This window comes from Anthonomus grandis, chromosome 13, assembly GCF_022605725.1.
Source record: "Anthonomus grandis grandis chromosome 13, icAntGran1.3, whole genome shotgun sequence".
Taxonomy (NCBI): domain Eukaryota; kingdom Metazoa; phylum Arthropoda; class Insecta; order Coleoptera; family Curculionidae; genus Anthonomus; species Anthonomus grandis.
In genome coordinates, this window is record NC_065558.1 from 15695359 (window position 1) to 15753512 (window position 58154).

The 58154-nt window shown below is 32.6% G+C and overlaps 2 protein-coding genes across 2 annotated transcripts; both read right to left on the reverse strand.

Annotated features, from left to right (window-relative positions):
• Window positions 1–1854: 1854 nt before the first annotated feature.
• Window positions 1855–25033, reverse strand: LOC126744089 (protein FAM13A). The gene is made up of 6 exons (XM_050451437.1): window positions 24892–25033; window positions 5396–5656; window positions 5117–5337; window positions 4241–5066; window positions 3976–4191; window positions 1855–2430 (listed from the first exon to the last, which is right to left on the reverse strand). The coding sequence occupies exons 3-6, from the start codon at window positions 5335–5337 to the stop codon at window positions 2071–2073; spliced, it is 1623 nt and encodes a 540-aa protein (XP_050307394.1). The 5' UTR covers window positions 5396–5656; window positions 24892–25033; the 3' UTR covers window positions 1855–2070.
• An 88-nt stretch (window positions 25034–25121) lies between these two features.
• Window positions 25122–41971, reverse strand: LOC126744088 (bifunctional 3'-phosphoadenosine 5'-phosphosulfate synthase-like). The gene is made up of 9 exons (XM_050451436.1): window positions 41864–41971; window positions 29018–29240; window positions 28726–28959; window positions 28520–28674; window positions 28034–28468; window positions 27772–27980; window positions 27492–27718; window positions 25382–25636; window positions 25122–25321 (listed from the first exon to the last, which is right to left on the reverse strand). Exons 1-9 carry the CDS (start codon window positions 41867–41869, stop codon window positions 25218–25220), a joined length of 1848 nt encoding a protein of 615 aa, XP_050307393.1. The 5' UTR covers window positions 41870–41971; the 3' UTR covers window positions 25122–25217.
• Between the last annotated feature and the right edge of the window lie 16183 nt (window positions 41972–58154).

Consider the following 58154-nt stretch of genomic DNA (forward strand, 5'->3'; position numbering starts at 1 on the left):
TTAAAGTTAAAATGCCTGAGTCATGGTCTAAAAAAAAGACAGCGGGCGAAGATTGGCTAACGAATTTTCTTAAAAGACATCCTAATTTATCCATTCGAGTTCCCGAGGCAACCAGTATTGGACGTGTGACAAACTTTAATAAGATAAATGTTGATTTGTTTTATGACAAACTTGCTAATGTCTGGGACAGATTTCAATTTACTCCATCTGACATATGGAATCTGGATGAAACTGGGCTGATTACAGTTTAAAGGCTAAGAAAAGTTACAAGGATGTTATCCCTACAACAAGTTGGGGGTATAACATCCAGTGAAAGAGGGGTTCTAGTAACTCTATGCATTGCAGTAAGCGCTACTGGTAACCACGTCCCGCCGATGTTTCTATTTCCTCGAAAGCGCTTTCAGGATCACTTTATTCGAGATGGTCCGCCAGGGTGCATTGCAGCCGGCAATGGATCAGGTTGGGTGACTGTTGATGACTTTTTTATATTTATTCAGCACTTTATTTCACATGTTTGGCCTTCTACCGAAAAACCCATCCTACTACTACTGGATAACCATGAATCTCACGTGGCAACTGCTAAATTTGCAAGAAAAAATGGAGTTGTGTTATTATCATTTCTACCTCATTGTTCCCATCGCCTCCAGCCTCTTGAGCGATCAGTTTATGGTCCCTTAAAAAAACATATGACATCCCAACAAGACTCCTGAATACGTAATCATCCTGGAAAATCTATGACAATATATGATATTCCAGGACTTGCTCGTGAGGCACTTCCTTTAGCACTTTCACAAAATAACATTACCAAAGGATTTCAATGTACTGGAATTGAACCATTTAACAGAAACATTTTTGGGGAAACTGATCGACCGTGCGTACAAGAAGACCGTCAACATGAAGAAGTACCACCTGATGTCCCGCCCGTACCTGATGATGGTTGTGCCTTAGGAAATCAAAGTTCTTTATCCACTAATCCTCCGAATCAAGCTCTTCATCTGGCTGGTTTAACACCTGCAATTGAAGACTTGCCTTCTACCTCTTATGCTGTACCATCTAATCACGTTTCCTGTGAAATTACTTCGATGCTGAATTTTTCTCTAGCAGCAGTGAGACCATTTCCAAAGTCTGCGCCAAAAAAACAAACAACTAGAGGCCGGAAAAAACGAAAGTCTGTTGTTTTAACTGATACGCCCGAACTGGGGGCTTTAAAGTCAGAAACTAAAGCAAAGCTTGTAAAAAAAGGGAAAGCATTGGCGCCAAAGGTTAAAGAAGCCAAAAGAAAGGTTCTTCAGTCTTCTGACGATGAATCTGATGAAAACGATACAATTTGCATTGTTTGCTGCGAGAAACTTTCTAATAGCAGGAACCAGAAGAAGGGTGGATTCAATGCAAAACATGTAAGCAGTGGGCACACGAGTGCACTCCCTGTGATCTCTGATTCTATATATGTCATCACTGTGACTCAGACGGGGTAAATTGTACCAAAATCATGCCTGCTTTATTTTTGACACTTTTAAACTAATACTATAGTAAATAAAGAATTAAGTCTCTTATAACATTTATAAAGGTTTGTAGAATATAGTAGGAAAATACGAAATTTGTAAGACAAAAAGTTTTTGCTACAATAAAATTAAACCATAAATTGTTACAACCTGCCCCGGTCTCCCCTACCTATCGCAGCGAAAATCAAAAGCAATGTAAGGATAGTAAGTTGATAAATAGAAATTGGTAAGCATATCACACTTCTTACTCCATCAATTATTATGACTACTGCTACTACTACTACTAGTGCGTTAACAAAAACTCCCAGAACTTTTAAAAACAAAATTATAGAAATTTTAGGGAAATTAAATATTTTTTTTAATAATGCCTAGACAATATTTATTTCGGAAGTAAGACAGACCAGCAACTACAAAATACTCATTCATATATATTGTCTCTGAAACTTTGGAAGTCAGGACGTTAATAATGACATTATGACTACATCTATATATTCTACTTAGCATACATTTTATATAATAAACCTCTATAAATCGACAAACAACATATAAAATTATGTGCGCCAATAAATTAACATTTGGCAAGAAGAGCCTCCAATAACTTTAAACGGCTCTTCACTTTTTTATAAGCGATATAAAATTCTTCCATCGGTTTCTTGTCTGATTTAGTTAAAACTCCATGGACCCTTTCATCCATTTCAAACTCCTTTATTTTCTTTTTCAGGCTCCTTTTTGTATCTGAGGTTATCTTGAACTCCTTCTCTAACTCTGATTTGCTTAATGAGTGCAGGTTTTCTAAAAGATGGTCGTTTTCAACGGCTATTGGTGTTTCGGTTTTTTCTGATTCAGTTTCGTTGGACGAGGAATTGGGTGTTACGAAATGCATTGCTTCATTTTCGTGGATTGTTGCTAGCTCACTATTAGTGCCAGCCTGAAAAATTAAATTCCTATTATATAAATCATCATAAATAATGCAACTTTAAGTAAAAATGTTAATAATTTTTTGGGTGAGAAATTAATCAGGATGCTGTTTACAATAAGGACTCAGTCATTTGAAAAACAAAAAAATGTTTTTTTTTGCCTTGTAACAGAACAAACTTTAATCCTATTTTAAAAACTGATGTTTTATTTTTGAGACGGCTTTCCTAGGACAGATCGTACAGGAAATATATTACCAAAATTCTACCAGTTTTTGAATGTTTCTGGTATGTTTCTTGAGACGTTAATGATTTTGTTTTCTGTAAAAAATCTGGTCGTCCTGCTCGAGATGAAAATGAACAACTTGACGTCTTGCTTTCTTTGGAAGAAAATCCATGCACTCCTCTGACGCAAATTGGGGCAAATTTACACATGGCGAAATCTACAGTTCACCGAATAGTTAAAAAGCACAAATATCACCCCTACAAAGTTATTCCTGTGCAAGAGATATTTGATGACGATTTCGATAGGCGAAATGAGTTTTGTGAACGCTTACAAAACATGTGCAATCTAAATAATAATTTAGTAACAAATATTATTTTTTTCGATGAAGCCACATTCTGTTTGAATGGTAGTGTGAACAGACAAAATTGTCGATATTGGGCAACAGAAAATCCGCACTGGATAATGGAGGTAAACACCCAGTACCCTCAAAACTAAATGTGTGGTGTGGAATAGTGCGCGGAAGAGTAATAGGTCCCTTTTTCTTTGAACAGACTTTAACGGGACAAGTGTATCTCGATTTTATCCAATTTGAATTAGTTCCAGCATTACTAGCTTTATTTCCAAATCCATTGGACCCAGACTATCCTGACGAAGAACTAATTTTCCAGGAAGATGGCGCTCCTTCGCACTATGCTGCCACTGTGCGTACATTTTGGATGAAACCTTTCCCAATCGGTAGATAGGAAGGAGAGGACCCATCGAATGGCCTGCTAGATCGCCTGACCTAACACCAATGGACTTTTTTTATGGGGATACCTCAAGTCGAAGGTATTTGTTAATAGGCCAAATAATCAAGCCGACTTGAAAGAGAGAATTCGCAGAGAAGTGCGCGCCATAACTCTGGAAATGATTGAAAACGTGCAACGAGAGTTTATTGATCGCCTTGGATATTGTCAAGCCGTGAATGGCAACCATTTTGAACATTTAACTTAATTTTTGTTCTTTTTTTATTTATTACATGAATCGTCTTTTTTTCGATAACTGTTGACTTTACGTATAGGACATGATGCATGAAACATACGTACAATTCCATGCGAAATTCAAAGATAAAATAAAAAAAAGGTGCTTTCATTTGAAAAAATTAAGTTGATGGTCGTAATTTATTTTTGAGCAACCCTGTATATACAAACTTTACGTATAAAAATGCGCAACTTGAAATAAAAATCGACGGGTCCGAGCATTTTTTTTTCGAACACACCCCTGAATTTTAAATCAATTTAGACATAACTTTTGGGATGCACTCTATATTCATTGGTATTGTGAAGCTACTTACACTAGATACTTTAGCCACCATCCTCTTCAACATCCTGTATCTATCATAAAATGGTCGCACTATATCCCTATCCTGCTTACTCTGCGGCCGACCATGAACACTTTCCAAAAACAACAGTGCTTTCTGGGTGGCAATTTTTTCCTCGATGAGCTGTTCTGCGGTCATTTCTTCCAGACAGAGATTCCTATTGCCTGAGTCACGTTTGGCCGTTAATTTCTAAACAAAAATATTTAAAAATGTACACTTGAGAGAATCGTATGCTCACCTTCTCAATTTCTTTTACTGTTTCCTCCAAAGTGGCTGGTGAAATTTTCTGCGCAGTCACCTTTAACCCTCCACCTCCAGATGCGACGATTTCCGTTAGTTGTCGATGTTCATTTTTTAATTTGTTCAATTCAATGTACAACTTCCTTAAACCTTCATCTTTTATTCGATCAAATTCGGTTGGTTTCGACCCAGTTTTTATCTCAAACTCTTTCTCTCTGATCCCGATTTTCTTCTTGCAGCTGCTTATTTGTTTACTCAACTTTTGGATGCGCTCATCAAAAGGATTCTGTAAAAACTTCTTGGGAACATCAGGATCCAAATGTATCATATGCGTAGCTATGTCCGAGTCTCTTTGACTATAGATCAATGCTCTACTTGGAATTGTTTCATTGATTTGCTGCGCTGGTCTGGATAAAAGGGGCTCAGAAGACTCTATTAAACTGGCAAAATCAAGTTCTGGAGATACAATGTAATTAGGGCTGGTAATATTTTCCGCTTCTGGAAGGTCAGTTTGATCTGTTGTACTGTTCACAATTTTTTCATCTCCTTTGCTCCTGCCTTTAGAAGTGCATTTTTGCTTATATCTCCTGACTGTAAATTTTTTATTCCTATAGTTATGCGTACGAGCAAATCGCTCATGCGAACGTTTCTTTTCATATTCATGATCATCATATTTCGACGCTTTATCTGAATATTCGTATTTTCTGCTGGGGGATTTTGATTTTTCATGAAAAGGGGATTTCGGGAAGTCTCCAGAGCTAGATACACGACGAATACTGGTGTTTTTGTCTTCAGTTATTACTGGACGCTCTTCGGAATTAGACCTAAAATAGGTTAATTATAAGATACTTATTTATTGGGGCAAATATTTTACCTTATTAGCTTCCTATCTTGGTCCTGTGAGCTTAAACTTTCTTGTCTCTCCTTTCGTTTTCTCGCCTTACAACTGGCCTTTGCTTCATCAAAACTAGGCTGAGATGAAGCCTTCGTACCGGCAGGCAAAGAGATTTTTTTCACTTTGCATATGCGATGGTCATACTTAATCTTAGCCACAAATTTTTGCGGCTCTTCTTCGTTTAGAACGCAACTTTTCATCTAAAAAAAGCGAGATTAAAAAATATTTTTTTCGCAAAGGTTTGGAAACAACACTTACATTTTCAATGATAAAATAAGCCAAATGGAATGAACGCCTATTATGTTTTTTTATATATAAATAAATGAAGTGATTATTTGATTTGAAAATGGATGATGAATTAGACTTATGGTAAACGGATTAAAAAACCATATCTCGATCTCGACACATTCTACGGCTGCTTCAGGAAATGTGTGGAAACGAGCCGCAGTTTTAGCATAGGGCTTGTGAGGTCGCCTTTCGCAACTTTGAAGCCTCTTACGAGGGAGAGCTTTTAGCAATCTGAAAAAGAATATTTTTGGCTTAAGTGTTTGGATTTAAGTTAATATAAAATTAATTATATAATAGATAAAAGAAGGATTCCAGCGCTTAATATTATGTATTTTTTTATCACCACATATGTAGAAAATAATAGATTGGTACGGCTTTAAACCGAACAAACTGCTTTAAACCCCCTAGAAATAAAAATTTATTTGTCCGAGCATTTTTTCCCAAAACATACCAGGAAAGTCACAAATAGGGATGCGACCTGTATTTAATTCTTGTTCAAATTCTAGTTCTAGGAAAACCCACAAAAGTTTTTTTTTTCTAGAACTGGTTCTATTTTCACTACAGCTCTCTTCAACAAACTATTCATATTAGTTATGACTACAACCCCTGGATTAATAAAAGTGATATCTTCTAAGAAAGAGGTAAATTAAAAACTTTTTTTAAACCCTTTAATAGTTAGAATTTAAATGTCTTAATATGGTGTTTAATTAATAGAATTATATTCTAATATTAGGGCAATAAATCTATGTCTACATTTTTTGTACTCTTAGCAATAAACCCTGACACCACACAGCTTTACCTAATATATGACTGCTAAAGATAAAATTTATATCGAATATCACTTAGAGTTCCCTTTATAGCTCAACTCTTTTTATTCTGATGTTATTATAGCTATAATCATATTGAAAGATATTCCTATTGATGGTAAAAGATGCGCTTGGGAATTAACGTTAAAAGAGTTAGCATTACACCTATTGACCATACTACAGAAGTCACTCTGCAGTGTTTCAGGATCTTGAATTGAATTAATTGCTTTGGCCGTGCTTTTAAAATTATCTTCAAATGCTGTTGGGATGAAATGGAAGCTTACCAGATTAAAGGACAAAGATTTGATCTCTGTGCGACTTCTGACGTACTTCTAAATATTATAAGATTTAGTTCAAATCAAATCAATCAAATCAAAAATGGTTTATTTGTCAAAATGTACAGTTTTATAGGTCAATAAAAATTACAAAGAGAAAAAAAAATTACATTGACAAATAGGACTATTCTCTCGATTATAAAACCGTTTTCCCTAGTTAGCACAAGCAAAGAAGGGATGAAAAAGCCTTTTACAATTTACAGAGTTAACTATATAAGATATAGTGATACATCTAGATAATTTAAAGCTTTCAATATAACACAGTGTCTAACTCTGTGGTACACAGATCGTGTTTTCGTTCGTTACTTATAAGAAACCGCCATAGAGGCGAAATTTTGCAACGTCGCGCGTGTACGAGTGCCTGCGACAGAGCACCGCTCCGGCCGGCCCGAGAACGAGATTAGTAAACGTCTGACTTTCGTGGGAGCTGCGTCGTTTGGCGACAAAATGTCCCAAAATATTACGCAAATCCAGGCATTTTTAAAATATTTATCCTAATGCGCGTTTTACAGACATGACAATGTGTAAAACCCGCATAGAATTGTAATCTTTAAATGTTTAATATGCTGTATTTTGCATAATGAAAATTAAAGCGTTATTCTAATAAAAAAATAAAATATTAACTTTAATAAAAATATAATAAAAAATCAGAAATAAAACTCTAATAAACAAACTTAACAACATATCATTTTTTAAATAAAGGCTCAAATAAACCACCTTCTTTCGCTAAACAAAAACTTAATCTATCGTAAAAGCTATTTCGCACCTCCAAAAGAGTTTTAGGTAAAATGGAATTGGCACCTTCGACAATTTTATTTCGCAACTCCTCTAAATTTGTTGGCCTACTAAATTCATGCTTGTAAATGGTCTGCTTAAGGTAACCCCATAGATAAAAGTCATTTGGAGACAAATCTGGAGATCTAGGAGGTCATTTAATATCGCCAGTCCCACTAATAAGGCGGTTAGGAAAAGTATTTGTTAATAATTCTTTTACCCTAGCCGCGTTATAAGCAGGACAGCTATCTTGCTGAAAATAAACCGATCCCAGGTCTACATCAGGTAGGATTTGAATGGCAGGAAGAACTTAGTTTTGCAGCAACTCAAGGTACTTTTGGGCGTTTAAAGTGCCATCAATAAAAAATGGCCCTATAACATTGTCGCCCAAAATACCTGCCCAAACATTCAATTTCTGAGGATACTGAGTACAAAACTGAAAACTTCTGTGCTCGTTTTCCTGAGATTAATAACGAACAATGGAAGAATTGTGTTTGCCATGTAATGGAAAAGAAGATTCATCAGAAAACAAAATATTTTAAAAAAATATTCGTTTTCAATTGCCTTTTCCATCATGGTTTCAAAAAATTCCATTCTTCGCCACTGGTCTTCAGGAAATATTTCCTGAGTTTTTAAATACTTGAAAAATTTTTACCCATATTTTTTCCAGATACGAGCAACAGCTTTATTGCTCATTCCCAGTTCCTCTCCAACACTTCTAGTGGACCGTGTCGAATCAAGTTCTAGGGTACTGCAAACCAATTTTTCCCGCCATTCTATATCCTGGACCACTTTAACAGGTGGTTCTTGACGTTTTGTGTGGCATTTTTTACAACCTTGAAGACAAAGAGATGTCTCAATTTTTGTAACCACATTTAAAACCGTTTTTGCACAAGGCATCGGTCTATTCTTAAATGTCACTGCAAACAAATCTCTACATTGTACTGCCGAATTGCCTCCATACAACCATTTAATTAGTTGAACTCTTTCGGAAGGGGTATAAACAGCCATAGTGAGAAAAACATGAAAATAACGCTCAAAAATAATTAATGCAACTTGCAGTAACACAGCAAAGTGAGGTCTGCTGACTCCCGGTTCAAAAAATAAAAACGAAAAATTCCGCCGCCTGCAAGCCGCAACCAAGCGGTGTTGCCATTATTTTGGGTAATACGTAGCTCACGATAACACGATCTGTATATGGTTTTTGTACTAATCTGGTTCAGTTGAAGGGCTTTTAACAGCAAACGATAATTTAATTAGGCCAGGAACCAATTTTTCATTCATTCAATGTGATGAAATCTACTCAATATAGTATTCTTTCTTATTAAAATAATTACACTTAGCAGAATTTAAGTCAAATAATAAACTATTACGTAAATGAAAGGTTAAAACCACATTTTAAGCTACTTCTTACCTAGTTTTAAGCTTCTATTATACACACAGCGCATTTCAAAAAAATTGATAAAAAAAAATATTTATGCCGATAAAAGTCTCACAGGTGTAATGATTTCAGACCGGTTGTTGACACATGTTTCAGCTTATTGATTTCTTCATCAGAGCTAATCAGTACGTTAAAGTCGGTGATATCCTTTCTCTCCTTTTTTTCCAAATTTCTCGGTGGTCTTTTCCATCTACCATTATAGAAAAATGCATCAGTAAGTATGATCCCTATTTCTCCTGCTTTTCATCCACTTGCATTAGGAATAATTTTTTTTCTATTATTTTGATTTTCTTTGGAATGAAAAAAATAAATGCAGATGTGTATAGTCTTTACTTTTGTAGACCAATATCACAAGCTGCACAATTTATCTACAAAAGTTTTCGTAAATAAAAAATAGCTATAGTAGTCACAATTATACCAATAGTTTAGTCTCAGTAACAGCTACATACTTGGATATGAACGTGGAATGCCCAAGACCAAAAATATTGGTTTTCAAGAGATCAAGATCATTTAAATTTAAAACTGAAGATACTTCTAGTTGTCATTGTTATTCACTAAATTTGTGCTTCACTTAGTTGATATTTCTTTAAAACACACTTATGTTTTAAAGAGGCGGAAAAAACACACAACGGTCTCGACCTCAAGACTTATTTTATTTAATCATAATTAAATTGCAATTTAATCAAATTCAAATAGCAAAAAAGGGCCACTGAGTCTTTTCTGCCACTCATATAAAAGATTGCAAATGAACCTCTTCTGCATAACACAAATTGTATATTTATTAAATAAACTGCCCAAGAAAATTATTTGATAGCGTATAGCCTAATTTTGTCATCTAGTTTAGCTTAGACTGGATGTAAGGCGCAGAAGGCACCAATAACACACTCAGTTATAATGATGAAGAGTTTTATACCCTAGAGAGCTTTTTCTAAGGAATCAAGCTCTTCATCATTATAACTGATTAAAATCCCATAATCAGTTCTGGTGCCTAAAAGAGCGGATTACGTCCTTGATATGTTTAAAGCAGATGGTTTGCTAACCAACCTTTCACAGCCTTATACTCCAGGAAAATGTACCTCTTCAGTCTTTTTTCTAAATACCAGATATATGTCAACAGTATTGAGAACAGTGTTATCAGCGAGATATATAGCGTATTTGTATAAACAATGTACAAAAGAGATACCTGAATTGATCTCTGGATACTACTACTTCTGCAGGTTTACACAACATTACAACCCTTTGCACTTCTCCTTACTACGCCCAGTTTATGTTTTATTAATTTTTCTACAAAATAAGGTAATGGAACTTAGGTAGTAAGGCTCTTAGAACGTCCATTCACATTAACATCGTAATTATTTTTACTTAATGACTTTGAAACTTGCTTCATAGATTACTTCAATTGAAACTGAATACGCTTTTGCAAAATTCATAATTTCACGAATATTTGAAGACAAATTATAATATATTCTTATATTAAGTTCTATTATACAGACAAACTAGGAAAGAGAATATTCGACAAAAAATAAAAGTATATTCAATATTTAGGAACAAAGGCTTCTTTCTAGTCTTATAAGTTATTAAACAACTTTTTGCAACTTGCACTTAGTTCTGCTAAATAGATTTGCATGAATTGATGAAAATATTGCAAGAAAGTTATTTTCAATATGCAAGATTGCCCACCAACAGAAAAATGTTAATAAATACAAAAGATAATTTAATCCACAATTTATAAATAAACGGTACATACTGATCCCAGTGACTGCTCGTCCCAAGGAGCCAAGAAGCCATGGCACTAGACGTAAAATTTATTAATCATTATATTTTAAAATCCTTATTATTCTTGGAATTTGTTTTAATTCTATCTACCCAAATCACCACTATCTACTCACATCTTCATCTACCCAAACATTTGAAAAAACAAGGGATTAATGGGCATACATAATTGAAATATTTTTTAATCGTGATCGATAAAGAAACGATTCAAGCGCGCACTATAAACTAAACCGTTCATAATATAGTATACAAATAATATTCGTCATTTCAAAAATGGATTTGGTAGAGGTAGCTTGGGTTGGGTTGGGTTGGTTATTAGTGATAAGGAATCGTAAAAAAAAACCAACTAGAAAATACTGGGTTCATCCCATTACTAGACAATGGTTACTAAAGGGTCAATTTCACAATCTGTACGAGAATTTAGGGTCGTACCCTAAAAATGTTTTTCAGCTTTTAGAGAATGAGCGTTGGAAGTGTTGACGAACTACGATGCAAGTACAACAACTATTGCAGTGCAAGTTATTCACTGGACAAGAAAAGCACTGAAGGCTGCAATTTTGAAAAAAGGAAGACACTGGGGGTCTTTCTTCTATAAGCATAATACATTTCTCGGTCCATTCGGGTTCCATCACGATCCAGTAAGTGCCGAAAACATCACTAACGCTCTTCATTGAATCAACAGTGATCTGGACTACGTTCTGTTGTCTAGTGCGCGCAATAACATGCAAATCCTATATTTTAGACCTGTAGGTCTGCAGTTTGGTCGGATGCCGGTTTGTGACAAGATCCAAAAAGAAAAAAGTTGACTCAACAGTTTAGTGTATAATACGCTTACTTTCGTATGTTACACTTTACCTTACTTAGTAAACTAAAGTTTATAGTGCGCGCAAGGCTAACTCGAGGAGAAAAGAAAAATAAAATGTAAAAAAATTTAAAATAAATGTCATTATATACTTTTTAGCAAAAAATCATCTCAGACACAAAACAAATGTGTTGTCTATCTCGGAGGCACTATCTTGAAGTATGTAGAGTTTATTAAGGATTTAGGTGTGACGTTGGATTCCAGACTGCTCTTCGACGTTCATATAGAAAACATTGTTCAGAAAGCTCTAAAAATCTCGGTTTTATATCTCGAATTACAAAGGGTTTTAGTAATCAAACTTATAAAATTATTAATAATTTAATAGACTGCCCTTTCTGTGTGGAAAATGAACATATCAACGTTAATCCTTATATTTTGCATAATAAATCGACCTTTAGCATCTCAAGATATTCTTCAAACTATTTGTCTAACTCTTCATTGTTCAGATGCGCCCATAGTTTTAATAATTTTCAAGAAACTAATTTCAATAATGATATATTTTTCTTCAGTATGGCTTCATTTAAGCGATACTTAAAAAATTCTACCTAATTTCGCAAAGAACGATAAATATTGTCCTTTTTTTCCTATTGTCATTATTCATATGTATATATGCTTCTTTATTGTTTATAAGAGATACTATTAAATAAGTTAGTTAGGTTTATATTGCTTGGTATATTTGTTAGGTTTGGCAAAAACGTAATGTTTGGCAAAGCGCATTCTTGTATTGTTTAAATTCATAAGATACTTTGTGCTTTCCTGTTATTGAATTGCTTAGTCTATCTGTAGGAGAGCCTTGTACTTAAATAAATAAATAAGAAAGACTAAGTCCTTTGGGGATGTTATATATAAAACATATGTGAGTATATATGAAATTTCATGGTATTTTATTTTATGTTTTAAAACTAATAATGTAAAACTTAGTTACCTACGTATGTTAAGGTTAAAAAATTGAATATCTTTTTAGTCTTGTTGTCACTATTTATCCTGGCACAATATCGTTCCTTCTCGAAATAATTTTTATTTGTTTTATAATTTCCGCGAACAAAATTTAATTCTTCATTTCCGCGTATACGTAGGGTTGAAAGCACTTTTACCTATTTCTCAATTTGTTCTAAGATTTTATTATACACACTAAGTTGAGAAGCGAATTTTAAAAAATGTAACAAAACAACATTCAAGCCGATAAAAGCTTGAGAGGTATCGTTGAGGACTTTAGACCCATCATAAGATCCATACAAATCTATCACTTTTTTGAATTTTTTCACCAAAGCTCCTTTTATAATTCCTGATTTTCCTGCAATTTGGAAATTGTCTTTTTAATTTTTTAATTGTACATAAATATTTATATACTAAATCAAAGCTTTTTTGGAGGCAGGTTTAATCAAAGTTAATAATTTTTGTGCTTTAGGATATATCACAAAAGTGGAAAAACAGCAATTTAAATGTACACAAAAAGCTTTAAGAGTTGTCGAATTCATAGTCGAAGATAATGCCAAAATGCCAGTGATTTGTTCAAGTTTACTTAATGCAGTATTATTAATAAAATAATTACACTTTGCAGCATTTAATTCAATTAATAGAATAATACGTAAATGAACGATTTAAAGCACATTTTTACCTATTTCTCACTTAGTTTTAAGATTCCATTATACACACTAACTTGGGTAGCGAATTTCAAGAAATAAAATAAAACAAAAATACATTCAAGCCAATAAGTTTCAAAAGATCATTCAAACCTAGGTGCGATATCAAAATCCAAAAAAAAGTTAATACTCAAGCATACTCTTGTTTAGTTTATGTGTTCTTGGGTTATTCTTAAGAGATTATAGGCCTGTTTGAGGCAATACAGGAAATAAGTCTAAAATCTCTATGTTCAAGTTTATTTCAAATCCGAATATCTTATTAAAATTAAAATTAAAATTAAAAAGATGGCGTACGAGTGAAACAGTAGTGATGGTCGCTCCGTGAATTTTGCTTCTAAAGTGCAGTTTTTTAAAGTACCTAAGTGTATATTGGAAAAGACTGTGTTGGCCTAAGCATCCCTTGTTCAGTGGTCCAAGTTTTAGTTGGTAGACTACAGAACTGCAGCTCCACTGCTATTTTTTATTGTCTCTTGCCAAAATGGTTCTTTCGTCGACAGATCTACGTGAAATTAAGTCAGTTGTTGCTGCTGTTTTTACTGAAAAATTCCTCTCTGATATAGCAGAAAAGTTCTCACAATGGTTGAACAACGTTTTGATGATAGATTGAAAACTCAAAAGGCCGAAATTGAGAAAATTAAAGGTGGTCTGATAAAGTTACAAAATGAAAACGCCGCTCTTCGACAACAAATAGATCAACAAGAGCAAGGTGTGCGCAATGACAACATCCGTATTTTTGGTTTACAGCCTGAGGAATCCGAAAATCTGCCCAATAAAGTATTGGATATATTTAACACCAAACTTAAATTAAAAATTGGACACAATGACCTGAAAAAATGCCACAGAATTGACATTGCATCAAAATTCTTCGAATTGTGATGAACAAATTCAGTGTTATAATAATGGTGTATTTGATAATAGCCTGCATTTCACACTTAATCTTGCGACTGTTGAAGATGTAAGTAGAATTTTAAATAGTATTAAATCTAATGCGACTGGTGTGGATCAGATTTTACCAAAAATGTTAAGGTATTGTAGCCCCTTTATTGATAAGTACATATGCCACATAATAAATTGTTGTATAGAAGCTCAATATTTCCCCGATCAATGGAAAATTTCGATTGGTAAACCCCTATCAAAAGTTGCTAGCTTAGAAAATTATAACGACTTGCGCATTATAAGTATACTTCCAGTACTTTCAAAAATATTTGAAAAGGTACTTTACCATCAGATGGTTTGTTATTTTATTGATAATGACATTATTCCGGCTACGCAATGTGGCTTTAGGGAGAACTTTGGTACCTCTGTAGCTCTAAAACATACTGGATGATATAATGGACGCTATTTATAAGCAACAGATTACTGTTCTGGTACTTTTAGATTTCTCTAAGGCGTTCGATACAATAAATCATGCCCTTTTACTAGCTAAGCTTAAATATTATGGCTTTACAATGGAGTCTATACAGTTAATTGAGTCTTATTTGAATAATAGATTTCAGACAATATTTAAAAATAATTCTTATTCTAATCAGGCTCACATTTTGTCACATTAAGTCCTTAAAAGTTAGTAAGGTGCAAGCGTTTGCTGATGATACGCAGATATATACAACTTTCAAACCAGATAATCTTAAAGAAGCGGAGATTGGTATAAACAATGACTTAAATATAATAAATCATTTATCTAAAAAACATAATTTAAAATTAAATTCCTCAAAGTCTTGTTTTATGGTTTTTGGAAATACAAATAAAATTACAAATATTAAAAATGTAATAAATGTTCATGTGGAGGGCTGTAAGCTTTCGGTTGTTGAAACTGCCAAAAATTTGGGCATTATGATGGACAGTAAGTTGAGATTCAGGAAGCATATTAAAAAAAAAAATTTCGAAAATCGTTTGCAGCTCTAAAACTCTTATATAGTAATAGAGATATTCTTAATCTAAGTCTTAAACGCAGCCTATGTGAGGCCATAGTGCTCTCTTATTTTAACTACTGTGATTATGTTTATGGTTTTTGCTTAGAGAATGATTGTAAAATGCGCATACAAAAAATTCAGAATGCCTGTATCAGACTGGTTTATGGCTTACGTAAGTATGATCATATTTCGCAATATTTTAAAACAATTAACTGGCTTAAAATGGACAATCGTAGAATTCTTCACTTTTTCACTTTTTTGATAAAAATCATTAGCAGCCCAAAGGCACCTGCGACTATAAGGAATAGATTGTTGTTTAGAGCAAATGTACACGGGGTAAATGTTAGAGCCAGAAATAAGTTAACCATGCCGGTCCATAGGAGTGCTATGTTTCAGCGATCGTTTTCTTACAATGCTGTTCAGTGCTATAATAAAATACCTGCAGAATTTGTTGAACAATTTTATATTTAGGAGGAAATATGAAATTGTTCTTATGAATATTCAAAACAATTCTTTACTGTTTAATATGTATCAAATTTGCTGTTTTTTATAGAAAAAGAAAACTTTTTTTGTGTTACATTATAATTGGGAATGTTTCTTTACATATAACATGTTGTTATAATGTTGGTTTATATACTACGAATACACCCTGATCTGGTTCAGTGGAGTAGCTATATAAGGCTAGACTGCGCCAGGTTCGGGTACTTTGTTTTTTTTTTGTATCAGGTTTGTAATGAATTTGAATAATAAAAGACATTTATTATTATTATTATTATTATTATTGAGTTTTGATATAATATACAAGAAATATTCCATATTCCATATCTATCAATAAATTCGTTAATTTTAATATTGAAATAATATTAAAATTATTTTCTTTACTTTATCTAAATTTTTCTATTTGATTGTTTTTTAATAGAAAAATATAAATATGGCAATATTTCCAAGCGGTAAATATCCGTCTTGCTCTCTTATTCCCAAAAAAGAAAAGTTCGATTTTAGTGTCATGATTTAATAAAACGAATTATCTATTGATTTAGTTGTCTTGGTTTTCATATTTTTTTTACTATCTGTATATAAAAGTGGTACGAATTTAAAAACCATAAAAGGAAAACATCTAAAAAAAAATTTTCTAAGCAAGTAGGATGAAAAACTTATATCAATTTCGTACAAAAGTATTTTAATTTCTTAATGGATCCAAACTAAATATCTCAGGAATCTCAGTCGAGTACAAGAAGGTAAAATTCAAATGTTAGACCAAAAAACAAACAAAAATATTTTTACTATAACAATATTATATATTCATTCATTACCTGGATATTTGTATTTATTACTGTGTTTTTTCAAAATTATACTGTAGTAACTAGATTAAGTTGAAGTAATTTATCTCGTGGAGGTACTATGTGCACTAACACCAATTTTTTGGTGGTAACGACGTTTAATAATTTATTGTCAAAAAGTATTTGAATTTTCCATTACCTACCATATGATCCAATATAATCTTAATATTTTTTGCATTTACAGAACATTTAATGCAAATATACATATATTCTGCCTTTAAAAAGTGAATTAATTTCATGTGGGGATCTCATAATTAATTTGTGTGCTGCCCAAGAATATATTCATTTTCGATTACTTCGGTATACCTACTAATGCGAATTACCTCTTCTACACTAGCATAACTAAAACTATAATTATATAGTTGTATCATAGTTGTACTACTATAGACTATGTCGCGTCATCCTTTGATCCGGAAATACTATTTTTAATTTTGATTTTTATCATCATGAAGCAGTACTAACTGAACTTTCTATAAAATTCAATAATATAAATGAAACGCGAACATTATGTCATATTTGTGGAGATTAAAATTTTCTCAACCTTAAGTACTTATGTCAAACCATTGAACTTCCTCTGATGGCGATACTGACTTCTCTAGGTTTATTTAGTCAGTATCTAGCCTTGCTTTTAAAGCCTTTCCTCTTAGCCTAGAGAGTTTACAGAAAAAATGTATCACAGAACCAAGGAATGCCACGGAAATTTATTATAATAAAAGGCTGGCCAAACCAGGTATTATCGATAGGGAGACGTTTTAATAACGTTTTTTCGTCTGGCTCAATCCCTATTTCACCTGAATCCCTACTTCAACTTACTCTACCATAACTCCTAGATGATCTACTTTTATACTTCTCTAATGAGAACTTATTTATTTTATATTTTTTTACGCCCATAGTATTAGCAGAGCTTTGCAGTACGATAAATTACATTAGAAACAAAAGATCACCTTAGATGCATCAACAGATAGGCTTACCCTGAAAATATTTTCAAATCTGCCAATATGCACCTAAACCATCGTACGAATTTAATTAATAAGTTATTGTTAAATAAAGCTTGCCCAAGATGCTTGAAAACCGCAATGCATTATTATTCCGTTGCATAAAAGAGGTGATAAAGAGCAAGTTTCGAATTATCATCCAATTGTTTCCAATCCACTGTTTCTCACGTTACCTAGATCATTAAGACTGGTTAAAAAGGGCTCCTTTCTTTTATGTTTAAGTATAAAATACTTACTCCCCAATAATTTGAATTCCTAAGTAACAAATGCATTAACGATGTTTTCCCTTTTAAGTAGAATATACCCCTGTCTTCTAAACAAGTATCACTCGGCAACACCAATTTTCTACAAGTTCTCTAAAGCTTTTGACCATGTAAATTATAATATCTTAATTAATTAGTTTTAGCACTACGGGTTCAGGGAAACATCTCTTGAATAAATGAACAGGATATGTAATATTAATAGAAGTCAGCTTGTATGGGTTGGTGGAAGGTCACTCCCAAGTTTGTTAACATTAAATGCACCACTCACACAGGATCAACGGAGAAAGCGCTTAAGGCAGCAAGAATAATTTGGCTCAAAGAAGAGATAAAACAACACTACAGGACCCTTAACATAGTGAACTCAAAGCTTAAATACTTATATTTTACTTTAACCCGTAGACTCACCTTCGTAGAATTCTCTTCGTTGGATTATAGGTTTAGAGATGAAGCAGAAATTTTCAGTAAAAACACCTTCCGTAGACTTAATAAGAACTAGGTAAGGAATATTTTTCGTTTCACAAACCTTTTCTTAACCTTTCTAATGTGGCATTCACCTCAGAAGATAAAAATATTTTGAATATAAACCTAAAATTCAATTTTTCACAAAATATAAACAAATGCGTTAAAGAACTCCTTGCGGTTGAAGCTGAAAATATTATTCAGTCTAGCAATGTCCCTAATAAAAACATCCTTAGAGCCAAAATAATTAATTTTCTTAATTCAGAGGGTCCAGACAAAGTGTTTTGTCTGGACCCTCTCTTAACTTTCATCCTTATCATTTAAATTCGCTTAAAAAGAAAATAAATACTCATAATCTTTTAATCACTAAGGCTGATAAGGGCTCTTGCTTGGTAATCATGAATAGGACTGATTATGTTGATAGTAAAGTCTCCGATTTTCGGGCTGGCGAGTACTTTGTTTCGATAGGCAGGGACCCGACACTAAATTTATTTACTAAGGTTAAGGGTTGTTTGGGTCATTGCCTCTTGACTCTGGAATACTTTGGTTCTGGTAAATCAAACTTGTACCCTATGAACCCCGGAACCTCTACACTATATGGCTATTTACATCTTTGGTTTCGGGCTTCGGCGGGGTCTGCTGCTTCGAGTATGTTGTCACAACGTTGCTAGACCTACCGCGATATATAATTCCTATAGCCGAAGTTAGAATGATCATATCTGTATAAAGATCAATGCATTGTACGCAACCAAATAGTAGATTACATCATAGGTTCGAGAACTTGATTGAGTGTTATTACAATACCAATCAAATCACGACTTAGTTAGGGCTAACATCCCGCTACGTCTGTCTAAAGCTAAAACAAAAATTAAGAAGAAAAGATTCGACATGCTGCTCACAAAACTGCTCAAAAATACGGATACTCACAGAATGAATACACAGAATACTTAAATCATCAACTCGACACCATAACTTTAGACACTGATGTTGAATGATGTTGGTAAAGTTTCTCCAAAATGACAAACGTAAAATTTCTAAACTCTTTAATAACATAATTGATACGGGACATATTCCGGAGGACTGGCTTTAATGTAGTTTTATAACTTTATCAAAATCAGGTGTAATACAAAAAGATTCAAGGTAGGTTATAAGTCTAATGAGCTATTTCAGGAAGCTCTTTTTGTCTACGAAGCTTTATAAAAAATGCAAAGAAGCTAGCGGCAGTAGTCAGTTTTCAAATATTCAAGTTTAAAAATATTTTCGTTACAAGAGAAGCAATTTATAATATACAAACCTTGGTACAAAATTGTTAAAACCAAAGAAAGGATATTTTCACGTATTTCATCGATTATGAAAAGGCCTTCGACAATGTTAAACATGAATACTACTATCGTATCTTAAAGGACCTGGGTCTAGATGGTAAAGATATAAAAAGTAAATGTAAAGATATAAAAAAGGGTGTAAGACAAGGCTGCGTTTTATCACCAATTTTTTTTAATCTCTACTTCAAAAGAGTATTTTATAAGGCGGTTTTAGGTAACTCTATAGGCATTAAAGTGGACGAAAAACATATCATATTAGATATGCAGATGATTATGTAATACTCGCAGATAATTCAAACAACCTTCAGAAATTATTAAATCCTATAAACGAAACAGGCACAAGATTAGGCCTGAAAATTAATATAAAAAAACAAAGTTTATGATCGAGAGTCACTGACATGTGACTGATATTCCACAAATGAAATTTAGGTAAAAGAGAAAAATGTTGAGCAAGTGACCCAATTTAAATATCTGGTATGTATGTTGAACCGAAATTGCGACCCAGAACAAGAGATTAGATGAAGAATAGAACAGTCAAGAGCAACATTCTTAAACTCAAAAAATTCCAAATAAAAATCTCAACTTAAAACTACGTTTGGTTAGTTCTTGTGTATGGTGTGGAGTCCTGGGCATTAAAAGCAAGTTCCATAAATAACTTGGAAGCATTCGAGATGTGCTGTCTGAGAAGAATTCCTTCGAAGAGCATAAATGGAAGATTGTGAGCTTTTCGAAGTAGAAAACTTAGAAAAATATCATACTTAGGACATATTATGAGAGAAGAACGCTATGAATTCTAGCGCTTTATCCTTTAAGGTAAGATCAAAGGAGAAAAGAGGGTAATAGGAAGAAGGAAGCTTTCGTGGTTGCAAAATAGTAGACAGTGGATGGGGGTACTTTTGTACTTCATAATACCACCTTGCCTATCTGCTAAGTTTGGACATGCATATAGGTAGATTGATAGGCAGATTGGTTTCCAAAAAGTTCAACTTAGCAACATCTAAGTCAATCCAAAAAGTTAACCTTCTACTTAATAATAATGAAATAGCAGTGATGTTGGCCTATAGAAGCAGTTTTTTTTTCTGCCCAAAGATAAGTGCTTACAACTAGGGCTTTCTTCAATATTAGGTACTCTGAGCAACAGTCTCTTAACAGGAGATAAGAGATAAAGTGTCAATTAAGCTGGAATGTATTGAGCAAATTAAGGGCAATCGAACAGTAAAAGTTCTAAAAATATTTTAATATCTTACTGAGGCTTATGATGATTACTTCTTTTTATTACTCATCATCAGAAAGTTCATAATAGTTCATGTTTTCCATTGCTTACACTCCAGTTTATTACCATAATGGGTGGAGTGCATAAAAAGTAGTCTATGCTAATGCTTCAAGTATGTACTACATTTCTAAAGTTTATACTACACTAATGAATCATTTACTACTCTCTGTAGCATATACTACTACGTACGCGATACATAGAAGAAGGTGCTATGCTTTGGAAGTATCTACTAGTTATAGTAGTATTTACTACAGTTTAAATGAAGTTGGTGTTTGACGAACTTTGGCCCCAGCAATCAAAGTGTTTTACTAAGAAATTGCAGTTTTTATGGATGTGCATCGTCAAAAAGTATACAAACAAAGAAGAGAATACAATAATGACGATTTATATCGAAAATTATTTAGGTATTTACCATATATTTAATAGATTTTTCTATCCCAATCATCTAATCACGCTTTGGCATTTTAGATTTAACAGAGAAAATGTAGAGTGGCTTGGACATTATTTTCTTCAAGATGATAATGAACCGGTGGAAACAAGGGGTGGAGCCCTGTCACCGACTCGGAAAACGGAGGTTTTTTTGAGAACTTTAGGTGTTTCTAGTAAATTAACTTTGTAATTTAAAAAATTTAAATAACTTTTCTTACAGAGATCCTGGATTTCAGCAAGGAGTTGGTATTGATCTAGACGTCAATCAAAGCACTGTTTCCAGAACCTTAGCCACGGTATCTAAAGCAATTTATTCAAAAAGAAACAATTGGATAAAGTTCCCCAACACTAACGAATTGCTTACAGTTGCTTTTAATGAGGGAGCACGTGGTGAGCGAATACCCAGAGGGTTATAGGTGTTATTGACTGTACCCAAGTAAAAATAAAACCATCTATTCACGGTGAGGAATACGTGAACAGAAAAGGGGTATGCTCAATAAATGTTCAAGCTACTTGTAATGCCCGAGAAATGTTTACAAGTGTGGATGCATCTTGGCCAGGCTCCGTACACGATAGTCGAATTTGGCGAAACTCCATAGTGCATGGAATTATGTATAATAATGTGCACGAAGCAGCTTTATTAGGTGATGAAGGATATGGTGTTGCCCCGTGGTTATTGACACCATATAAAAATCCAACTACACCAATGCAAGAAAATTATAATTTAATCCATGTAAAGGAACGATGTGTTATAGAGCGCTGCGTTGGTCTGTTAAAACGGCGTTTTCCAATGCTCCAGTATACTTTTCGCCTAAAAACTGAAAACATTCCGGAACATATTATGAGTGCATTTGTACTTTACAATATAGCTAAATATCTGAGATGGAAGTTCAGCATCCCAATGAACTAATGTCAGAGGGTAATCAAGCACAAATTCGAAATCAAGGTACACAGCGCAGAAATGAAGTTGCCGAGTTTTTATTTCGTAATGATAACTAATATACCTAATAATTTCAGTTATTATTATGATAATTATATACTAAATAGGTAACTTATGAAATGTTCAATAATAAACTAAGTATAAAAAAGTAACCACTAAATAAACTAATTATTTCAATTTTAAGTTTGTGACAAAATATCAAACTATAAAAGAAATAAATGGATACTACACCTCATATTATATTTAAATTATGGGTTCATACGTAGATTTTATATTCCTGTTAATAATCCAACATGTCCTACCTAATTAAATGGACAACTAACTGCCCACCAGCTTTGGCAAAATTTAGCAATACAATCGCGGCCCGTTCCTGAGCTTCGGCTGAAGACTGTTGAGCTCGAGAAGCAGAAATTTGGGCTTCAGCCTCTTCAATTTGTTTTCGTAGACAGGTCTTTTGTAGTTGAATAAGTGTCTCCTCCTTATCAGCTGCTTTAGAACTTTTAGGTGTCATGACTTTAACTTGTTTGGAGCCAGATTTAGAACTGAGGAAGTCATATTCACTGTTTGGAAGGAAACATCAATCTCATTGCTTACACCGGCCTGACATGCACCTGGTACTCTGTCTAGAACTGGGTTTTCTCCTACATTCCATAAGTCGTAGAATTTTTTTTGCCATTCCGTCAGTACAATTCTTTTATTTCCAGTTTTTTTAAGTCAACTATTTTCTTAACTTTTGTTTTCATCTTATTAAACTTTTTCAAGATTTGTTTTGTGTCTAGGTTTTTTCCCATTATTTTATTAAAACTAGTTGTTAATTTTTTTAGTGCTTCTTCTTTTTCGTTTTTAATTTTTGGTGTCATCTTTTTATCAAATAAAATTTGATAACTTGCAAGTAGAGTAACAAATAAAACTTACTCGTTTTTATCTTGTCCTAGATCTTTTGTTGAATTGGAATCTGAAGAATCACTCATAGTTAAACCAGTATTATACGAACACACTTAATACTAATAGACGCACTAATAGAAAAACGAGTGTTGACAAGTGTCTTTTCAATTTTGAGAACTTTGACACGCGCTTACTGCGACACTAGTAGATACTTTTCTCTTAAGTAGTAGGTATTTCTGTTGGGCCGTATAGTGTAGTATTTACTTCATAGGCGAAGTAGATACTTTTATGTAAAAGCAAATGCTACAAAGTAAATACTTTTTAGCGAATCATTAGCATCTACTACTTTTTATGCATTCCACCCAATATGTAATTTTGGCAATTTTTAAACGTTCTGCAGTAAATTTGTCTGTACTTGTAAAAATAATGAATGAATAAATATTTTCTTAGTAGTACGCCCTTTTTGAGTCACAACCCCGATACGCCCTTCTAATCTGAAGAACATGTTATGCAACTCAATGTTAGCTTATTTTTAAATTAGAGGAGCTGTTCGTTATTCGCTGGGATTAAGTAGTAGAACTCACTATTAAGAATTTTTTTAAAGATATAAAATAATAATTCTTTCTTCTTTATTCATACTTGAATTCCTAAAAGGCCCTCTTATAATTACCCCTTTAAGAACGAATAGCATAATCTTTATGTTCCAACACCACAGCAGGGTGGCCAGACGTTACACTATTTGGTAATCGGTCCCAATTTCTTTTTTATTAGTTTTAAGTCTCTCTTTTCATGTGAATTGTCCCGCTTTTCCTATTCTTTTCACCCTCTCGCATAAAAACATGGCAACTTTCCAGCACACATTTTCGAACTTCAAATATTCGTCATTCCCATATGAGCAAAAAATATTATATCATTCTCTTCGTCATGAAATTATATATATATATATATATATATATATATAATTGTATTATTATACTAATAAATAAGAAAATATTGAGGTATAAAATATTTTTTTTAATTTCAAATACGGTTAATTGTAAATTCCTTGGTTTTTTTTGTATTTTATCGCTTGAAAGTTTTAGTACCAAATAGATTGATAAATATTTATAGTATGTACTTACGTGTTTTTATATTTTATTATATTTATTGTTTGATTTTTGTATGTTTTTTTAATTATTTTACTAGCTTTTTCTACAAAATTTCTACAAATTTTTTCGACAATGATGCAAATTATTAATTTATATTTATTTATCTTTATTAAGAATCTGAAGTATTTTACTTTTATTTTCCAAAATTCCTTCTTCATTTAGAAGAATTTATTATTTATTAACTGGAAATTTTCAACTATTATCTAGATATTTGTAATTGTTATCTTAAAATTTTTAGTAACTATTTGAAAATTCGAAGTTAATCTCTATAAATTTCCTGTTATTACTTAGAAATCTAGCAATTGGGAATTAAAAAGCTTGTGGCCTTTCAAAAATAGTTGAAATTCTTCTACCTGTAATGAAATTGTATGATTTTTCTAATAAATTTAAAACACCAGTTTTAAAGATTTAAGTAAGAAAATTTGAATTACTCAAATATTTAAAAACCGTATTATATATATTTGTTTTCAGGAATCTTGTATAATAAAATTTTATTAATCCAAATGCTATTGAAAAATCCATATACTGAATTACACCGCTTCCGATATTAAAAAATACGGGATTGTCCAGTTGAATGTATCACATCCGGAAAACTAGAATGTTCTGGAATCAAATTCCGTCGCATCAAAATCTAGATATCTCATCATATACCTTCCTTAAATTTGTACGAACTTTTACGAAAAAAAAAACATAAATTAAGAGAGAAGCCCTACGAAGCATTTATCGATAAAACAGTAATTTTATTACACCTATACTAGTCTTGACACACTCAACTAGAATAAGTTTTCTATAGGTCAGTAAGGAAACTCAACTAGAGTATTTCCAGCGCCCCAATAATATCAATAATATAATAAACTGAATAACTTACCGTAAGACATGCTAAAGCAATTCATATTGGCCACATAAACAAGGAAAAAAACCAGATAAACAAACAATGAAAAACCGCGGACGTGCGGCTTCTATTCTGGGAAATATCAACTGATCGATACGTGGGTGGCGGAAGCCAGATTAAAGAAGTTATTTCCAGAATTCTGACGCACGCGTCCTAGATTTGTGGATTTTGGATTAGGGATATTTTGGTGAAAGAACACACTTACAATTTATAAAACGCTCGATAAAATATATTTAAAAATATCACTGAAAGAAATACTAAAACTTAAACATAGGTAATAATATATCTATGATATTGAGCATTTACTCTTTTGTCTTCTGCAAAGAGAGGTAGTAATCTGATACTATTTGCCACGCTTTAGGAGCCATAAAACCCTCTGGTGGATTCTCGCCAGTCCTGGCAAACTCTGCAATAAATAAATACAAAAATTAACACTAAAACCCACATCAACATTTTAAAATTTTACTTCTCATCTTCGTTCCAGAAATAAAGTCAAAATCCTCACTGCGTTTAGGATCAAAAAAGTCCATGGCTTTCTTAGTGATATCATAAGCGGCTACCCTAAAAGGTATAATTTCTAAATTGTCTAGCCCTGGAGCCATCTTTAAGACTCTAGATCCATGAGTGGAATCATACAAGTTCCCATCTGGAGTGGCGGCTTTTCCTTCTGGATGTGGTACACCAGCTGGATCGCGACCCACTATATAGTAGTTTGCACCAGCTGAAAGGTTCCAAGAAAGGTTAAGTTATTTTTATTTATTTATTATATTTTACTTTGTGTACAGCTCTGTAGTTCTAAACATGTTTGCTTCAATATTTATTCGACAAAAAACATTACGGTAAAATATTTAGTATTATTATTCTATAATAGATCTTTACATGTTTGGCCTTAATAATGTATAATTTTAATCGCTAAGAGTGTAGACCGTGTTATAAAAATGAAAATTTAAAAAATATTTACTATTTAACATGAATTAGAGATTAGAATGAAACAAACATACTTAAAATAATAAAATCTAAAAAATCACTATTTCATAAATTTGTTTTAAAATATAAAGCAACAAGAAGCTTCTGATTTTTATTCTGTATTGTAGCAGTTCTTGAAAGCCAGTGTCTGCTAGGAACTCACTGATTGTAAAGTCATATTTTTTAATGAGAAGTTTTCTAAAATAAACTTTAATCTTTTTGGTATTTTTAATTTTAAAATGTTCAGGGAGGCGGTTTCATATTTTAATTAACCATATATGTAGATACCGTTCTTATTAATTATGTATCTGAAATTTGGTTTTTCAAGAATAAGAAAGTTTTTGTCTAGTGTTGTGCTTATGATTACACTGTAACTGACACAGAAAAAAGGGAACACTTAATAACTATTTTTCTCTTAAAGATAAACATTCACATATTCACTTATTCTCCGTCACTTCCTGCTTAACCGGAAGTGACACTAACTTTCTTATTTCTTATATTCTTATATAAGAGATTTATAGAAAAGAGAAATAGCAGAACCTTCAGATGGTTATAGTGTGATCATACTGTAGCTTTGTGTCCAAATTATTGCGGAAATTGATCATTTGAACTAGAGTTTAGTCAGGTTGACTATACACGAAGACACTATATCTGATAGAAGACATTACTCTAAAAAAAACACCGACTTTTTTTCAATGTTAAGTTTCAAATTATCATCAGCCATTTAAAAGAAAATAGAAGACACGAAATCAGCAAATACTTTTAATTGGATCAAACTAAAACAAAATTGGGGTTGGGTTAAAAAGTTAGTTGTCTTTTTATTGTAGATCGCAGAGTCCTACTCTACACGTATAACCAATAGTAGCAACCAATAGAAACTACTGCTGACTGATTACCGCAACCAGAATTTTGTTTAAAGACAATACTTTATAGTTTGAAAAGGCATCTTTGATTGCTCCTTAAATGTATAGCATTGTAGTTGATAGCTTCTGATTATAGAAGGACTATTCTTGGGGTTAAATATCATATTAAACAAAAGCAAAAAACAAAGGTTATTTGCTTTCATATTTCGAAGCCTATATATTGTATAAATTCACTGGCTCACATTATTATTGATAAAGATGAGACTACTCTCTAATTTTCAATAAATGAATCAATTAACGAAATGAAATTAATAATTTTAGTTTCATCCAAGTAGATTAAATAATGGACTCTTTCTTTTTGCTCATCAGTTATTGCAGCAATAAAATCAGACGATAGGGCTAATAGATGTTAAAGACAATATTGAACATGTAACTTAACATGTAGAGACTTCCAGGGTAGATAATAATGACCTTGTTTAGACAATAACATTCTTGTTAACTTGAGATATGAGATTTTACATGAAAATTTTTTAACAATGTGTTTAAAAAATAAAAGGTTCAATATTCTTCAAATTGGTAAGTATAGTGGCTTACAAGTTAATACGTTAAAGGCTTTTGCAAGTTCGAAGAATATAGTCAAAGGTTTTTTACAATATTTATCTTGTACAGATATAACGCAATGATCAATTTTTAAAAAAATGGAAGTTGTAATGATTGATTTGTAAATATAAGTAAAAAAAGCTGTACCTATCATTCTAGCTCTAGCATGCCACTGGACCTCTGTAGGACCAGCATACATCATCGGGCTAGGAAATATTGCCAAAACTGTAGACTTTTTATCCAGAACACCATCTTCCAGGACCGCTTGATGTTGTTCCATTCTAATTGGCAAGGGCACATCGTCATCTTTTGTCCAGCCTCCCAAAGGGTTAAGGAGCAAAACAGGGTTTTTATAACCCTTCTCCTTTAATTGACTAAAAATTATTGATTTACAATTTTAGCACAGACATTTTTAGTGAAGCTCTACCGATGAGTGTCTTTCATAAGCAACGCATGCCCATTATGGATGGGGTTTCTTAATTGAAAAGCAAACACTACGTCAGCTCCAAGGCTTTTAAATTTTTCTTTCAACTCCTTTGGAGTGAGTCTATATTTATCCAGACCATCGTTCCAAGTAATTTTCTTAAACATTTGGATGTCACCACCAATTAACCAGTCACCTGATTCTTTGATTAACTGCAAAAGAAAGAAAATTATATTTCCTAACGTTATTAATTAAATTGTCTTGCCTTAATATATGGATGGTCGGGATGAGTAGTTCCAAATTGTCTAGCAACCCTCTCTTCCTTCCTATGAAAATAAATCTCCGGACTTTTTAAAAGTGCATATAATTCATCATGATAGTATAAAGCCACCAAATCACTATTTCCAATCTTTTCCTTGGTCTCTGTAGTTATTGTAAGGACAATTGGTATACTTTGATTGATTCTTTTGCCATTTATATTCAGGGTGTTAAAGTGGAGTACTTGGAGATACTCGTCTTCTCTCATAAAGCCTTTTAGGGGACTGGCCCAGCCCTCGCTGAGAACTTGGAGCCATTGAAGATCTAATTTTGTTAACTCGATTCTGGGAAGATTATGCATATTCTTGGGAGAATTGTCAGTAATAAGTAGATTCTCTATAGAATTGGTTTCCAAATGGCAGTATTTTTTAGGTAGAATACCCTGCAAGGTGATAAATGAACTTAAATCCGCGTATTAAATAATAAAACTTACATTTTCATATAAAGATTCAAGCACAAGCTGCACGGATTCGTTTATAGTATTGCTGGTAGTTTTTAGTACTACCTCTGGATTTTCAGGCTTTTCATAGTCCTGGTCCACCCCTGTAAAGCCTTTAATAAGGCCCTGTCTCGCCTTTTTATACAGCCCTGTGGAATAGATAATGTAATATTTAATTATTAAGAAATAGATGGGATTACCTTTAACATCTCTTTCCTCACAAACATCGATGGGCGTGTCAACGAAAACCTCAAAAAATGGTAAATTAGCCCCTTCAATAATTTTTCTGGCATTTCTTCTATCTGCTTTAAAAGGTGATACAAAACTGCATAAGCATATGTGGCCGGCATCAGCAAATAGTCGAGCGACTTCTGCTATTCTTCTAATGTTTTCTTCTCTGTCCTCTTTGGAGAAGCCCAGGTCCTTATTAAGGCCTTTAAAACAAATTATTAATCAAATAAATGATTTTTTGAAACAGTGCTAACTATTTACCGGTTCTCACATTATCCCCATCCAAGCTGTACGCGGGAATTCCATTAGAAACAAGGTATTCTTCCAAGGCAAAGGATATGGAAGTTTTTCCAGCTCCAGACAGTCCAGTAAACCAGACGGTACATCCTCGAAATACCTTTTGGCCTTGGCCTAAGATTTGGGCCCTTTTCTCTCGGGACACGTATTGCATTTCATATTTTATATTGCTGGCTACTTGTCCTTTCTAAAGAGAAAAGTCGGATCCAGTAAAACTCAGTTGTTACAAATACTTCTAATAAATTAATATCTTAAGTATGAGGGAAAGCATCAATAGTAAATATTATACGAGGGCGGGTCAATAAGTCCGTGACTTTTTGAATTTCCCGCCCTTTAATGGAAATGGCAACTCTGCTCCTGTCAACAGAGAACTATCAGTTGACGCCTGTAAAAATTTGAACAAGCTGCGTCATTTAGTTTGTGTTTGACAGCTGTTGATAGAAGACTACCACTCGTTTTGAGAAGAAAATGGAAAAAAGTGAATTTCGTGTGCTCATTAAGCATTAATTTTTACGGAAAAAAACCATCACTCAAACCAAGGCTAAGCTTGATAAATATTATGGGGACTCTGCACCATCCATTTCCATGGTAAAGAAGTGGTTTACTGAATTTCGATGTGGCCGTACAATCACGGAAGATGCCGAACGTTCTGGACGCCCAGTCGAGGTCTCTACATCCAAAACAATCGAAAAAATTCACGATACGGTTTTAGCCGATCGGAGATTGAAAGTGAGAGAGATTGTGGAAGCCATAGGCATCTCACATGGTTCAGTAGTTTCAATTTTGAATGATCATTTGGGTATGAGAAAGCTTTCCGCAAGATGGGTGCCGCGTTTGCTCACAATCGACCACAAACACAACCGTGTGACAATTTCTCAGGAGTGTTTGGCGTTATTCAACCGCAATATGGACGAATTTTTGCATCGTTTCGTCACCGTGGACGAAACGTGGATCCACCACAACACGCCGGAGACCAAACAGCAGTCAAAACAGTGGATTTCTCGGGGTGAATCGGCGCCCAAGAAGGCAAAGGTGGGTTTGTCAGCCAATAAAGTCATGGCGACCGTTTTTTGGGATGCACGCGGTATAATCCACATTGACTATCTTTAAAAGGGGAAAACAATCAATGGAGAATATTATACCAACTTATTGGATAGATTCAATGAGGAACTGAAAGAAAAAAGACCACATTTGGTCAAAAAAAAAGTTCTTTTCCACCAGGACAATGCAAGGGTCCACACATGTGCAGTTTCCATGGTAAAAATCCATGAATTAGGTTACGAATTACTTCCTCATCCGCCCTATTCTCCAGATTAAGCCCCCAGTGACTATTTCCTATTCCCAAACTTAAAGAAATGGCTCGGCGGAAAGAGATTTGACTCCAACGACGAAATAATCTCTCAAACAAATGTCTATTTTGATGACCTCGACAAATCATATTTTTCCGAAGGGATAAAAAAATTGGAGAAACGTTGGACTAAGTGTATAGAACCCAAAGGAGACTATGTTAAAAAATAAAATAACTTTTTATATAAAAACCTGTCTTTTATCCAAAAAGTCACGGACTTATTGACCCGCCCTCGTACATAAATATGGTCTACAAGTATAAATATGGAGGAGGCAAATTTCTTTCTTTTACTGAAGAATGATTTTGCTCATATAAGGCAGGTCTATTTTATTCGGCCCAATAGATTTCTTTTGCTTTATTTCTAAATTTACAAGGACAAAATGCCAGGAGGCCCTTGTAAGTGAATAATTTTAGAACGTTTATAAGAGAAAATTGTTATGGAAATTCCAAGGGAAAAACCTATGGGACTTTAAAGCAGAGAAGGAATTTTTAGTTTTCTCTAACGAGACACCCTCAGTTTTCATTCCTCAGAAAAGTTATAGATATCGTGAAAATGTAAAAACATATCTTATAAAAAAATCAAGAAGGTGCTACGGAAGCATTTTCGAAAGCAGCTTTTTGTGAAAAAGTCTACGTGAAGAGAAGAGTTATCTGAAAATCAAAATTATGGCTGAGATTCTGGTTGAGCTACAAGAATTTGAGATTAGGTTAAAAATGCACAAACGATATGAATGTGCTAATGCGTTATTGAGAAAAAAACTATTCTAAAAACTTTCTATATATTTAAGTGCAGTAAGTTATTATATTTTAAGTAGATAAACCTACTTGAAGTCCATGTCTACAAGCTGAGAAAAGTGGTGATAGAGCTATACCAAAGAAAGCTTGTAGTAAAAGGTTTTATGCGAGCCAATTGTTCTAATCTATAGAAATGGTTTTGGATACCTGTTCTTCAATACGGAAAAGTATAGTTTTTAAGCAGTCCATTAAGGTAGAAGCACTAGGAATTTAGATATGTCTTTTCAAATAAAAGTGCTGGAAAAGTGACAGATTCTTCGTACTGGCCGAGTTAAGCCACCATTTTGTCATCAGTAAATATGGCCAATACGTTTTTGGTAAAAGGCCTGTACTATTTGTTTCAAGGCAATAACAGTTCTTTCTTATGTATTTTGTAATTAGGAATTACAATTTATTGTATATATTTTTTTTGCTGTTGTGACTTTTCAATTTTAAAGCGCTATTATTTTTTTCTCAACTTGTTATGGCTGTTCAAACAAGGGTTCAAATTAATAATTGGTTCACGGAGGCAATTCGGCAGTGCAATGTAAAAATTTGTTTTCACTTACATTTAAAAATAAAGCGATTCCTTGCGGAAAAAAACAATTTAAAATTTGGCCTCGAACTTTGAGACATCCTTTTGTCTTTAAGATTTTCATAAATGCCTTACTAATGTGCAACAACCTTCTATCGAAAGGTTCTTGTCTGAAAAAATCTATTATGTGCCTATTCTATATCACCAGAAACTCTTTTGGAACTACAAAATTGTTTAACCAAAGAAGGAGGTTTATTTCAGCCCTTTATGTAAAAAAATAATTTTTGATAAGTTATTTTTAGGACTTTTAATTTAGTTTTTGTATAGTGTTTTTTCTGAACTTTCGCGTATTATATATATTTTGCATATACATATATATTTTGTGTATATATATTATGTATATTTTGCGAAATTTTATTTCAAGTAGTAATGCTGATCGATTCCCCAACCTGCATACATCTAGTAAGTAGGTGTTTTAGGTAATTATTTAAATAAGCATGTTTAATATTTACAAGTTTTTAGGTATTTACTAGATATTATGTATTATAAATATAATAAAATTTAGATATTCTGTTTTTAATAATTTTTATTTTAGATTTGTGTATTATTGTTTAGTGGGTTTCCTGATATGCAAATGATATTTATAGAAGATTATATTAACATTTACAATAAAAATTCATAAAAAAATTGATATTCTTGAAATGCAGTTGCTGTATTAATTCAATTTTAGTCAAGAATACCCTTAAATATTGGTACAGGCAGAGTATATTCATGTATTTATACTTACATAAAATTAATATTGGCGCACACATTTCATAAGAATACGTATAGAATGTATGCAATACTATTATGATTAGAATATTTTATTTCTATCAATTTAAGCAATATCCTTGTGGCATTTACATTTCCATAAACATGCAAGAAGTAAAACAATAAATAAAATTCTACATGTAAAAATATTATTAATTTTTCATTTTATTGTGATAAGAAGCGTGATATTCATCGTGCTAAGAAGATTCATGATTGCATTATGTTTATTGGAATATAATATCTGGAATATTTTTGGCGGTATTTTTAATAAAATATTTATTTATTTGTTTTTTTTTCGTTAATCTTTCCCTAGTTATAAATGTATCCAAGGCATTACATTGAAAATAATAATTTGAAATATTTATAACCAAATATTATTTTGTAATAAGTATAAGGTTGTATCAACAAATATTTTTGAAGTATTCGAAGATTTTTTTTGTAAATTAAAATATACTGTTAATAAAATATATATGTATGTATATTTATATGAAATAAACTAAAAGGTACGTTACATGTAACGTAATTTACATAGCACTCTTATAAATTTTCAACGCAGTACATAAATTTAAATTTCCTGCCTTTAGAATTTGTTAGTAACAAATGATACATTGGTCTGCGCTTGCCTAATTAGATATGCTTATTCGCATTTTATCATTTAAGTATGCATCCTTTTTTTTAAGCTTTAATTTTACAATTTAAAATTGTCTTTTTCACCACGAATGTTTTACGAAAATCTGTAATGTTCCATTTTTACTGTTCGTTTAGGCTGAATCTGAACTAATTTTCTGAATAGAACTGATTTTCACACGTTCACACTACTAGAAACATTTATTTATACTGTACTTATATCCTACTATTTAGTTCAATTTAAAAGTCGCGCCAATATTCCGACTTAAGCTGGCCACCTAGCGGCGAAGGCTCCATTTATAACTGCTACTAGACGAAGATTCGCTAACCTTCTACGTATCTCCATGTCGCGCGGTGTACCCGATTCCCGAATGACGGAAAACAGCTGGTATATTCGCGGAGGTCATTATAGTATCGATCGTTAGACTATTTAAAATAGGGTAAATTAATAGATGTTATTGTATTTTCACTTGCAGAATATTTCGGATCAAGGAAAGCATTTAAAATCCAACAAAGCTGTTTTTATTATGTGTGACGTGCATCGAAGTTTATTTGGTACGATTTAGACGTATAATAGATTTTGTTTCTATTTTGTAAATATGATATGTATATACTTATTTATCAAACATCCTTGAAATGTTTTTGCAAAAATGTAACAATTTTGAACTTACTGAGAAATGTAAATATATTTATCAATTGTTTTATTTTGCATTTTCAAATATTGAACCTTAGATAAGTTTCAACACAATAAACAGGTTTTTTTATAAAATAGGTTTTCCTTTTACCCAAACTAACTTCAATTTTATATTCAGAGATTAGTACCCTTACGTATTTCATTTTAGATATGTTTTGTGTTCCGCAGATAAAAAATAACTAACAGGGTTGTAATTACCTTTATATTGAGAAACTTATAGTAAAATATGTAAGCAAATTAAAAGAAAAACAGAGATTAATCTTTTAAATTAAATTTATCACAGCAAAATCGGTCAATTTCAAAGATAGCTGTAAATTTTTTATTTTAAAACACACACACCTAAACCTTTTACACTAATTTTCTTTCGCACAAAAATTCTTATACTTGACGTCTAATGACACAAAACAACGTCTTATTTTTATAGTATATGATAAAATTTGCTATTCTAATATAATAATATTAGAGAGTTGCTATTAATTGTTAAATTGGACGATCTCAGTCATCCCAAGTGATGTTCAAAGAAATTTAAGTCCTAGATGACCATGAGATTGAATGGCCATTTAAATATATTTATTCTCAGGAAACTTTTTTTTAATTATCTTGGACGCATCTTTCACGCATTTTTTGTCAGATGCAGCCCTACTTCTACCCATAAAACGTGATCTTACCTTTGTCATTTTTCATTCTTTTAGTGCTCCTTCATGCCTGATTCTTTTATATTCTACTTTGCTCATTCATCTTCTACTCTCCCTCATTTACTCTTTCTTCACTCATCTCCATCCTCACTCTTGAATGCACAGGGCTACTTACATTGATTCTATCCGATCCAAATATTGACTTATTTTATCCTAGCCTCGCAAATGACTTAAATAATGCACATGATTATTACGCTTCGGCAATATGGGAATCGGATGTTCCAAATTAGATTCTTTTCCCCTGTTCCTAGCCTCTCGAATACCATTATTGCATCACCTTTTCCTATCACTCTATAATTCACTCTGTTTTCCACTCCCACTCTCTCATTTTCCTCTGTTTTTTATAATTTCTGCATAGCACACAAAATTCCTTTAAATTCTTCAAATCTCTTTTAAAAACTATTTTTAAAGAAAGGTAGAAAGTTGACATAATTTTATTTTTTGTAGAAATAATTGGTTTTTGAATGTATCAATTTTAATTCTAGGTTGGTATGACTGGCTAATAAAGTTCTTTAATATTTGCGTGTGTATACAGGTAAATAAAGCGAACGTTTATCAAATACCTTGTAGAGTAGAGCAAATAAATAGAAAATATATTAATTTTCTTATACATTACTAATATCGATGATTTTGATACAGGCTTCCTGTAGCATAAAGGTAGTTAAACTCATCTACAATTTCCTTTTCCAAGACTCTAGTTACATGGTAAATTTTTAAAATCATTCAAATCAAATAACAATCATAACCCAAATAATACATACAATAAATTTCCTTTTTTAGTTCTATTTTGACATATTAAAGATTGTTAAGTTTTAGCATTCCTATGTTAAATAATTAAGAACAATTTCACAACCAAAGGCCGACTATAAATAAACTATTTTGTGGAAAATTACATGACTGGTTGCATCAATATATAAATATGTGTTATGTTCATTTGCTTTTGAATAAATGTGTTTTCTTAATTTATCATAAACTTTATAGGATTTAAAATTCGTGATTTTTTGATAATTTTATAGCTTTCATATGCTCTGTGTAAATGTAGTATCGGAAATATTAATAAAATAATGAAATCGCGGGAAGTGTGGAAAAAAGTAAGTGTGGATTTTATTCACAAAAAGTAAAATAAACATCAGCGAGTTAACTCTTCGTCGTGTGATCTAAGACTCAACTTAGGCTATTTTCTACAGTATTTATATTCTAACATTCAGAACTGTACTCGTACCCTCACCCCCCCCCCCCTGGAAATCACGATAATCTTTATTGCTCAGTAAAACCTATCAAAAAATAATTTAGTTTACAATGTACTCAACCTTCTTACTAATTACTTAGTTTTTATTACATACTTATATTTTCCTTAACCCTATCCTACGGTTTTCCCCGGATTATTATTTAAGTTCTAAATTTCTATCATTTCTGGTAAATTTTATATAGGATTGCCGGTACATTTTATTCATATTTCGATAGGAAATGACATTGTAAAAACAATGACACCGTACTTCATTTTTTGATACATAACTACATACATTTTTGATCAAATGAATATTTTTTTCTAAATTTGATTTTAAAATAGAGTGGCATGAATAAATTAAAAATGTTAAATTTAAATCAAGTAATCATTATTCGGGGAGAACCGCTGCCTGGCTTTTTTCCCAAATAGAGGGGGACACAATTAATTAATTGTGCTATTAGAAACTACTAGTGAACTGTATTAATTCACTATTATATCTTCATTTAACTTTGAATTAACGTAATGGATGAAACCAGCTTATAATATAAAATATGCCCATTTATTAGCTCCAAAGATAGGAAAATGGAATAGTTTTATAGTATATCTGGCTTAAACTATGGGCTGTCTTTGCTTATAATTAGTTTAATTTTGTTTATAATTACGTAATTCTTAGCAGGTAATTTCCGTTACTTCTTACTAACTAGTAACAATTGTTCAATTACTTTAATCACAATGGGTTCAGTACTTTAACCTATTGCATCAATACACAACGACCGAACTCATAACTAGATACATTTATATAAATATAGGTTTAGGATCAATTGGGGTAATTGTGGACGACATTTAATGTTTTGACTTGCTAAACGATTTTTGTGGACATCACGCATTATGTTATATATTTAAATTAGCAGTCACATAGCTCATAGTATCTTCTTTGATAATTACTAGTGGTTTTCTGTAATTACAAGTCACATTAAGATAAAAAAATATATTCAACATGCTTGTCCGTTTACATTTGCCCCTACTCTTTAGGGGTAATTATAAACAAGCATCTCTTGACACATTTACTCTACCAGAAAAAAACCTGGGGCAAATGTAAACGAGCTATATAAAGTCGCTGTGTAGCAAAATATTTTTTGATATAAGTCGTGTTTACATTTACCCCAAAATAATGTGACCTCAAAGGTTTTGCTTGCAATATAAATGAAAAATCGAGATAAAAGTAAATATTTTCCAACAGTTCTGTTTATTTTAACTAAAACTAAACTATTTTTGAGAACACTAATAAAAGAAATTTATTCTAAGTATGTAATTATAATAATATTATAGGTATAAAAAATTAGTTTTGCTCATAAACAGGAACTATTGCTGGAAAGTTGTATAGTATTCTCTCTCCCTTCATTTGAATGCCAGGATCGGGAAGCACAGACCAATGATTTGATTCAAGGTTATATAACTGACATCAGTTTCAACAATGTTGAAAAGCATTTTTGATGCATCCCAGGATTTAAGATCAGTCACTTTAATTTCCGTTAATTTTTCATCCACAGCTTCAATTAAACACACATATTTAAAAAGAGTAGTCTTTCTCTTTCCACCTTTGAACTGCACAAGAATAAACTTCCCTATAAAATTAATAATATCTTGTTTTTCCGGTTCTGCCCAATCTATTTCATCATCAGTATCACCTAGACTTATTTCTCCATCAGAACTTTCTGACTCTGCAACTGGTTCACTTCTAATTTTTTTCAATTTCGGCTCTAACTATTTGTTGTCCCTTTTCGGATTAGCCTTTTTTTTTCCTTTATTTTTCTTCTTCTCTTCTGCTTCTCTTAGTCTTTCCAAGACTTGGTTCGTTATTAATACCTCTCCATATCTTTGTTGCTTTAATCTCGGTATGACTTATTTTTTCTCTTAAACAATATCTTCACTGCGGCTAAGTGGCAAGAAAATGTTGGTAATTTCTGTCGATTTACTGATAGACGATGACGTTGATGGTTCTGGACTATGGGTATATGCCACTAATAATTTTTGGTAGTCAGTTGACGATGTAGAAGGCTGCTGTCGGCTTTCAGCTGATGACACTGAATGCTGTTGAATACAACATGATGAAGTTGAAGGCATTTGATCGTCGACCGTGGGTAGAAGTGGGTTTGGTTCAGAAATTGCAACAACAGTTGATTTAGAGGATACTGGTTGGATAATAATAGCATCGGATGTTACAGATATCGGAGCTTTGAGGGCAGCTTCGTATTTGGCCAAGTCTTCTGGTGTAAATTCATTTTGTGGGAATTTGTTTCGATCAACTAGGTATACGCCAGTATTTTTAAATCCAGATATAATATTGCTAGAAACCGTAGACTCTTGCCAAGTAATACCAAGTAATTCGGTAAATTTTTCCTTAGTTAGCCGTTCACACCCTCGTCCCATTTGTTTCTTACCAAACTTCACCAATTGTTTATTCCAGTTCACCTTTAAAGGTCCGAAGACATACTTGTCCAAAGGCTGAAGCTTATCCGTAAGATGGCTTGGAAACTTTATCAAAAAAATATTGTTGTGCATTGCCTCTTCAATAATTCTGACGCTCATATGACTGCTGTGACCATCATACAACAGTAGAGCTGCTTGATCTAGAAGGTTTTGGGAAGTTCTGGAATTGGGAAACCTTTAATGTGAGGTATAAACCCTGTCGTAAACCACTGGAAAAATTGCGGCTTCTCCATCCATCCATTAGTGGAGGCCGCATATAGAGTTCCTGGATAGGCGCTATTGGAAGTCCAACGAGCCTGAACTCCAGCTCCCTTGAATACGATGAGCGGTGGAAGTGCTTTTCCATCGGCAAAAACACATCCTAAGACGGTCGTCGACTCTCTTCCAGAGCCTCCAGATATCCGGCACAGGGCCTTTCCTTTCTCTCCAATTGCTCTAATATGATAGGGATCATTATTAAAACCTAACTCGTCAGCATTAAAAATAAAGCTTCCTTTATCATCTAAATTATTTTCATCAATGGTTCTTTTCAGGTCATCAAAAAAATGGTAGACGATCTCAGGTTTTCTAGCTTCCTTCCGCAGTTTTTGCAAATGTTCCGGTTTCTTAAGAGACAGTTTAGGATGCCTTCTCATGAATAAGTAGTACCAGTCTTCTCCCGGTACTCTATTTTTAAATGTTGTTCTTAAACCTTTTGCATTAACATACTCTCCAACTAGTTGTCTAAGTTCTGCTTTGTCACATGGTAGACCCATCGCAGTACGTGCCAATAAACATTTCACTATTTCATTTTCGATATCTGAGGATAAAACTTGGGAACGTCCACCCTTTGTCACATTTAATGGAGTCTTTCTTCCTCCTATCTTTTTGGTAAATAACTGATCTGGGAACACTATAGAACGTTTCTGCTTGACGAAACGTTTTATTTTTATTTTGGACATCTGCAACGGCATTCGCAACATCTTCAGTTGTATAAGAACGTGCTTCTTTTTTCCTTACACGAGGCATCTTTACACTACAACAAGACAAAGTAATTACTCATTTTACATAAATTATCGGCGAGACACTAATTTTTTTATGTTTACAATTACCCCAAAAGTGTGTATACATTTCCCCCAAGAACAAATTTATTAGGGGGAAATGTAAACATTGAATTATTTTAGTGATTATAAAATTTGTCGACAGACATTTAGGCGTAAAATAGACACAATAGTATAACAAACAATGTCCAAATGAAATATCTAACTTACCTCGATGATTTGCATTCGAAAACTTCAGTGCCGAAATTCAACATAAAACCACCAAACACATCAAATTTCATCAGCCAACTAATGCAAGAAGAGCACAAACAGGAGTAAAATTTCGAGGGAAACCGAGTTCGCCCGACGTCGGCACGACTCGAATAGTGAGCTTCGAGCCAAATTTGATATTTAAATGTTGTTGTGTTTCTTATTTTAGCTTTGTCTACAATTACCCCAGTTTACATTTACCCCAATTGACCCTATACTGATAAACATAAATTTAGGTTTTAACTGAGACTAGAAGACTAGAAGAACCTTGACTAGGTCATCAAGAGTGTAAAGATAAGGACCCGTTTTTGTGTTATTATGGATACACCTAAACTTCATCACTAAAGTTATAAAGAGACAGAGAAAAAGAGAAACCTGTCTTGGTTATTAAGGGTAATACAGGAATAGGGGTAACTTGTGTTCACATTCCCACTACGACTCGCGACTTCAGTTATACAAAGTAACTAAGAGCGCCTGTAACAACTACACTTTGACCAAGTGACTTTTTACTAGTATAACATATGTAGTGTAAATATGTTATTTAGTGGGTTCTAAAGTGCTCAGACAGTTTTATGGGAATGTATGGGTTAAATTTATGATATTAGAGTAACCAATTGAAATTGATTGCTTTATGACCTCTGGGAATTTTTAGGGATCGATGATGTCCTTAAAATTGTGAACATAAGCCTTGTAAGAATAAATACATGGTGATGACAGAAAAGTTTGTTTTTAGGTTTGTTTTGCAACAATCATGGAAAAATAATTTTGTTTGTGTTTTGTTTTTATGGTCCCCTATAAAGCATTTCATAACCTTTAACTAAATCCATTATTATCTTATTTGAAACATAAGCAAATAAAACTACTTCACTTGTTTTAAAAATTCGTGTAGAATTCATATTGTTTCTTGATAACTTGACGTCAAGTTAACATTTTTAACTTGCATTTAACAAACATGGCACTATTAAATTTTTTTTCGGCGCTATGTATAAAACCTGACAAGTCGAGACTTCAGTATTAATTTCTAGTGAAATATGTTAAAGTATACCGAGTATTCAAATTGGTGACAGATTAAGTGACAAAAAAACAAGTAAATACATCAAACAATGAGCATTTACGTAATATACCTATATGTTTACCAAGTGTCATTTATGTTGCTTAGAAAACAAAATAATTATAAAGTGTTTCTCTTCTCTCCCAGCCGGTATAAATCAAAGTAGTATATTTTAATTCTTTTGCTCAATCCTTGACCTTGACTGATTAATTGGTTTTGTCAAATATCTTAAGAATCTATAGTGTATTTAATTTTTGTAAAAATATCATAATCAGAAAATAGTCAGTCTTGGGAATACTTACATAAAATATTTTATGGGTTTTTTTTCCAAAATTTATTTACAATAAATTATTTATTTTGAAACATGCTGTAGTCATTAGCGTCCTTAATAATTAGCGTAAATGGAGTTCGCAGGTTTAAGTCAACAATTCAAAAAACTTTTTTTTCGAGTAGTTGACGACGTTTTGACATAATATTGATGTCTTCTTTAGGGCTGTTTTGATTCGAGATGTTTTTTGTCAAATCCTTATTTAAAACGCTCGAAGGTACGTGCTTCCTACAATGCTGTGCTAATATTTATATAAAAAAATAGACAGAGATATATACAGGTTTTTTTTTAATATTAGGATAAAATTCAGAGGCGTGTTCTTTGGATGAAATTAAGCAAAAAGGTTCCTATGGACATATATATTTTTAACGTCGTAGTTTTTACACCACAGGGTGAATAAAAGAAAAAAAACTTACTTTCGCTTCCTGACTATAAATTAAAAAAAAAACAAGATTTAGAAGTTTATAACGTTCTACTCTCTTCTTGTACACTGCCTGACATATAAAAACTAACAATCCAGAATGTAGATTGCAATCTATCAAGCAGATAGATGCGACAGTGAGATTTGAAAAACCTAATTCCAGCATTTGGGAGTATATTTAAATGAAACTTTTTTGAAAATCTTGAATAAAATATTAGATAACATTAACTAAGGAAATAATTTTTGAAAACAGTATGTACGTTGCTTTGTTAAAATCTATAGTAAATTTTTTAATTGGGGAATTGCAGATAGGACCACCATATAAAAATTAATAAAGCAATGGTAAACAAGGTATGATTTGTTAATCAAAGGATATCCCATTAAATCTTTAAAAAGATGGGTCTGCATTATTTAAATGAACTCAAAGTCAATTACAAAAACAATAATTATTTCCTTAATTTCTATAGGCACATTAAAAATGTATTTTTATTTTGATATAATAAGAGTTTCTAAGACTTACCGGCATTTCTGTTTTAAAGAAATAACAACCCTTCCACAATAAATACCAAACAATAAATAAACTAATTTATGGAAAATACATTGTTTATTACGCCAATATATACATTTTACGCTCCTTTGCTTTTAAATTGGATGTTTTTTCTTTAATTTATGATAAACTTTTACCAAATAAACTGTGTATCATTTGAAGTAGTTCCTGGTTTCTTACATGTAATTTTAATCAAGTTGTTACGTAATTTCATTGCCTTCATGTGTCCTGTTGGTTGTATAAACCATAATTTTATGGATGGTTTTAAGGGGTATTGATAAGTCGTTAATACTTTCATGTATATTTCAATATATTAGGAGTTTATATATATATAAATCTAAAAAAGTTTAATTGAATAGTACAATACTTTTCCTTAATCCTTGACCCTGACTAGCTGATTGTTTTTTTAAAAAAAAAGAATTATTTTGTTACTTAATATATCAGATCAGACTACTTAACGTTTCATTTTTAATAAGGATTACTGTTAAAAGTGGTTATGAAAATAAATGTAGCAATCATGAAAAATATGGAGAGAAGAGCATTCATTTGGTAACCCAAACTATGTTTTATTCTTGATCCAATTTTGATTTCTTGGCATTATTTGAAACATTTTAGACTCGAACTTAGTTCAGCGATTTAATATATGATATAATATCTCCATCATCAAAAACGATTAATATAAAAGATACTCTGTAACTTTTGAGCTTAAGATGATTGATATTTAATACCAACCTGCAAATTTAAACTTTTATTGCTGACAATCTTACTCTGAAGACAAAATACTCTATTTTAATTGTGATTCTAATTTCTACATATAGAGTTCATTAATAGTGTAGTATGATTTTTGTATTAAAATGTGTTTTACACGATTTTAATATTATAATAAATACAGCCTCTAATTCAAGAGTTCTAATATCTTTTTAGGAATATAATTATAGATTTGACTACCTTCATAAAAAATATTTTGGGCTTAAGGCAAAAATGGATAAAACTAAGAGGAAAGTCAAGAAATTATCGGAAATTTTATAATATTCATCTTATAAAAACTATAATATGCATTTTTTTACTAAATTAATGTCGGTGCTAATGAATGTAAGTGTCAGTTTCCGCACTGTTAAGATGCAGCTTAAAGAGATTCTTATAAGAAGCTCAATTTTTCTCGAAATTAAGGTACTTGGGTGTTACTAACTTATATCAGGCAGATACTTCAGGAGGTGATAGTACTTGTTAAAATAAGAAAAAATGCAAATATATGCTCTACAATAAATTATCAAAATTTGTCGGTCGCTGTACCAGCAACAATTTGATCTTTCAGTTTTCAACTTTTTTTAGAAGTTTGGCATGATGTTTGAGCTCTCTATTTCTTTACTGGAGAGAGTTATTTGCAAAAACAGCTATTAAAGACAATTAAATTTTGTTTTATGTATTTTATTTTAGAGCGACAAGGTTTCTAGCAGACAAAAATTTGAAAGAATTGAAAATAAAAGAAAATTATATATCTTGATGTTGAAAGTGCTTGCCTCTTGTTAACATGCACGAATCAAGTCTTCGACTCATGGACAAAGCCTCAGAGAAAAAGATATCAAGGATATTTAGGTCTGGGAATCTAGAGGGCCATTGCTGAAGTTCCCTTCGGCCTATCCAATGGTTAAAAAAATTATTTCTTAGTTAAATAATACTAGAATTACAAAAAAATATATATACCAAGATAAAACCACTGAAACAACAAGGCTAAAAACTTAACACTATCCGAGGAACGTAGGTTAAAGTCTAAGATTATTTATTTTTTATTTGAATAACCGTAAGTCGCTGGAAAATGGATCCGAACTATTTTCATTAAAGAAACGCAAAGTCCTAATCAGTGGAGAAAACAACCCATAGTTGGCCGAATGAAAGGGTAAACTAAACATAGGAGAGTTGATCTTTCTTTGACAGGTGTTGATGGTAAAATAATGATATAAACCATTTATCCACTCTTCTGATGTTGATTCAAAATTCTCTAGATTTATAAAAACGCTATCTAATCTGTCTCACAAATCCTTTCCTTTAAGGCCTCTCAAACTGAAAAAACATAAACCTTGGTCTACCCAAGGCTTACGTACATCTGCTAAGAACATGCGTTCATTATTCAATCTTGGAAAATTCTCGGACAGCGCTTTCTTTCATGACTATGTAAGACTATATAAGAAAATTTATCAAAGAACTCTAAAAGCGGCAAAAGACATTTACTATAACAGGAGACTGGCAAAGTCTGGTAATGTCGCTAAAGAATCATGGTCGATTGTTAATAATCTGAGAAATAAACCTTCTAAGTCCAATACTATCTCTACTTTTCCTGAGAACCTCAACAATTATTTTGTAAATGTGCAGCGAAGAATCTAATGAGTACCATAGCTCCTACCCACGATCCACTTTCTTATCTTTCTAGTGTAGATGAGAATTTACACAGTTTTTTCTTTACGCCAATAGTATTACCTGAGCTCCCAATAAACATTTACCGCAACTTATAGTAACATACAAGATATATAAGGGTTGTATAAAGGTAACAAAGTTATATAAGCAAGTTTTGGGGTTTTATAAAATTACTCTAGTAATATTTTATGTTTATAGTGTTACTGTAACCTACAGATATATAATGGGGTGATATAGCGTTTTCCATCACTAATTTATAAAACAAATTACTTATGGTAATTTTAAAGAGTTTATATAAGGTTTGCTGTAACCCTATTTATATAACTCGGTTACCTTAGTTGTATAGGAGTGTTCTTGTTTACTCTTATAAAAGTTAGTGTTTTTCAAATTAAATTATATCACTCTTAGTGATGGTTGTCCCCTTTATAAAACTTAATAAGCTTTGGTAACACATTTTACCATTATATACCCTTAATGACATAACCTTACAAAAATCAAATAACAAATTTATTTTTTTACTTTATTATGATGTAAATAATAATAAGGTAACTAGGTACCTACTTAACAAGCAAAAATTAGTTTATAGTTGTTGCTATTAAATATGAGTTATAATTGGAAAAAAATTAAGTTGAGCACTTCTTTTCGTCGCAAAGTTGCAAAAAATTTTAGCAAAATTCTGACTGGTGATGAAAAAAAATTTTTATCCGAGAAAGAATATGTAAACCCTATCAGTTTAGCGAAGCATCCACAAGGGCCTACAATAGAAGTTCCAAAATCTCCAACAGTACCTTATGATGAATCTGTGGAAGATTGTGCAGAAAGAGCTAGTAACAACAAGAATATTGATAAATGGTTAGTTGAACTTGGCGATGACGATGTTTCAGGCCATGAAGAGCAGGAGCTATTGGAACGAGAAAAAATGAACAATTTAAGCATGATCTTCAAAAATGGGCATGTAATTTTAATATTACACAGAGAGCGTTAAAAGAAGTAATGAGAATTATTAACAAACGTTTACCAAATATATATTTCAACAAAGGATAGAATATAGCCTTCAGAATATATCAAATATTTCTTTGAATATTAACATAGACGGGTTGCCAATATATAAAAGCTTTAAGGATGAATTCTGGCCAATACTGTTTAATATTTTTGAAGTACCTCAATTAAAGCCAATGGCAATTGGTATTTATAGTGGAAAAAGCAAACCACCCGATGTTGAAAGGTTTTTGATGCCTTTTGTTGAGGAAATAAATCATATTTTGGAAGAGAACATATTTGAGAAGAGAAAATATACTTAATCATGTTAAACATTACTTTACTTAGCTGAGGTCTCGTATTTAGTAGGAAAAAATCAAATTTGGTCAAAACTTAATTATTTGAAGTAAAGTGAGTGTCTTTAATTTTTCTATTCGCGGCACGTCTTGCGTGCCTGTAGTCATAGAGTTATATAAAGGTGTCTTATAGGTCGTTAAGTTATATACCATCACTAATAGTTATTTAACAGCTCTTTGAGTGACATAATGCTTTCGAAATGGTATATAACGTTACTTAGACTTACGCCATGATTGTTTTGAAAAATAAACATAAACATAAAAAAGAAGTACCGAAAAATCAATATATTTCACTTATTTTATAGAAATTCATCACGATTTTACTATTTATGGTTCAACTATTTCACGAAACAAAGGCACCCGACAATAAATTGTGTAATATTAAAAAAATTAAAAGTTATGATTTCATTAATATCTAAATGCAATATAAAAAATACTAGGTATTTTGATGGCCCCTATATTTTTTCGAAGTGAATTAGTTACATTTACAGTAAAAAATCATTCGCACATACATTTTTAGATACAAATTACTCTTAATTCCATTATCTCATGGTAATAAATTATTTTCTGTCTCCTCCATTTTTAATTTGTTATACCTAGTATCTCATGATTCTCACGTCACCAAAGTGACAAGTCATTGTATTATTGTTTTTGAGAAGCAGAAAAGAACCACAACGGTATGTCAATGTGTATAACAGAGAAAAAGAACATATTTATATTTCGAAACATCTGACAAGACGTGAAAAGTGACAAGTGACATATGACAGAAAATAGTGATAGATCTATTTTGAACACTCTTATAGGCAAAGTATATAAGAGTAACCACAAAATTTTCAACACTAGCTTATATCGCTAAAGTTCTTTAAAGGTTCTTCTGGTAAGTTTTATAACGGTTACGGAAATAGTTTGGTTACTGTTGACTTACAACTTAAACGTTTATAACGTTACCAAGTATGGCTTGCCGATACCCTTATAAACTCCCCATTTAAGCTCTTTAACAGGTTTATAGGAGTAACGGAAATATTTCGGTTACTATTTATATAGCTGTAGGGTATATAAGGAAGGTGATATAACAGTTGCGACAAATATTATAAAACCAAAAATGTTTATTGGGCTTCGCAGTACGATTAGGGAAATCAAAAATAAGAGCTCTTCTGGAACCGATGGACTCACGTTGAATATGTTTCTTAACCTAGAGTGTACATTAAACCATCTTACACATTTAATCAACCTGTCTTTTCAAAAAGGAGTTTTTCCCAACTGCCTTAAGAAGACAATAATAATCCCTCTACATAAAGGAGGAGATAAAGATCAGTCTTCTTCCCACACTATCAAAAATTATTGAAAGATTAGTGAAAAAAAGGCTCCTATCATTTCTACTGAAATTTAAAATACTCACTCCTCAACAATTTGGATATTTAAATAACAAATGCACAAATGATGCTATGTTTTCCCTTTTTAATAACGTATACTGTAGCTTAAATAACCAACATCCTACGGCAACAATTTACTGTGATTTTTCTAAAGCTTTTGATTACGTAAACCGTGATATCTTAATAAAAAAGTTGCAACACTACGGGTTTAGAGATATGCCCCTCGAATGATTTAAGTCATATCTCAATAACAGGAGTCAGTTTGTGAGGATTGATGCTACGATGTTTTCTTGCAACCCAATAGAATGTGGAGTGCCTCAAGGTTCAGTGCTTACCCCTATTTTTTTTCTAATATTTATCAATGATATCGCTAGTCTGAATATTAAAGGAAGAACCTGCCTATTCGCGGATGATACTAGTTTTACCTGGAGTAATCCGGATATTGCCGAACTTCATAAAATCATATCAAGTGACTTAACTTCTAATTCTATCTTCTATTCTAACTTCTATCAAAGCATGGTGCGACTCTAATCTTCTCTGCCTTAACATCTCCAAAACTAAATTTTTGTCCTATAAAAATAACTTCAATCTTTTGTACTGGATAACGCAACCATTGACGAAGCCGACTCAGTGAAATTTTTGGGGCTTACTGTTGACAAGTCGTTAAAATGGGACATGCACATTAATCCTTTAACAAGAAAATTAAGCTCCGCTTGTTTTGCGCTAAGATCAATTTCCAAGGAGCTTAGCCTCTCAACCTCTATAACAGTGTATTTTTCCCTCTTTAAATCACACCTTCGTTACGCCCTTTCTTTTTGGGGTATGTGTAGTGTCACTCAATTTGACAACATTTTCAGAGTTCAAAAGAGAGCTTTGCGTTATACACTTAGACTTAATTATAGAGCTCATAGCCAGGATTTCTTTAAAAAATTTAATAGCCCAACTTTGTCACTACTTATATATGAGTCCGTTTGTCTAATTCGCAAGCACGTTTCATCAAATTCAGATAGGCCATCCCATAATTATCCTCTCAGAAACGCGGAGTATGATTTATATCTGCCTACTCCACCAGAATTGGTAAAAAACTCTATATTGTCAAAGCAAAAAAATGCACAATCATTTGCCATTGAACATCAAGTCCATCACATCTTTTCCTACTTTCCGTAAGGCATTAAAATCATACCTACTGGAGGGAACCTTTTACTCGGTAAACGATTTTTTTAATACTTAATTTTAACTTCACACACACAGACTGATTTAATGTTTTTATATATACTGTTTTATGTAGATATATCTATATCTTACTTTTCTTTTATACTTTTTTAATGAACACTTTTGTATATTTTTATATATATACTTTTTTGCTTTCTTAGGTTTCCCTTTTTTTCTTTTTTTGACATTGTATACATGCAATTGTCTATTTTTTAATTTTTAATTGTGTTTTATCTATTTATTCATACTTTTGACCACATACAATTATTGATTTGTATAAGTTTGTATATTTGTTTTACTAGTTTTATTTTATTTTTGTGTGTTTTGTTTGGTTTAATGTTTACTTTAGTTACCAGCTTTGTCTACAAATTGAAAATTTTTTTGACAATAAAGCGATTGATTGATTGATTTAAGATCTTATAAAACGCTAAAGCATCAGAATAATGCAGTCTGACTTTAGACACTGATAGCATTATATTTGATGCAATAATTACGAAAAATATTAACTTCTCTAACTAAAATACTAACAGCTCTATAAGCAAGGGATCTTAAAAATCTTCTTTGTACAGCCTCATGGCGTTTAATATGACCAAATTACAGACGCAAACTCAAGCAAGGAACGTACCAAAGAGTAATAGAGTAATTTAAAACAGTAAGGTGAAAGATGTACACTATTTCTAGTGATAAAACCAAGACTACGCATACTCCTATTAATAATATCCAAAATGTGTGGCAAAAAAGTTAGCTTGGTATCGAAAAGAACACCAAACTATTTAACTGTATCAACTGACTTGATTGTTATTGATTGTGTATTGATAATTAATAATTTTATTAGAACGACCAAACGAAATACATACACACTTCTTTACATTCAGTTCCAGACTATTGCTATTACACCACTCAGCAACACTATTTAAATCCAATTGAAGTAGCTCAGTATCAAGATATGACTCAATGGCTTTATACAGTTTAAAATCATCAGTAAAATCAAGATGCTTTAAATGAACAATTGCATCACTCAAATCTCTTATAAACAAGTTAAAAAAGACCGGTCCAATATGCGAATCTTAAGGCACGGCTGAAGATACTTCAATACCATTAGAGATATAATTACTTATCCTCACCAACTGTGTGCGACCAGTCAAGAAACTGTGACAAAATTCGACCAAAGTCTTACCAAGGCCCATAGCCCCAAACTTCCCTACATAGACCAACCCTATCAAAGGCCTTCTATATACACATTATCGACCTGTACAGACCTCTCAAAAGCACGAATCAAATCATATTGGTAAGTCAACAGGTTAGTCACCGTAGATCTACCCTGACAAAAACCATGCTGATGATCACTAAGCAATCACTTACAGGAAATGAATGAAAATCGCACAGAAAATAACCTGTCAAACAGCTTAGGAACTACAGACTGAATACACACACCTCTATAGTTACAAATATTAGTTCTATCGCCATTTTTATGAATATTGGTGTTAAAAAGCTTACCTTCCAATAATCAGTAAAAGGTGATGCAGAGGCTTACTCAGAGTGCACACACAGTTTTTAAGAAAAACAGATGGGATACTATCAGGGCCAAAAGAATTTTTGTCAGGAAGGCGTAAGATTTCATCAAATATGTCCAACAAAGAAAAAGAGATGCGATTTAAATCCAGATTGTAATCAAACTTATAGTTAGAACCCTTGCTGATAGGTTGCCTGTATGTTTCAAAATACCTAGTAAATAAGTTTACAATATCTTGACCATTACCAACTTCCATATGCATGCTATTGGGGTATGAATCAGACCTATGCAATCTATTGATGTGTTTCTAAAATAAAGAAGGATCATGAGAGATTTCAGTATTTAGTCTTTCTATATGACCTAAAATATTCATCACAAAGAGTTTTACATTTATTCCTCAAATTTGAAAAATTAATATAATCCATGGGATCCTTACTGTTTTTGGTGAGCAATTTTTTTTTGAATACTAAGATTCTGTAATGTTCTACTAAAACAAGTGGGAAAATTAGATCATTTAAAATGTTTAATTGGAACAAACATCATTCATAAGCAGGATGGTGGTTTGATACTGGTGATAAATTTTCAGTGGCATATATGACTTCAACATTTGACAAACTTGAGAAAAACAGATCAAGAAATTTACCAAACAAATTTGGCAAGCCATTTACCTGCTTAAGATTAAGATAGTTAGAACAACTACATAGCACATTTGCAGATGATATAGACTCAGCCGTTTCAACACATAGTCCGTTCACAGAGTTCCTCCATACCGCATGTGGCAGATTAAAATCAGCACACAATAGAATATCACAACTGGTATGAACAGTTCCCCCATAAATTGATAAAGGAGAAGCAGGAGGGATGTAGACAGCACCAAAAATGATATTCTTGTCACTGCATGATACAAGCACAAAGATGTGTTCCAGGGTTGAATCACTGATCTGTAATAGCCTGGCTTCAAAACATTTACGAACAGCAATCAAAGTGCTACCACCCCTTTGCCTCCCCGTATTTGTGTAACTTCGATCCTGACTGAAAATATTGAAGTCAGTGAACTTTAACTCCGAGTCTAGAAAATCTTCATTAAGCCAAGACTCCACCAAAATTACAACATCATATATGCAACTGTTGACAGCATTTCGCAGATCAGCTTTTTAGTTCGCAGACCACCCGCATTATAAAAGTATACGTTTAGTTTTTTGGAGTTTGCTTAATAACAATATTCATCTTTTGTTAAACCACCTTAGGAATGCTATTAAAATATTGTATGTAGAAGTTATGTTGTATACGTGAGCCCAAAGTAAGTTCTTCATAGGCATTTTTTATTTGCTTACGTTGAATAGGTGTTAGGTCAGCTTTTATTTTAATTTGAAAATTATCAAGTAATTTACGATTTTTTAAAACAGAGGATACCATCTCACTATTAGGGAAAATCACTCTTAAAGAAAAATGTTTCTTAAATATACAGGACATACGATGGATTTATGAATTTCTTACTCCTATGGCTTAAAAAAAGAGCAGCCGTTGAAAAAATAAAATAAAAAATTATTAGACTTATATTTAAAAAAATACCTTACATGTGGAACTTTAGTTGAAAGTCATATGACGCGGTATTGAGCATATTAATTGGCACGGATTAGCCAATCGGCGATCATCACAGTGATGAGTCATTGCATACTCAGTTAAAAAAAATACAATTTTCCTTATATAATAGAAAAAAATGTTATTCTCCAAAATATACAGAAGTCCAGCCATATTAAATTTTCATCACGATCACACATAAGTGGGATAAGGATATGAATGGCTTTTATTTTACTTTATCTCAATAAGTCCGCTATATTTATAGAGAGAAGAAATCTTGTAAATATTATTGGTTTTGCCAGATTTCTTATCATTTATGTGTTTAATACATTTTTATTCTTATACTGGGAAAGCATTCATGGACACTGTTTACTGTATACAGTGTGGTGACTTTAACTGGAATAAATTCAGTTAAAACTAATCAAAATTTATCTCGCAAAATTCCTGAGACCCGTCGATTTTTGTTAAATTTTTTTCACATTTCAAGATAGTTTTTGTATTTTTTCACATACAGGGGGGATCTAAATTAACCCAAACTTTTTTTTTCAAATGGAAAGCCACTTTTTTTAAGCTCTCATTGAAAAGAGCCCTTTTTCCTGATTAAATTACCCTATTTACTTTTGTGATTATCTAAAGGAGAAATACGAAAAAAAATAAAAACCATTAAATTATTAAAATTCTCGAAATATTTTGTGTTGGTAAATTTTTGGCGTGTTTGTTTATTTTATTGTTATCGAGACATTTCCTGACATTGTTGTAGTGTCACTGTTAAAGTGAATTTCAACCAGTTGTTAAATAAGTTAACTTATATTGAAAAAATGCCTTATTTATCCGAATCCCACAAGATTGAAATCTTAATGATGATTGGTTATGGGGACAGAAGTCGTACTCAGCTAGAGGTCGTCCACTTATTCAGGCAGAAATATCCAGATTTGCCACCTATTAACCAAGGTACGGTTAGTAAAATCGAAAGCAGATTTCGAGAAGTTGGGCACGTGAGGGATGTTTCAAGACAAAGGGTTTCTAACACCGATGAAAACACCCAATTAAATGTATTGTTAGCGATGGAAGAAAATCCGGTAACTGCAGCCAGAAGAGTAGCTCGCAAAAACTCTATTCATCATAAGTCTGTGCTAAAAATTTTAAAAAGTTCAAACAAACGACCTTATAAAATGCAACCTGTCCAAGAGTTATTGGAGGACGATCCAGATCGCAGAGTTCAGTTCTGTGAATTAATGATGAACGCCATTGACGAAAATCGCATATCTTCGGAGTGGATCCTTTTTTCTGATGAGGCTACATTCACCCTAAATGGCCATGTTAATAAGCAGAACTGTCGCTACTGGTCTGACGAGAACCCACACTGGGTAAGGGAAACTAATACACAATATGCCCAGAAAACTAATGTTTGGGCTCGCATAATTGGCAGGCAAGTTATAGAGCCCATATTCTTCAAGGATACTACGGGGAAAGATATCTAGAATTTCTTGAACATGAACTAGTTCCAGCCTTACGTGCCTTATATCCGAGTCAGTTCGATCCAGATTTGTATGATGAAAGAATCTGGATGCAACAAGATGGTGCTCCCCCACTTTATGCCCGTAATATACGCCAGTATTTAGATGACAATTTCCAAACAAATGGATTGGTAGAAGGGGTGCAATCGAGTGGCCGGCACGTTCTCCCGATCTCACCCCATTTGATTTTTTTCTGTGGGGACATTTGAAAAGTCAAATTTATATGAGCAAACCAGGAAACCTAGACAAACTCAAAGAACGTATTAAGCAAGAAATCCGACAAATATCTCCAGAAGTATTAGAAAATGTCAGAAACGAATTTTATTATCGTCTTGGGCTTTGCCAACAAGTAAATGGTGCTCATTTTGAGCATCTTATACATTAAACGCAACTTTTAATAATTTAATGGTTTTTTTTTTCGTATTTCTCCTTTAGATAATCACAAAAGTAAATAGCGCAATTTAATTAAGAAAAAGGGCTCTTTTCAATGAGAGTTTAAAAAAAGTGGCTTTCCATTTGAAAAAAAAAGTTGGGGTTAATTTGGACCTCCCCTGTAGGTGAAAAAATACAAAACTATCTTGAAATGTGAAAAAAAATAAACAAAAATCGACGGGTTTCAGGAATTTTACGAGATAAATTTTGATTAGTTTTAACTGAATTTATTCCAGTTAAAGTCACCACACTGTATATGACTAAAGTAAAACATACATATTCATATACATATAATTCATAATCCAGCAGGCATCAAGCCAACAAAGTTGACACGATTTGCAGGGCTTGGGTCCTGGCGTCACCTGCGATAAGTAGCATTTTTGTTGTTGCAATGCCTGCCTTAATGCAACTTTTATCACGCAAATCTTCCCAGTCTGTGTTGAATCAGAAAATTCTGATAATAATTTTCTGATTCCACTCAATTCACTTCAAATTCCATTCAAAATCACTCATTTCCTTAGTGTGCATTTTTAGACTATTCCAACAATTTAAAATACAATTTCAAAACGAATATTATGAATTATAGGAAACGACAAAACCCAAACAACAATTTAACGGTTATGTTCATAGTCAGAGGATCGGCGTTGATTGGCTACACGAACTCTCTGACAATTTGCTTGAAATAAAGCCAAAAACAAGTCTGACTATCATATGGCGATCAAAAATCTATGTAAGAACATCAAACTTATGATTCGAAACCGATCAGAAGTTTCTGAGCGAATGCATTATACTATTTTGCATCGAAAAGTTGTTTCTTACTGCTATGAGAACAAACCTAATATTATACGAGTCAGGATCCGTCGCGAAAAACAAATCCAGGAGGCTAGCAAAGTCTTCTTGTCTATCAGAAGTTCTGGTTAGCTCCCGTATATGCTGCGTTAGGCCGTGGACTAGTCGCAAATACCTGTTAGAATACGTCCACCAGTTGACATTGTGAACGTTAACCCCTTACCGTATACTGTGCCAAATTTGGAACATGTTTTTTAAACCTAATTTTTAAACAGGCATTGTGGTTTTATGCCATGCCTGTTTAATCATGTGATCTGGGTATAATTACGCCTTTCAATGCACATAGTTGTCAATTTTTTGTCATTTATTTACTTGTGCTATATTTGACGCAACTTGCAGTAAAGGAAAAAATCATTTATTTTTTCAGATGGATATAACGGTTTTACGGTACCAAAACTGTTGATATTCCGAATCAAAGTGGTGGTAAAGATGAAAATTTGTCAGACGATAACCTTTACCAAAACAGAACACTATTTTCTAAAGTTTTATTGGAAGAGTCCAGCTAAGATGAACAGATTGAGAGAGAAGTTGAGGATGTCATAATTTGTGAAACCGATTATTCTGATAGTGAAGATGATGTTCCCCTTTCAACCCTAGCTGTAGCGTACAAGAAAAAGAAAACAAACAAGGTGGTTCTTGAATGGGGAAAAAAAACGTTACCTTCATATGCTGAGGAAGACAAATTATTCAAAGGAACTGAATCTTTAGGAATCAAGATGAAATATTGGTGTATATAGCGGAACAGACTAATTTATATGCTATCCAATGTAGGCCTGAAAAACCAGCAAATATAAGCCAGGAAGAAATAAATATTTTTATTGGAATTTGCATATACATGTCTGTAGCACACCTGCCATCTACTAGAACTTATTGGAGCAGTACCTTGGGTATTACTGCAATAACCGTTATAATAAAAATTGTGACATGCAATAGATTTGAAGAAATAAAACGTTTTATTCACTTCAGTGATAATACAAAGCAGCAACACAATCGTGATGAACCTGACTATGATAAGCTTTTCAAAATCCGTCCCTTTTTAGAAAAAATGCAAGAAAGATACTTACTTGAGTGATGGAATTATATATATGAATACTAACTTTTTAAAAAATTAAATTTATTCAAATAATTCTGCACAAAAAAAGGGTTGACTATCTATTTAACTACGATTTTTACTACTCGAAAATTAAAAGATAAGTAAACTAATTATGGGAACTAATATTACTTATAAATGTTTATTTTGCGATACAATAATAATGAAATAATATTATATGAATAAGCAGGATTGTCCGGTCATCGGGGTTATTGGCCTGGTTGCATCACATAACTCCTCCCTCCTTAAGTTCGGAAAATAAGGGCTGCAAGGGCTGGTTTTTCCGACTCTCTTCTAAGGGTTGGTCTATAGGAGCGTTCTTGTAGAAGAGGTTCCTTTGGGATGAAACAGGCTTCTTCCATTTCTTCCATCTAATGTACAAAACGATTCCACAGACAAGGGCGGCAGTTGATGAAAGTGGAGCGATCCAAAAGTGGGCCAATTTTTCGGGTGTTTCGATAGGATGTAACTGAATTGTTGACAAAATTCTTTGGGCTGTCTTCAATTCGTCTAAATTTACTTCTTCCAAGGTCAGTTTTGAGATGTTGTTGCTGCTTGGTATATACGAAAAGTTGGGTAATTCTAGCACATATTGGAACTGTGATGTGCTTTCACCTTCGTAAGTTTGGTTACCTATCTTTACAGGGCACATATATAGGGTAACGATGCTGGGCTCAAGAACTTTGTTTAGTCCTTGTTGACATTCGTCCTGGGCGACTATCTTGTTCACGGGAATTACCAGGATTTGATTTCCATTTAGGCGTTGGATGGTACTTCTGTGGAAGTGAATGCTAGTTAATGTGGATCTGTTATGTGAGGTTGTTAGCAGCTCAAAGAGACAACGTTCATCTTTCGTTAGGGTGGTTTGTTTGCAGATAAAAAGGTCTTCTAGTTGCGGACGTTCTTCTTTTGTGGTCCAGTAGTCTTTTTGCGTGAGCACGATATAGGGATTGGATATAAGAATGGTTTTGTTTGCAATAGGTATGGGGTAGAGTTTGTAAAGGATATAATGGTTGGGAAAAACAATTCGTGTGTGTACAGAAAATAAAATTAAGTTATTTTTGATAATTACTTGGACAGATAAATAGTTATAAAAATTAATTAACTCTTTAAATTCAGGTATTTGATTTGAACCATATATTGTTTTTATGTTTTCTATTAAGGCTAAAAACTGATTAGGGTTAAAAAATAAAACAAAATATTCTTCTGCTATAGATGGTCTCATTAGGGATGTGTGGCTACCCGTATCGATAAGAAGTTTAGCTGGGGGGTTTTGTAATTGAATGTAGGGCAAGGAATTTACTTGGAAACTGTTTAGATTTAGGACGGATTTTCTTCTGGAGGGCTGTAGGGAAAATTTTCTTCTTGTGTATCTTGTTGGTTTAAACTTTCGTAATCTTGGGTATATTCTATTTCCTCACTGTATTTAGGAGATTCGAAGCAATTTTCATATTCTGATTCTTGGGCAAAATGTTCATATTCTTATTGATAGTGGGCTTTGTTATCCGCAATATAGGATAAGTCAAATGGGTTTCGATTTTTGGGGAAATGTTTTTTGATTTCGGGTTTGTATTGTGCGCATATGAACATCAGAGCCATTTTTACTTATTCCAGATGGTATTCTACTAGTTGTAGACATTGGGGTTGGGAGATTTGTTGGTTTGTGGGAATTTTCTCTAGAAAATACATTTTTTGGTTTCCCAAAGACTTGTTCATTAGTGGGAAAGTGTTGACGTATTGGTCGAGGTTGAATATTTACAGGTTGGCTCGGAAATTGTTGTTTAGGAATTGCACTTGCATTATTTGGATACTGAGACTGGGGTTGAATACTGTTATTTAAAATATGATTTGGAGCTGGTAAATGATTAAATAAAGGTTGTTGGATTTGTGAAGGCATAGAATACATATGAGTAAGGTTTTGATGGTTATTTATTTGGTATGTATTCTATTTTTGTAAATATTGAAATTCTCTTGTCGTGGAGTAAACGAACGAGCATTAATTTGTTGTTCAATTAGGGAATGATTTAAAACATGTGCACCTGCATCATCAATGTTTTTAGGATTGTGCAACATTAAAATAGTTCGAAGTTCACTTGGAGAGTTAGAGATTAAAACTGTAACGGCTGTTAGTTCTGTTTGTTCTAATAAGGCGTCTTTAGTGCCTTGAGTAAGGGTATTATCGGCAGCAATTTTTAAAGAAATACGAGATTTTAAAAGTTTTATTCTTTCGATAAAGTCTAAAATGGGTTCTCTTCTAGATCGAGTCAGAAAATTAAGCTGTTGAGCAAGAACTTGTCTATTTATTGTATCACCAAAGCGTTGTCTTAAAGCATCTTTTATCTAGGCCAGGTAGTCAAATCTGGTCTACAAAGTAAGAAATCGCTTGCTTCTTCGGTAATTTTAGAGCAAATTGCAGCAAAAACAAATTCTTTAAGAGATTCATCGGTGGTACCTATATAATATCTATTATAAAACTTATCTAGGCTTGAAATAAGCTATAAGAGTGTTAACGTCAATTTCAGAACGTGACATTAACTTTACTAAAATTAAGATGAAAAATAATGAAATGTAATTTAAAAATTTAACTAGTGTAAACGAATTATTTCGCACTTTATTATTTTTTTTTAAATACACACAACAATTTTATAAGGTAAAATATAAAAATAATGGGAATGGAAAAGAAAACTCACTTACGATTTTTGTCTTCGCAACTGTGGTTTTCTTGCCTTGGTTACTGTCTCAGCAAACAGTTAATACTGACGATTTTCTGGGCTTTGGCAATGTTTTTGCAAAACCAGGAACCTGTGAGACACCTACACGAACGACTGCGCCAGTGATGGAATTATATATGAATACTAACTTTTTAAAAAATTAAATTTATTCAAATAATTCTGCATAAAAAAAAGGGTTGATTATCTATTTAACTACTATCTTTACTACCCGAAAATTAA

Coding starts and splice junctions, on each gene's coding strand:
- LOC126744089 (XM_050451437.1), bottom strand. CDS start 5,337: ATGAAAAGTTGCGTTCTAAACGAAGAAGAGCCGCAAAAATTTGTGGCT. Junction 5,067..5,116: donor CAAGATAGGAAGCTAATAAG/GTAAAATATTTG, acceptor AACCTATTTTAG/GTCTAATTCCGAAGAGCGTC. Junction 2,431..3,975: donor TGGTGGCTAAAGTATCTAGT/GTAAGTAGCTTC, acceptor TTAATTTTTCAG/GCTGGCACTAATAGTGAGCT.
- LOC126744088 (XM_050451436.1), bottom strand. Junction 28,675..28,725: donor TGAGGAAAGAGATGTTAAAG/GTAATCCCATCT, acceptor TCTATTCCACAG/GGCTGTATAAAAAGGCGAGA. Junction 27,719..27,771: donor CTTATGAAAGACACTCATCG/GTAGAGCTTCAC, acceptor AATAATTTTTAG/TCAATTAAAGGAGAAGGGTT.